The 71,500-nt window shown below is 44.9% G+C and overlaps 5 protein-coding genes, 1 long non-coding RNA gene and 1 pseudogene across 17 annotated transcripts in view; 3 read left to right on the top strand and 4 right to left on the bottom strand.

The window, feature by feature from the left end:
* Positions 1-11,285: 11,285 nt before the first annotated feature.
* On the top strand, positions 11,286-14,806 carry LOC124659779 (pre-mRNA cleavage factor Im 25 kDa subunit 2-like). The gene is made up of 7 exons (XM_047197593.1): positions 11,286-11,373; positions 12,584-12,629; positions 12,777-12,870; positions 12,955-13,028; positions 13,749-13,835; positions 13,923-14,033; positions 14,543-14,806. Exons 2-7 carry the CDS (start codon positions 12,588-12,590, stop codon positions 14,612-14,614), a joined length of 480 nt encoding a protein of 159 aa, XP_047053549.1. The 5' UTR covers positions 11,286-11,373; positions 12,584-12,587; the 3' UTR covers positions 14,615-14,806.
* Positions 14,807-16,706: 1,900 nt separating this feature from the next.
* LOC124659780 lies at positions 16,707-26,970 on the top strand. Of its 12 annotated transcripts, XR_006989697.1 has the most exons (10): positions 16,707-16,739; positions 16,811-17,010; positions 18,009-18,099; positions 18,196-18,326; positions 19,946-20,194; positions 20,619-20,723; positions 21,201-21,565; positions 21,734-21,915; positions 25,707-26,513; positions 26,625-26,970. It is a non-coding gene; the product is annotated as an uncharacterized LOC124659780 (long non-coding RNA). The 12 variants fall into 12 exon arrangements; XR_006989702.1 differs by lacking the exon at positions 16,707-16,739 and having other exon boundaries at positions 16,800-17,010; positions 18,035-18,099; XR_006989699.1 differs by lacking the exon at positions 16,707-16,739 and having other exon boundaries at positions 16,800-17,010; positions 18,027-18,099.
* A 2,307-nt stretch (positions 26,971-29,277) lies between these two features.
* Positions 29,278-55,461, bottom strand: LOC124663366 (annotated as a pseudogene).
* Positions 55,248-59,233, bottom strand: LOC124664509 (NAC domain-containing protein 73-like). The gene is made up of 3 exons (XM_047202015.1): positions 58,757-59,233; positions 58,458-58,659; positions 55,248-56,191 (listed from the first exon to the last, which is right to left on the bottom strand). The coding sequence occupies exons 1-3, from the start codon at positions 58,916-58,918 to the stop codon at positions 55,563-55,565; spliced, it is 993 nt and encodes a 330-aa protein (XP_047057971.1). The 5' UTR covers positions 58,919-59,233; the 3' UTR covers positions 55,248-55,562.
* Positions 59,234-66,565: 7,332 nt separating this feature from the next.
* On the top strand, positions 66,566-67,192 carry LOC124663365 (protein DMP6-like). The gene has a single exon (XM_047201077.1). The coding sequence runs from the start codon at positions 66,566-66,568 to the stop codon at positions 67,190-67,192; it is 627 nt and encodes a 208-aa protein (XP_047057033.1).
* LOC124663364 (pentatricopeptide repeat-containing protein At5g46100-like) lies at positions 66,789-69,553 on the bottom strand. Its single transcript, XM_047201076.1, has 3 exons — positions 69,535-69,553; positions 68,108-69,467; positions 66,789-67,226 (listed from the first exon to the last, which is right to left on the bottom strand). Exons 1-2 carry the CDS (start codon positions 69,551-69,553, stop codon positions 68,332-68,334), a joined length of 1,155 nt encoding a protein of 384 aa, XP_047057032.1. The 3' UTR covers positions 66,789-67,226; positions 68,108-68,331.
* Positions 69,554-69,563: 10 nt separating this feature from the next.
* Positions 69,564-71,500, bottom strand: part of LOC124668468 (pentatricopeptide repeat-containing protein At5g46100-like) — a 14,391-nt gene continuing 12,454 nt past the window's right edge. Inside the window, exon 5 of the mRNA XM_047205601.1 lies at positions 69,564-69,949. The gene's annotated coding sequence lies outside the window, so the exon portion shown is untranslated. The remainder of the gene's footprint in view (positions 69,950-71,500) is intronic.

Genomic DNA, 71,500 nt, shown 5'->3' with positions numbered 1-71,500 from the left:
ATGCTCATCCAAAGTCTTAACTTTTTAACATATTCAACATTCCTCACTTAGCCATTTTGGCCAATTTTTGAATTCTAATTTTTCCACTACCATCTCTACTCACCTCTGGTCAAATACAACTATTACCAACACTCACATTTCAAAAACTTTCACCTTTTGAATTAATTCAAATTTGGACTTTTTTCACAATTTCCAAATATGGCACTATTACACACTATTGCAAATAGTGATCTAACCTAACCCTAACTACCCTAAACTACCACATTGTGTTCCCCGGTCCCCTTAAACCCTATTTGCTGCCTAGTGAGGCCGAGGAGAGGAGAGGGCAGCTAGGGCATGGCCATGCCGGCCATGTCCCCGAGCCCGACCACCTCCACCTCTCTCCCTTCCTTCCCCAACCTCGGCCACCCCGCCATTGCTCGCCACCGCACCTCCCCTAGTGCCGCCTAGCACCGCCCCGGTCGAGGAGGAGCTCGACAACGCCCGGACGGCGCGCGCCCAAAATCGCCCGAGCATGCCGCTCGCGCCGCGACCATGCGCGCCATGGACGCGCACTGGCCACGCGCCGCGCAGCCCCCTCGCCCACGCCCTGGTCCCTCCTCGACAAGTTGAGCACCGCCGTGACACCTCAGCCACGCCAGCACACGCGGCCAGCACCAACCCGTGACCGCCGCCGCCGGAGACGACGACCCGCTCCCGTAAACGCCGCGGCCGTCGTGGAAGCAATGCGACCAAACCAGAAGCTCCCGACCAAGATGTCGCCACCATTCGCTTCGCCTTGACAAGGAGAACGCTGCCACGCCCTCGCCTAGCTCGACCGCTCGCCGAGACGCCGCGAGCATGTCGACCACCACCCCGCCCCGCAACCCTTGCTCAATCCTATAAATAGAGAGTTCCCCGGAAGCAACCGAGCACACCACCTCACTCCCCACCCTTCACCACCTCGCTCGCACCGTTAGCCACCTCGATCGTCGCCGGAGCAAGGCCAATTGCAAGATTGGAGCCGCGGAAGCCCTGGAGCAATCGCCATTGATCCAGGCCACCTCGAGCTCCGCCACTGCTACCAGCTGCTCCGCCGTCGTCCACATCTACCTCACGCACACTGCCATACCTTGCCTGGAGCCGCCGTAAGCTCTCCCACCCCCTATCGCCGCCGCCGCACCGCCGGTTCTCGTCGGAGACGATGATGAACCACGGCCGTAGATCCGCGATCTAATCCAACGCCCTCGGCCTTCGCCCATACCGTTTCGGTTTAAACGCCCGCCGACAGCGGACCCCACCCTATCGTGCAGCCCACGCGGGCACAGCATGCGTGGTGGGCTGGCTTGGGCCGTTTTAAACCATTTCGGCCCGGCTTAGTTTCCCGCCGGCCTTTTTAATTCAAACAGAGTTTAATTAATTCACATGAATTTCAATACCGCCTCAAACTTTGAAATTAAATAGTTTCAAATTGGCTAAACCAAATTTAGTGAACTTTACATGGTTAGAAAGCTACTGAAATTATCTAGCCAATGCCACTGGCCTCATGGCCAGATTCTGTGTAGAATTAATGTGGTAAAAATAACAAGACAGGGAATTTTCCCTATTCAAATAATTCTTAAAAATCAACCAAAATAGATATTAAGTTAATTCCAACTCTAATAGCTCACATTTGACTTACACTAATTGTTTATGCAATAAAATGGTGTGGTCACTTTGCATGATCATTCCATGGTTTAATGAATGGATATTTTGACTAGTTTAACTAGTTGATATTGTCCAAAACTATTAAAGTTAAATTGTGTGAAGTCTTACACTTCATTTAAACTTGTCTCACATGGATTCATGGGATGTTTGGACCCCTGGTCCCAAACTCTCTTATATGAATTACTTGAGATTTAAATCAAATGTAGTGTTATGTTAAATGGTATGAGGTGATCCACCGCATTTAAATCAGTTTCCCAAATGATGATGATGATGAACATTTGACTTAGGTCAATATGAGTTCATCCATGATTGTTGGAGAAATTAAATCTTAAGAAGATTTCAATGAGAGGAAATTATTTCTCAAGAACCCTATGGAAACTATCATTTACATGTGGAATACAAAAAAGTGAATTCTTTTTAAACTCCCACAACCCATGCACCCTAGTTTATTTATTTTGTGTGCATAGAGTAGTTTGTGTGTTTATATGTGATGTGTGGAATAGCCAATGAATTAGTGAGTAATTATACTCGTATTCAAATTTAGACGGTAGCACCTGAGAGTACGCCGAAGAAGAAGGTTGCTACCAAGAGGAGGAGGAGGAACAGTTTGAGAACTACCAAGGCAAGCTAAAATACTATGCAAGCTATTACCAATGCAAGCTAATATTCTTGCAAAGTGCAAAGCCCCTTGGGGCAAGGCACCATGTTTCTTATCTTTTCTTATGTGGACCCATCCCAAGTTTTTACTTTACAAGTTTTTACTTGTTTTCTAAATGAGTTACTTTTATAGTTAACTTTGGTAGAAATACAAGTTGGTTATTAGAGTAGTGAGTTAGTCTCTTCCAAGCAAAGCAAGATAGCACCCCTCATGAATTAGAGCTAATGCTAATGAACTAAACTTGACTACTCTAGATGGGAACAATGTGATTTTGAAATGAATTTGAAACCTTGGAATGATGATGCATTCCATTGAATGATTTTTGAAGGTGAATATGACCAAGAGAAGATAGTGATTTTTGGATAAAACATGATGTTGGTTTGAATGCGATACCTTTCCAATTATTAAGTACCCTCACAATACCTGATTATGGGTAGGGCTTAACCGGAAGTTTATGCGTCTTAGTATGGGTTCCCTCTAAACAAGCGTCATCGGGGTTATGCCGAAAGCTGCCTCTACCACAAAAGAAATGATATGATATGATGCGAAATGAGGTGAATGTCCGGCCCAAGCCCTCGTGCGCTCCCAGTGCCGACAAGCTGGTCTTCACCGGGAGGCCAAGCTCATGGGGAGAGGTGCTCATACTAGGATTTGTAAGTGAAAGGTTATGGTTGATGATCCGCGTACTGTGTTACGATGATTCGGGAAATCCCGACGGATGAAATCAAATGTTGTGGCACAAGAGTGTGCAACCTCTGCAGAGTGTAAACCTATTCGAATAGCCGCGTCCACTGCTACGTGACGGTTGGAAAGGCCATACAGCTTTCCGATGTCATATCTTTGAAAATGATGTTGAAAGATGATGGTGAAATGACTTGTGGTGGATTGAATTGAAATCACCACTTGAATGGTGGGAATGACACTAATGTTCCCACTCGGAGTTAGTTAGCACTTTGAACAAGCTTTTCTCAAACTTTGTGAACTAAAACTAGCTTTATGCAAATAAACTAGAGCTTAGCAAACCATACTAGAATGTCTAGCACTTACATTAGTATTAGTTTGCGAGTACTCAACGTACTCACGGCTTTGTCTCCGGCTATTCAAATGGCCGAGAGTATGAAGATGACCAAGGAGATGACCAAGCGAGGACGCCTACGACAACTAAGCGCCTTCCGACGTCAAGCGTTGGCCCGTGGATTAGAGAGTCCTTGTATCTTACGCTCCGCTATGTTGAACTATGAACTTGTGTTTGTTCGTTGATCAGCAGATCAACTATTCGTGTAATATGGATCATGTGATTCCGATTTGTAAGACTTATGGTTTGTAATGAATGATGACCGTGATACTTAACTATTATGCCTCGCAACAACAATATTCCCGGGATTGCGATGTATGACATAATAGGCATTCGGACTTAAAAATCCGGGTGTTGACATCGCGGTAGGAAATTTTTTGTTTTCTATGCAACGTTATCCTACACCAGGAGATGTGCCTGAGTCTGGTGATCAACCTGGTGGAAAGAATCGAGTTGGGGAGATCCCAGAAGCCTCCAATCATCCGTTCCCTTCGCCGGTATACCGCGGGGAAATGGAAATCGCCGTCGTCTTCGTCTCCGATTGACTTCACCGACCATCTCGTAAAGCCTCACGGTGAGCTAGCGCACCTCCCAAGCCCTTAATTGCCCCGATTCATAGCATGTAGCTCGCAAGTAGCTAGTTGGCCGGAGTTGCTCCGCCGCGGCTTTAGTTTCCGGCGATGTTCGCGCGAGCCATTCGAGCAACCAACCACACCATTCGACTCGGCCGTGTCGAGGGGGTTCGAGTAGTGGTAGTCGCGCATCCAGGGGCGCCATAAATCGGCGCGCGCGCGCATGCGGACTCGCCGCCGTTTAACCGTCTGTAGAGTCAAACACACCGGTCAAACTTGACCCGTCTCCGCCGCATGGCAGCCTGCGTGGCACCGGCCCCACCGGTCGGTGTCTCGGCTCTCAGTGTCTGCCACGGTACAAACCGTTTTGTTATTTAAATTTAATTCCGTAAAATTTCTACAACTTCAAATAAATCTAGAAAATTCATAATAGCTCAGAAAATAAATATAAGATATCAAAATTCTTATAAAGATAAACTCTATCCAATAAAAATATAAAAAGAAAATTTTATTTTTAATAAAAATTCAATTATTTAATACTTGTTATTTAAGCCTTTAATTTTAATTCTAAATTCAATTAAAATTCAATAATTAGTAAAAATTTCCAAACTTAAATAAAAACTAGTAAATAAATAAAGAAAACATTAAAACTAATTTTCTTTATTGGTTACATTGTTAAATCTTTATTAGAGAGATTTAAACCCTGATTAATAATTACCCTAATTATTAATTGTATAAAAATAATAAATGCCATATTCAATATTATTTTGAAGTTATTAATAACTTCAAATTTAAAATGAAGTTATTAATCATAGAACTATATGGTACATAGTAAACCCTAGTTCCATAAGGTAGAAAACTAGGAATTCATCATTTCATGTGTAATCCTAAACCCTAGATTCATTTAGAAACCTAACTCTATTATTACATGAGAACCTTAACTTGACTCTAACCTAAAACCTAGGTTAGAACTTATAATCATGATACTTTATTTAATTTATAGAACCATAATTAGCAAATTAAATACTTGTCATACCACATAAAATGTAGGAGCCCTATTATCAATAATTTAGTATTCCATTTATGCAAACCCATCAAATCTAGATAATCAAATAGGATCAATTAAATATAAACCCTAGATCCTATCATCCAAAATTATCAACCTTATTCATTCCTATTTAGCATCACACCAATGTGATGAGCCTTAGGAGCAACTATGCCAAATCTTGAGCATTACCTAACCATATTCCACTAAACCCTACTGGTGTTGGATACTTATCCACCATCCTATTTAGGAGTCAATTATTTCTTACTTAACAAAACCAACAGTAAAACCTAAACCACCTCAACCCTAATTGATATACTTCTTATTATTTAAGAAGTATGTTCTTCAAAAGTTATTCTTTTGAAAAAAATAAAGAATCATCATCAACCCTGCTTATAGGACATATAAACCCTAGCTAGCTATCACCAAGAAGATGAACCCACCATGATAGCAACTATGTATAATTAATTGCTTAAGTTGCTTATGCTTAAGTAAAACCAATGAAGCCTAGTTGCTGATGAATCCAACTATGTTGTGATCCATCTAACCCTTTACTCCAGAAACCAATTAGAATCATAGTAAACCATAGAACTCCACAAACTCTAATTATCATACTTGTTCTTTATTAAAGAACATGTTCTTCAAAAGTTATTCTTTTGAAGTATATGATAATTAATCATTAACCATGCCATATAATGCTAAAACCAACCACTATTCATTACATGTTAGAATTATACCAAATGTTATTGTTGTGTGCTATTAGTATTATTAGTATGATATAGTACAACACCTGTTTATGATACCAAACAACCAATCCTTAATAAGAACCTTGTTTGTGAATCACTCTAAAAGTGCAACACACCCTGAACCTATCATTACAACTCATTGATCCTAAATCATCGAGGTTAGGTCACACTTAGAGCGATCTGCATCTCATACTTATGAATTATTGCATCCTTGCCAATCTTTAAACATCGCTCCTTACGGACGATGATGCTATTTCAGAATTTGGAGTTATTACGTATCGAAGACCTTGCCCGCATAATCTTGCAGTCAAGAAAGGCAAGTTCATTGCTTTCTCATGTCATTTGAGTATTTTTACCAAATTACTTGCAAAGTACTATATTTATCACTATTGCATGAAAAACAAAACCACTATTTTCATAACTATGAATGTGACTATGTGGTGGGCAATGGAACCATGGATTGTGTTGATATGGTGGAGGTTCCATTGCAAGGGTTTATATCCATCTAGGATTAAACAACAAATGTCGTCCAGTGATTCTTGTGCCGTAATACCCGTGTTAACCATAAGATCTGGAGTGGGACAGAATAGTCAATCGTATTTCCACCTCTTGTGCATCAACGGATGCGCTTACCGTAGTGGTTGTATCTTGCGGAGCAATTGGTGGGTGGGGAGCCCCTTCTAATTCCCCACGGTATTGCAAATTGCTTACCGTAGCGGTTGCTGCTTGCGGAACAATTGGTGGGTGGGGATCCCCTTCTAATTCCCCACGGTAATGTGGTCTATGATGGGTTGTAGCTACCGGCGAAGGAGTTTGGTTAACGAGTCCCAGACTGTCGTCGTGGTCGGGGTCCATCCTTTATTGGTGTAAGAGGACCGGCGAGGACCCAGGGTCGGGGTATGCAACAAAGGGTGGGTGTGCGAGGTAGCGGAGGAATATGATTGGCTATGACCTTATACCGGGCCTCACACCAAAGGAAGTGTGGACGAGCTCGCGGCTCGGTTGGCACCAAGGTTAAGATCTCTTATGGGTAAAGCAACACACCTCTGCAGAGTGTAATGAATCGTGACATGTCACTCCATGTTCCGGGATTTGGAACTCGCGAACGCTACGGAAAGGAGCTCCATGAAGTTCTAGTAAATCGGTGAATGCCGACTGGACATAGTTCTTCTCGAATAAAAGCAACCTTTTGAAGAAATGGTTATGAAAACTTGCATTGGTATTAGACTTTCTGGTCTAATGCCGTAGCTAGTGCATTAAACACCTCTTTCCTATAATGAACTTGTTGAGTACGTTCGTACTCATCCCACTCTTAAATCCCCTGCTTAGATATGGAGGCATCGAAGGACGATCTACAGTGCAACTCAGAGATCGAGGAGTCAACAACTACTTCAAGGGACAGGAACCTGTCAGAAGAGACAAACACCACATCCAACAAGGATAAAACCTAGCTTAGCAATAGAAAGGAACTTGTTTCCTAAACCTAGCTCCTATTTAGCTAGAATCTATTCATAGCCTCTATAGCTAGTTAAATACTCTACAAATAGAGTTCGTGATAAGACTAGACTACGAGTCGTTCTTCTGGAGTTTATTTGCAGCTTTACATCATTGTAAAGTAGGAGGCTGTGATGATCTTATGTAACAGAGTCAATGTTGTAATTCTATAGACATGCCTTGGACCCGCATATGTTTCGTTGTACCACTCGAGCGATATAATACTAGTGGAACTCGTGTTTCATTGGTGTTATATCAAACTTGCATACTACACCATGCAAGTGGTATGCCGGGTCACAACACCTAATACACTTGTCGATGTATAGGTGCACTAGTTCGGCGAAGAGATAGTGAAATACAAGTAATATGGATGAATATGAGTGGTAATAGCAATCTTAATAAAATATGGCAGCGAGTAAACATGCAACAAAACAAGAAATAAACTGGAGATTCGATGTTTGGAAACAAGGCCTAGGGATCATACTTTCACTAGTGGACACTCTCAACATTGATCACATAATAAAACCACTCTACACTCTCTTGTTGGATGACAAACACCATTCATTGTGTAGGGCTACAAGAGCACCTCAATGCCGGAGTTAACAAGCTCCACAACATTCGATGTTCATATTTAAGTAACCTTAGAGTGCATGATAGACCAACGCAATTATACCGAGTACTAACATAGCATGCACACCATCACCGACGTACTATGAAAGGGGGAATAGATCACATCAATACCATCATAGTAATAGTTAACTTCATAATCTACAAGAGATCACAATCATAGCTTATACCAAGTACTACATGATGCACACACTCGTCAACATTACATCATGGAGGAGGAATAGACTACTTTAATAACATCACTAGAGTAGCACATAGATGATATTCAACTAGATCACAAAGAGAGAGAGTGAACCACATAGCTACGGTAGAGCCCTCACCTCGGGGAGAACTACTCCCTCCTCATCATAGGAGACAGCAGACAGGCGATGAAGATGGCGGTGGTGTCGATGGAGATGCCTTCCGGGGCACTTCCCTCGTCCTCATGCGCGTGCTCGGGAACGCAGACTCTCGTCCCCCGAATCTTGGCTTCGCGATGGCGGCGGCTCTGGAACTTTTCTCGTACCGTGGCTTATTCCCCTCGAAGATTTAGGTCAGGAAGACTTATATAGGCGAAGAGTCGGAGTCGGAGGGGCCACGGGGGCTCCACACACCAGGGGGGCGCCCCCCCTCTGGCCGCGCCGCCACCACGTGTGGGCCCCCCAGGGCTCCCCTCTGGTCCCTCTCTGGCTCTCTGGAAGCTTCCGGAAAAAATAAGGTTCTGGGCGTTGATTTCGTCAAATTCCGAGAATATTTCCTTACTAGGATTTCTGAAACAAAAAACAACAGAAAACAGGAACTGACACTTCGGCATCTTGTCAATAGGTTAGTTCCGGAAAATGCATAATAATGAATAAAGTGTGTATAAAACATGTGTGTATCATCATAAAAGTAGCATGGACCATAAGAAATTATAGATACGTTGGAGAGGTATCACCCCGCAGGGTGATACACGTGATCACACGCTATAGGGAAACCCTAAACTTTTAGACTAAACTTGTTCCGTCTCTAAACCCTAACCGTGCCATCTCCTTATATGAGAGGGAGAGCTGGCCGGCCGGCCCCCTTATTGGGCATAACCTAGGTCGACTTGGACATGCCCAAGTCAAACAAGTACTCTATTAAAACCCTAGATGGCCCACAAGATGACCTCGACTACATTATTATCTCCTAATAACAAGATTATAATAAACTACCGGTACAACCTTAGACCCAAATATCATATCAATGGCTGTCCTAGAGTATCAGGCCCTGATATCCATATCATGAGGCTCACCTCCGCCGCCGTCAAAAGCAACTCTTTGTTGACCCCTTCGCTATAGAGAGAGAGAGGGAGAGGGAGAGGGAGAGTGAGAGAGAGAGAGGGTTGACTCAATGAACGCTCATCGTGCACGGTTGCCTCCAAGTTGTTTAGCGATTTCCCCTAGAGAGTCAAATCACATGCAAATTAAATTTTGAGGTAATTTATGTAATAGTAATTGTTACAAACGGTGATATGTTAATATCAAGACATATTTTTCAAGCTATAGACGACATATATAACTTGAAGCTTTTTTTTAGAGAAAAAGGGGCATGCCCCCGGTTCCAATATATTGAAACCAGATCGACAACCTACAAGCATTCGTAGTTTATCATTACAAGCACCCAAACTCCAAAACAAAACACCCAACATTACTTGCAGCCAGCGTAACGACAACACACAAACAAGGCCTTACGAGAGACAAAGACACAACACCATACAGCTGACGAGAACGGCAAAGTTAGCCACAGATCACCCAGCCGCAACTCACCGACGATCCAAAACCTAGAAGCACGCTCCATCACCCACCAGACCAAGTCATTTGCCTCAAGGGTCCTTGCCGCATCTTCGCCGTCATTAGCATTGGGCCAAATCCTCTCGAGCTATTCATGTCACAAACCTCCAGTTGTTGTCCTTGCTTTTTCTCGTGGAATCACCCATGATCCGGCCACAATAGCGGAGGCATCCTGGCCACTCCCTCCAACTTGTTCAACATACACATCAGCCCTTCTCTTTCCTCTTCCTTCAGTAAAATCTTCCACTGAGCACAACTGCATACCAAGCGTTTCCACAAAACCTGCATACCCAGCCATTGAACCCGATTGAAAACATGATCATTTCTGGTAATCCAGATAGTTCTCAAAACAGCAGCAAAGATCATATTACATTTCTTATTTTTCTTTTTGTCATTCCACAAAGCAAAGAACATCATGTATGTTTGAAATTTGCAAATCAATACCCAAAACATCCTAGGCCCTTTTCCAAATGTTAGCAGCAACCACACAATCAAAAAACAAGTGTTGACAAGACTCTAACTCATTGCAAAACACACAAGTCGGATCATCAACACTTTGTCTTTTGACCAGGTTGTCTTTAGTGAGAAGCTTATTATGGAAGAGCAACTTGAAGCTTTTATTAATGTTGAAGCTTCACACTCTGATTTTTTTTTTTTGCCAAAACTCCGATTTCTAGTAGGGTTACCGTGTACATCATTGGTGTATCTAAAACTAATTATATTTTTATAAGAAAATGGAAAACAGAAAATACATTTTTGTTCGTTGCATGTCAGCTCCCTATATAAAATGCCCCTAACCTGTACGGTGACTCTCTGCACGCTTTAGTCAATTCACCCGATTCACCAGCCAACCGACAAAGAGAAAAAGAAGCATCGCCCTTAGGTTCGGTTCTCGAGGAACGATGGACGACAACAGTGTCCATCTTTGGGTTCGCGGGCGCAAGTTTCTCTGCGTTGCGTGTCTCCAGCAGGGGGTGACACCTCGTCCCGCGTACCGCAAGGACGCAATGGGTTCGCACTACGCGGAGGAGCACTTTGGCCTTTCCTTCCAGTGCCGCAATTGTTGCAACAAGTTCGGTACCTACGAAGAGCTGCAAGCCCACAGGGCCTCCAGGTGCTGCGACCGCTAGTGGACACTTTGTTTTCTGCTTTGATTCTTGTTTCGGTCCGGTTTTGCGTCGAAGAACTGTTCTGTGAACTTTGCGTTGGGCTGGATTCTGTACGTTTATTGTGGATGGACTGCGTTGTTGTATTCGGTTATTCTTTTGTGCGTTGAGACAATGAGACGGTGTGGGTCAATTGGATTTGGAGTCTTGGACCGTGTTGTGTTGTCAAAGCGGTTGTAACAAGAAACCAACGGCCCCGTCAAGAAAAACAAGAAACCAAGATCCGCGGCGGAGCAGCGGAAGGAGAAGGACTATGCGGCGGCCGGGCGCTACGCGGCGGCAGGGGCGACCGGGGCGCTAGACCGGAGAGCTACGCGGCGGCGGAAGGAACAGGGACGACCGGGCGCTACGCGGCGGCGGAAGGCCCGAGCGCTACGCGGCGGCGGCGAGAGGGAATCAAGGAAAGCGGCGCGGCGGCGACAGCGGAGGCCAGGAGACTGCGCCTCAGCAGATCGTCAGCAAGCCAAGGTTTCGCCACGGACGAAATCCTACCAGCCCTTGTTCTGGCCTGGTGAGCCTTTTCTTCCAACTCTTTAGTTTTGTGCATCTGGAACTTCTGAACATGATGGCCGAGTTCATGAGTTTCATGCCTTTGACGAAATCCTACCAGCCCTTGTCTGGCTGTGGCCTGGCGAGCCTTTGATGTCTTGTTTATAACTAGCGCCTGAATCTGATGTCCAATATTTTATCTTGTGTTACTGCTTTGGATAGTATAGTTGGTTCTGCCTATGCATGTGTTTGCTTGAAGCTTCAAGGACTAGGTGATCCTTGAACTGTTTTGCTAAATGACTAACTGGCTAGTTTGCTGCTAATGTGTGCAAATTTCATGTCAAAATGTCATGCACGTTCTCACCCCATCCTGTTATCTGCAAATTTGCGCGTGTGTTTTTTATTCTGTGAGATTGTTGTACTATTTGCTTTTATAATCATGGTCACCAATCCAATGTCATTTTACCCAGGCGACCTGGCGGTGAATTTTTTTACCATTACTTGGACAATCAATTCCCGGTGGCAATTAAACAGTGCAGTTTGATAACAAACTGTTTATGGAAAATGTGAGGAGTAACGGAAGCTGATGGGTACCAGCCTCACTCGATAGCTCCTTAGCAATGATATTAACGCCTCATAGAATCTTGTCCTGTTAGTATCAGAGGTCCAGCTAAGGCAGCTGTTGCCACGGTATGCTGACTCTCGATTAATCTGTTTTCTGTTGTCTTCAGTTTTGCACATTGCAGTAGCAATATTATCACTGAAACCCTTTCTTTTCATGCTGAAATAGACAGAACTTTCCATGTTATGTCAAATAGGTATGAAAGCTTCCGCACAACCCTATATCATTTGCATGTTATTGATTCGCCCAATGAAATGCCTTTTGTAGGCTAGTCTTTGTGTAGGATGAAAAGAAATGATCTACAAGTATTGTGCAGTACTCTACAAACATAAGGAATTTAGTGCCTTCAAGGTCCATTTCCCCATTTTGTAAGAACTAGTAGTTTTACATGATAATTTGTTGGTAGACTGGCCTGGAATGTGAAATCAATTTGTGTCTTAAAGGAAAGTAGATGTAAGCTTTCATGTTTCTTCTGTTGACTGAAATATAAATGTGCATTATGCTTTGCCTTTTAAGTGTCATGTGAACAGTTTGGCTCCTTTGCTAAGCATGTTTCTCAACCTTGTTCTGTCAAATTGATCAACTTACTAATTAATTTGGCAAATGGCAGCTACATGAAAGAAGGAATGAGGACAAGTGTTGAAGCAATCCTGTTGGTATGTTTCTATTCTTCTATCTCATAATCATGTTCGTATGCATTTTTATGCTTCGAAGCATCTAATTGCTGGCAACTTCATGCAATAGCAATTGGTCAGTGGGCTTGGCAAACAAACTGAAATATTTACTCATGTTATCCTATGCAGGTGCAAGAGCACAATCACCCCCACATTCTGCTGTTGCAAATTGGGAATACATTTTGCAAACTTCCTGGTGGACGGTTGAAGCCTGGAGAAAATGGTCGTTTTTGTTGCTCCACTTTTTTATCATGTTCCTTGTACATGAAACTATCATGTGTTTTCTTACGTATCTGGGATTCTACAGAAATCGAGGGCCTGAAAAGAAAGCTGTCCAGCAAACTTGCAGTGAATTCTCCTACTTTTCCACCTAACTGGCAGGTAAGGCATTCGAGAGAAGCTCAGTTTTTTTGTTGATGGTGTATGGTCAGAGTGTATTACCTAGTTTTGCTGGAACTGGTCACTTTGTACCTTGTTAAATCATAGTTAATACTTCTGTACAGGAGAGTATCTGCACCTGGAAGAAATAAACGACTAAACTGCTATTTCAGCTTTCATCAACCCACCTACTAACCATGGTTTTTTTTGTTTTTTTGTTTTCTGAAAGTGATCCACTAACCATGGCTATAATAGTTACATCTTATTTAAGGCATGTCATGAACATTATATATTGCTCCATATGTACTATATTGCAACTGTACATAAATGGAAAAGTGGCATTGGTGCTGACTGATAACTGCAGATATCATGTTCTCAGTTTTCAAGATTTAGAGCATGAACTGCCTACTGTCTCACTAATGCGCCAATATAATTTTCTGTGTCCACATGTTTATATACAACAATATTCACAATGGACATCTGTAGGTAGTTATGTCGCACTGCAGTGTACTCTTTCTGCACAGTCTTTGCTATGTACTTACCGAAGTATGAAATGCTTGGAATCAGTGTGAACTTGCCTATCTAGCTGCTGCTTACAGTAATCCTGGGTTCCGTTTCTGTTACCACATGCTTACAATGTTATGAGGTGTTTTTACTCTTAGATATTGCGTAACGATAACTGTACCCATTTGGATAAAGATCTAATATGTTTACCACTTCAAGGTTGGTGAGTGTGTTGCTGTCTGGTGGAGGCCAAACTTTGAGACTGTGATGTATCCTTACTGCCCTCCGCATATAGCCAAGCCCAAGGTACATTGTTGCTTTAAGGGGTTTCTGTTACCCCCTATTATTGGGAGTTGGGATTAGATAATGGAAATGACCAATGTGGTTGAACAGGAGTGCAAGAAGCTTTTCATTGTTCACCTGACTGAAAAGGAGTATTTCGCTGTTCCAAGGAACCTGAAGCTACTTGCTGTTCCACTGTTTGAGCTCTATGACAATGTTCAGGTAAGTGGCAGTGCCCCCCACTCTGAAAGTTAGCTTTGCATGATGTTTTGAAACATTGTACCCAAGTGTGTTGATGTATATGGCTAATAAAAAGCCCAGGGACTTAGATTTTTTTCTTAACAATATGTGTCCCGATAAATCAGTTTTGTTTTGCTGCACATAAAAGAATGGGAGTTGATATCTGTGAGAAAGTATTTGTCTCTTCTAGCTATGAAACTTTTTTTTGCGGGGTAGCTATGAAACTTCTTTGATCTGGGTTTCTTTGGTGCCATTGGATGTGGCTTGGTTTCCAGGCCATAGGTATATATGGCAGTTGGAACCTGCAGTTTTTTTTTTAACCAAATTCAAACGGAACCCTTTCAAGTAAAGCCTATAAACTCCGTACCGAGTTAGCTAATTCTCACATGGCTATATTTCCCTGTGCAGCTTTAATCTATCATGCTTTTATGTTGCTGTCTTAAATGTGTGAACGGAAACCTGAAATTTGCTTTCTATGTATGTGGATGCAGTGGTACGGGCCTGTCATTTCCACCATCCCGCAGCAGCTGTCCAAGTTCCAGTTCAACATGGTGAGCTCGTAAGGGTCATGGGACGGCAACACATCAAGATGGACATTTGACATCAAACCGGCTAATCAACTTAGCATGACTTGTTTATTCAGTGACCAAGTTTTCATGAATTATGCACAAGCTTAGTAGGCATGCACTCCGACTGTCTTTTATTTGGCGGTTTCTGTTATTGCTAGATAATTTCTGGTTGTTCTGCTGCGCTGATTTGTTTGTGTATTTACCAATGTGTGTTTCTACTATTTGCGTGGTCTGCTGTAGCAACTCTTTAGGCCCGTTTTTTTTTGTTAGAAAAATTCGCAGCCAACCGTCGGTGTAGAAGTTGGCATTCAGAACTTCATTGTCTTCATGTCTTGACAGAGCTGTGCAGTTCGGCTTTTGACTGTTTCGATGGTAATTACATCCAGTGGTGAATCTTGTTTTTAGAGAAGTTACATGTGATGTTTGACAGTTGTGGCATGGTCGATGCTTCTGGTTTTTGGTACTGATTTGTTTCACGTATGTGGTGGCATCATCGTGCTGGTGTTGTTCCCGTTTCTCCCTCTCATGGTAATGGCAGTTTGAACAGAACAAAGCAATGTTGCATGTCTACCTTGTCAGACCATTCCCCGGTTGTATCGGCTCAGTTGCAACAAACAATTGTGCGTTCTGCTTTGTATAGGACCAGGCCAGCTGTGGGTGATACCATTATTGTGTGTGTGGACGGACTCAGGAGCATTTGCTTGTTCAGATATAGTTATGGCAGCACCAAACTTCAATTGTCCATTCTTGCCCTTTCTGAGTAGATTTTTGTTTATTTCTGAAGGAAGCTTTACGAGTAGATGAGCTTCACATGATCGAGTGTATTATGTCGCAGCAGTCAATCTCTTACTTGGCACTCACGAGTTTATGTTCAGACCAGTGCAAGAGAAGAACTGAACAAAAAGGTGGCTGGGAGTCTGTGAGAATCATTTGTTGGTTTCTCGTATGATTTATTTTGTGTGAGCACCTCCGCATCATATTAAGAAGAATGGCGAGATAACCCAAAATTGTTAGTCCAAGGACTCAAACTTGGCTCGGATGGGTGGAAATGTGTCCCCATGTCGTTGCTGAACTCTGAAATTCTGAATTTTCTGAAGACTAGTAAAGTGCACGTGCGTTGTTACTGGTAACAAAACATGTAAAAATAAAAATGATTAAGATAGAAACATTAAACATCAACCATCACTAAACACCTCCAAACAGGTAAGTGAAATCACGTACACCCTTTGATCCGTTTTAATTGACGCGGTTTTAATCAACGCTGCACGTCATCTTCACAACTTTGGCGCAATTTAATGCGAACAAAGTAATAATAATTTCATACGGCTCAAGAACATACATTTTAAAGGTCCCACTCTCATAAGTCAATTAGTTTATTAAATCATACCAGTCAGTTGAATAATAAAAACCACTGATTTCATAGTATAAAACAAACGATATATTACAAATGATAAAATTAGCCATTGTACACTTGTAAAAGGGCAAACGATGTAGATTAAAAGTGCAACTGCATAAGCAACATAAAAACTGGATCGACTGATTTTAAATCTAGCATACATGTAGAATTGATAAATGAATATAATTGAACATTCATGAAACCTGCAAATACCAGTGGCGTTGAATATATGTTATGCATTTCCACTTGATTTCTTAGCTTTATAAAAAAAATACTATTGTAGAAGAACTACACTTTAAGAAGAGCTAGCATTTCTTCGAAAGTGTAGCTAGATTTTCTTAGGGCAACGTAGCTAATCATCGTGTATTTTTTTAGGACTCAGCCCTAGCTTCTTAATTTAGAAATAACAGCAGCGTAGCTTACCGTAAAAAAATACAGCAGCGTAAGCTAGCTAATCAGTCCTAGAAGTAATCAGTCTCTAGCTAGCTAATCAGTCCTAGCTAGCCAAAGGCCAAAGCAGAGAACAGTTGCTCAATGTCACCATCTCTGTTCTTATCCAGCTATCAGTCTCTCTCTGTTTAGACGAAGATACCAAATCCCCTCGCAAACGCTCCTCCGATGGCTTAGCCCAGCCCGAGCGCCAGCTCCTCTGCAAAGCTAGGCGCGGCGGCGGCGGCGGCGGCCGCGGTCAAGAGCGTCTGCACGCCCATCAGATTCCACCAGGTGCGGCGCCCCTCCTCTCCTCCTCTTCCTTGCCGTTCGGAGTTAAACGCGAAGCCTCTGCCGGCCTGCAGCACGTAGCGGCCACCCCTCCCTCGGTTCTCCCTGCGGCCAGCTCTTCACGCCAATGCGTCGCCGCCGCCCCTTTCCCCGCCACGACTTCTCCTTTCCGCTTCCTCTCCACACGACGGCTTCGTCCGACACCTCCTCTCCCTGCCCTAGGGTCAATGGCCTCTTCCCCTCCCTGCACTGCACAAGTGCTACAGCCGGCTCGGTATGATTTCCGCTCTCACAATCCGACTGTCCCTTATCAGAAGCTAATTAGATGGTAAGCATGAATGCTTCATCGAACTTACCCGAGACCAAATCGATATGTCGATGGGCTCCAACAATTTTCGCCATTGTAGCTGTTTGCTTAGATCGTCGTGTGCTCGCCTTGCTGATTGGCTAGGAGGCGTAGAGCGATATTTGGGAAAGGGAGGATGGTGCGGATGGATTGGTTGTCCGCTAAATCAATGGCGTAAATAAATCTCCATATGCTATTTGTTTGGAAAGAAATCGTGGGCGCGTGGTATTTACGATTTGTTATGGCAAAATCTGTTCTTAAGGTTACCTGGAAAATATTATGTCGGTTTTTAAGGAAGATGATCTCTCATCTTAATTATTACCAGGCAAATAGAGTGTTGTTCTCTGTTAAGTAGAGTATAGGGGCTGAAGAAACCAACCTTTTATGCATATACCTTCTTTAAATTTGCAAAGCAATATGCCTAACTGAGACCGATTATGTAATTTTCTGGTGTGTTCAGCAATGGAATGGTCTTATAATTAGGTTTCTTATAAATGAGTGATCTCGAAAAGTTCACATCACCTGGAACATTTTTTAATGCACTGAAGTGATATGCTACATTTTTAGTTGCAAGCGTGAAGCGTAGCTGGTGCCGGAACAGACTTTGCAACTGTTGTGGATTGACGCATAGATTTTAGTAGCTTCATGCAACTGTTGTGAACTGACGCATAAGTTTGATACATATCATCATGGTAAATCTCAATGAAGTTGCACCTGAGTTTTTTTTTTTATGTTGTACATTGCTGGCCAGTGGCTTTAGTTTCCTCTTTGTCCCCACAAGTTCATTACATGTTATGTTGCTACCTTCATGTATCATCTACTACATCTCATCCATGGTCTAGCCCTGGAAAACTTGCTGATTCATCTCTTTACGTGCATTTCAGAAGGTGTACATGAATTTCTTACCAAAAACTCATCTTTAACAGTACATATTTGTCTGCAAGGACTCTAGCTCGGTGCTTTTAATTCAATACCACTGTGACACAACTTCATATATTACCTCAAGAGCTTCATAGAGTAAGTTACGACACAATATAATACATGTTATAAGTGACTATGCAGGAAGTGAACAGATCCCAATACTATTGGTTTATTTTGTGCCCTTATTTACAGGGTGCAAGCCATAATGATGACAAGGTCCTTCTTCTTGCTGCTACAAATACTCTATATGCTCTCGATCAGATATAGAACATCTATCAATTATTCACCTGCATGATCTTAACGCCAGGCAACGCATGTTCAAGGTAATGAACTGGCAACATCTGGGCATTGCTACAAACTTCAGCTACCCTTGATATCTCTGCTAAGTTACATAACATGCTAAGAACATGCTAATAAGTTCTGTTTTCACAAAGAGTTGGAGCAAGCACTTGGGATGTTTTTAGTCCCTCTACATTTATTTGTTGTTGTTCTGATTTCACAAAGAGTTGATTAAGTTACATAACATGCTAATAAGTTTTATACCACATATATATTTATGTTGTCTCACCAGAATTTTGACAAGTTTTCATATATCATAACGTGCTAATAAGTTACATCAACATCGTTTGAACAATGCACTGTAGGCATGCACCAGGATTTCGATGAAATTACCTTGATGTTGTACAAAATTCATGATATACAGCAGGGTTTTACAGTGGCAGGTTATCCTTGAAACAATATAACCTTCAGTACACCCAAAGTTGTATGTAATCGAATTACATGACCTCTGTCATAAAAGAAAGCACTCTATTTGCGAGTCTACATTTTTGGACCAAAAACAACAGTAGACAATTAGTCACTTATGTTAATATGTTATATTCAGTCTGTTTGGGAAGACGCTCATCTATAAGATTCTTACTATATGCTTGCTGCTGAAAACATAAAAGAAAGCATTCTATATTAATCACGTATGTTACTATTCAGTACTTTTGGGAAGCAATCTATTTAGGAAGACCCTCGTGTACAAGATTTTAATTATATGCTTGTTGCTGAAAACATAAAAGAAAGCATTCTATTTGCGAATCTGCATTTTCGGACCAAAAACCACAGTTTACAGTTAATCACTTATGTTCATATTCAGTTTGTCTGGGAATCAATCTATTTGGGAAGACCCTAATCGACAAGATCTTACTATATGCTTGCTGCTGAAAACATGAAAATTATATTACATACCTTAACGGTAGGGTTGCAGGGCGCCGTCCCGCTTAGTTCCACAAAAACGGAATTAAGCCAGCATCTAGCGTTCGTTTTGGCCGAGGAAATACACAGTGGCTGGGTACGGCAGAAGAAAATCCGTCCCGCATCGGATCCCGTGTTGCAACCCTACTTAACGGGGACAACTTGTTGGTGCCCCGCCTGTGAAGAATCTTGATCAAATGTTTGAGTGGGAGATTTGAGTTGGGAAGGTGTTCACTGAGGAATATGGTGTGGGAGAGGCCGTCCTGATATGAAACATAATTTACTCTTGGTGGGTTTAGGACGGGTAGGAAGGTATATATATAGTATTGAAAAAGGCTGGGCGTAAATCATGGTGTAACTAATGGTAGGCTGAAAAAAGGGGACATGAATTACTGTGATTGATCGTTATTTGACTGGTGCTAATACCAAATTAATGTTAGGGCGTAGTAGAAGGGGATTTCAATTGACTGGTGATTGAATTTGTAGGTTGACACTCTTTCAAATAAAAAAATTCGTAGTTCAACAGGTAGCTCAATTATCGGTTATCAGGAGGGCATTAGAAATGATGAAACATTGTTAACTGAAGTTATGTTGTATTTTTTTTTTTTTTTTTGCTTTACCCGAGTTTGATAGCTTATACAGTGTGTACCTGTCAATATCAAGGAAAGTTTATTTTTACATGCTGCTCTGTTTTATCTTCCAGGCACATGATCCCATGATTGAGCGCATCATCGCTCAAGGTCTCAGGGGAAGGTTGTTCTGACTGCTGACAACAACAGAACTTATGGAGCTCAACTCGATATTTCTATGGGGAAGGCCGGGACGCACAAAAATTGGGAGGATATGTTGTTAGGATGGTGTATTATATGCTGGTGAAATTAATTATCGCTGGAAGTAATGGTCATCGATTGATGGCGAAAGAAACTGTCCTCAATGGTGGCGATAACTGAAGGTTAACTTTTTTTTAGCGGACCTGAGCCTTTAATGAGGGTTTTTTTGAGCATTTTTAATGAGGGTTTTTTTTGAGCATTTTTAATGAGGGTTTCTTGATCGTGGTTGGGTGAGCGGAAAGTGACTGGATTAGTTGGGCTTGGCCCACTTAGGCCGGGTCGGGGCGATCAGGAAGAGCGGACGAAGTTTGACGAAGCAAACGTCGGACCGTCTGATGACGGAACACTCTCCTCCTTTTTAAGTAGTAGAGATAGAGATGAAACCTGTGAATGTAACTGAAATAAAAAGTGCATGCGTAACTGAATTCTTCATAACCATGCTTGATGCATCAGCTTTTTTCTTAGTATGCAACACAGAGAAATTGATGATTTTATTGTGGCTGTTGTTTGAATACTTGTACACTGATCAAATGAACCCTTTTTTAGGTAAGGACGATGTCGGGAAAAACAAGACTGCCAGATGTTCTGGTTCGTTCAGACAGACACCCAAATATCTGAAGGGTACCTGTTTAGCAGCTAATGAACCTCCGGGTACTTTCTCTTAGCTAATGCTTCTTTGTTAATGCATTGTTGCTTGTATGCCATCCATTCACATATCTAGGATGCTGCATTCTGTTGTGCATATGTTGCCAATTGTAACTATTTCCAACTGGTTCTCTCTGTAGTCCAATATATCAGCTTCCTTAGTAATCAATACCTAATTGTCTCTTATTTGGGTTCGACTCTGTGTTTTCGTGGAACTAATAATTCTGTTTGGGACTCAAAACCAGTTACATTCCACAGTTTCATAACTTATCATGCTGTCGTGTTGATGAGACACTCTGTTGCAAGCAACTTGCCCTACTGCTGAAATTACCAGTTTGTATATTTTAGCATGGATCTTCCATCCAGGTGTATTACTACTTTCTGCTAGCAGGCTTGATTAAGTAGGAAACAACAGATTTTTCAAGTGTATCTGAAATGCTTGTGTAGCTGTAGCTAAGATCTGATTCAATTGTTACTTCGTAGGAAGCTGGCTGGGTGCCTTGGCCATGGTCGCAGAGAAAGGTGGGAGAAAGCGGAGCTCACCGCGGTTGATTGATCCCTCCGTGTTGATGAGAAACTGTCTTGCAAGCCGGAGCTGCGGAGGTCACCGGGGCTGCGGACGCGCACCGCCGAACGGTTCTGCAGCGCCACCCCTCAACAGAGGTGCAGGCGGGAAGGCAACTGGAGGCACCGTCTGATGTTGCCTAGGCCTGGTGTTGCCCAGTAGAGCTACAGGCGAGGCTTAGGTCGTCGGAATACCAGCCTCATAGCAGGAGTGGTGCATGTCGGGTAGAGCTGCAGGCCGAGGTAGAGGCGGAGACGGCGTCACAAGCACAAACAACAGCGGGGTAAGAATCTTGTTGAAACTCTCTCCAATCAACCTGGAAGAAAGCTGAAAGTTATTCTCATGTAATGTCCATTCCCTTATTTCTTTCATCATGTCCTTTCACACTTGCAATTTGTTGCATTGATTATTTTGTGATTCATGTGTATGTTTATGTGTTTTTTAACTGCAGGTCTGCAACTGTTGATTGAAGCCTGTTTGCACAATACTTTGGAGATTGCCCTGTGATTACTGTTGAAGGCAGAACACACCATTTGAACTCACTTCCTTGAAGATGTTTATGAGAAAATGGAGTACTTTCTTCCTTTGGATTCTCCTGCATCAGGAGCATAATTCGCACAGCATGGAGAAAAGGTTTTCATTTTTCCAGTTCTCATTCTCAGTGGCGTATCAACCATTGGAGCCCTTTGACTATTGCTGCTCTGTGTCAATTACTATATCTTCTAAATATGCCCTTTTCCCGTTATATACTATATTCTGCAAGTATCCTCATTATTTCATTATATGATGATTATTAGCTCAGAACATGTCTAAGTTTTTTTTTCTGTGTTGGGTATGTGTGGCGACCCCAGGAGGTCGTTGGCTAGACAAACCCAGATCCTCATCTGGCATAAGCCTAACCTAGATCTCTAGGGCCTACAGGGTGAGAATCGGTAACACAACAGTGACTCTACAACTCAAAGAGTAATACAAGCTCATAACTGAGCAAAGAACCAAAGTATTACAAGCAGAGGTCACTGACCTGACATTTCATCAATCAACGGAAGCGAAGTTATGCTATTCTAAATAGCAAGATAGCAAAAGGCCTAAGAGGCCAGGAGCATAACGGCGACGTACCGGCCCATAGATTCCAGTGCCGCCACCGGGAATCCCAAGCTACTCGTCGATGTCGACCTAGAAACCTTCATCTCGTTGGAGAGTCTTCGTCCGAAACAAAGCATGCAAAGCCGAGTACGGGGACTCGGCAAGACTTAGTACAACCTCGTTAGCAAAGCCGGTATACGAGGCTTTATGTGGAGCTTATTTTGCAGAAAGCCAGTTTTCCTTTGTAAAACAAGAGGGAGCAGAAGCTCGCCTACTCAGATCATTTTAAAAGGGGATAAGAGAGCGGTATCACTAGCTCTACTGATCATCATATTGAATCCACCGAATCTTCATCATTTGTGAACCTATCAACTAGGAGCACCCCCTCGATACCCTGAGTAGGGATCCTTATCACACATTGATTCCAAGTTTTACGATTAGGTTCATGTTGTCTATGATCACAGAATCCATCACCAAGTCGTCCGTAACCGTGGACACGGCTTTTCGAAAAGATTTACCTTGCGGGGGTGTACAACTTTACCCACACGTGCCGACCGACTCTTAGCGCCGTCATGTACACGCTTCCTCGGCGTGCCGGCAGAGGGTGGTCGACCAAAACATTTCCCTTACTTCGCCTATTCCATGAGTCAATCTAACCGGGAACTCCGTCATCGTAGGTAGCCATTCTCCGAGGCGGTCCCGGTCATTGTGTGCAGGGGATCCAGTTCAATGCCTCCAACATCCTTCACCCTAGCCACATCCCTGTATGATGCACCTTTGAAAACCTTTTCCACGCCTTCGCCATGTAGAATGCCAAATGGAACTCGCAAACTAATTGACTCATGGGTAAGCTAGACAAGTTCGGGCCAAGGGGTTCCCATGGACCCCGTGTGGTTGTACGCTCAGTCTTGGTTCCGAAGGCGAGAACCTCAGGTCCTAGTATCGGCGAGAACGAGTCAAAACACCACATCCCATGTGGCGGCCCATCCAAGCCTTTAAGCATGTTTAATTATCATCACTAATCTTACCACGTCATCCTGCCATACTAGGTTCAATCGCAGCTCTGATTCATCAACCGGATGGATCAGAATTCGTCAACTAAGCATGGCTAAGCATATTCGATACAACGGCTCTAGCGATGCACACAAGCTCAAACCTAGTCTTGCTCGGGAGCGATGGATCGGAGTATTTAGGCTACAAGGATGGTAAATGCAACCCACATAGGATAACTATAACTGCCGATAAAACATATTGGAATCGAATGCAATATGTAGGAACCAGAAGTAAAAGCATTTCGAAACCATAATATGAACCAGGGTAGGGCTTGCCTTTGTCCCTGACAAACCAATATGGATCTTCGAAGATCCCATGCTTTACTTGTTCGTCGGTGGACAGACATTGACCTTCGTTGTTGTCGATCTTCATCATCTCGGGCACTTGCTCTATCGATCGCGAAGAAGCAAACACCGGAAAGGTAAAGGAACAATCAACACATGGCATTGATGCAATGCGCATACAAGAATAATGATATGACATGTTAATTAGGTATTGAAATAACCCTAAGACATCATCAAATTAATTGAGGTTCGACGGGACTAGGGGTACTAGTTCCGGAACCTCAGAGGGGTTGATCATGTTCTTCTAAAACAACTAGGGTTCAAAGTTGTTTAACAATGCATGATTTTGCTACCAAAATGTAGATCTCTTTTTTCTGAAAATTTTGATATATTATACATATTTTTCTGATTTAAAATGAATAAGTTATGAATTTTACAAGTTTTATTCATTTTAAATCATTTCTGGAAAATCCTGGAAATTATTAAAAGTCTGACAGACTGGACCCACTGTCAGGGTTTTATTCTTTTATTAAACATTTACGAAATGAATAAATATCTGACAAGGGGCCCCACATGTCATATAATTTCCAATTTACAGAAAATAGAAAATAAAAAGGAAAAAGGGGCGGGTCCCACCGGAGTCAACCGCCGGTGGTTGACCACGGCGGACCGGCGCCAGGGACGAGCAGCGCGGCCGTTCCAGGCCATGCCTGGACGCGCGGGCTGGCGCGTTAGACGCGCGGCGACGCGGGGAGCAGGACGGTGGCGGCGCCGCGACCTATTGGTCGCCGGAGCATGGCCGGCGACGAGGCCGAGCGGCGGCCGGGACAGGTACATGGCGCGGCGGTGCTACAGAGAGTAATCGAGCAGGGCGAGGGCACTGCGAGTACGAGAAGCTCACCCTGAGCGCGATAGAAGGGTTGGCGAGGCGAGGGGATGGCCGGAGCGACGACGAGCGGTGGTTGCCGGGGTCGGAGACGACGGTCGATTCCGGCGGTTGGAGGCAAACGGCTTCAATTCCGTTGGCCAGGAGGGCCACGGTGGCGAGGCGGAGCTCCCTGGACCCTCGCCGGAGCTCGGGGAGGTCGCAGACGACGGGGGCGAGGCGGTTGCTGCCGCTAGGGTTTCGGCCAAGTGAGCAAGAGAGAGTAGGAGAGGGGAAACTTGGGGTTGCTAGGGTTCTTAGGGGCGGCGCAGGGGTATTTGTAGAGGTTCGGGGGCGGCGGCGAGCATCTTGGCGCCGGCGTCGATCGGGCGCTCGTGGCTCTGCCACCGAGCTGCATCGGGGGGAGGAAGACGATGGCATTTTTTCCAATACCCCCCTGGGAGTTTCCTGGGCTGGGTTGGTTGCTGCTGTTGGGCCACTTTGGGCCACGCCAGGGAGAAGGGAGAGTGGGCTGCGCCCAGAATGAGAGAGGGAAATAGGGTTTCTCTTTTTTTTTTCCAAAACTGTTTTTCTTTATTTTGTTTCAAACTTCTTTTGCTATTTGAAATCTGTTTGAAATATTGAAACATTTGAAAAGAGAGAGAGATTCAAACAACACTTAGGGTTTTCAAACATTTTTCTTCAATGCATTTTGCTTAGGAAAATATCATGATGCAAATGATGCACAATCAAACCCTAATCTAGGTTTTATTAAAACAGGGATGTTACAGTATGCTCTTCTGGATCTTCTGTGTTTGATTACTGTTGTTTTAAAGACTCATGGATGCCATGCAACTTATTTTCCATGCATTACAATTTACAAGACCAAAATCGATGGATATGATGAGGCTCCCACCTGTGCTAGCATTCCCTGTTTGAAACTTGAAAATTTGAATTGTTTTGTATATATATGCTTAATTCTTATGGAATGCAATTAGAGTTAGTCATATGCCACTATCCGCACCTTAAAATCCTCACAGCCAGCCGGTGCACAAGTTTATATGCCTGATACTTGTGTTTCATTGTCTGTTATGAACGTGTGCTAAACTAATGCCTGATTCCTTTTCATTTTGCTCCAGCGGAAGCATGCAGTAGCTCAGTGAATAATCGGAGAGGAATGAAGAACCTTGTCTTATCCTCATGGGGGGATGAGTCCATGCTTTCTGAAAACTATGTTAATCCTCATTACACCTTCGACTGCTATTAGTCATATAGTGAAAGGACCAAGCAAAATCTAGTGAGTTTGTGCTCTGGACAATTGCATTGCACCTTTTTGTAAATATTGTTCAGTTCTAACTGAAAATATTCTATTGCAAACTCAGGAATGCTTAAACGAAGATGTCATTGATTTTGATGTGCTGGAAGATTTGATATGCTATATTATGAGTACTGCCCCACAGGCGCTGTTCTACTTTCTCTTCCTGTAAGTGTAAGCCATAGTGTCAGTTTAATGCTTTGCTTTCAAATACTAGGTACATTTCTTATTTCCTACCATATGGGACACCCGTTTTTCATTGATGGTGTCGTTAACGTTGATAACTGGTTCCGTTTTCCTTGTATGGGATTGGGAGCAAACATGCTCCTCTGGGCTCGTGTTTCTGCGCCGGTTAAATTTGTGACGTTTTGTTGAGCTTTGCGGGCAGGAAAACTGTGCCACTGCCGAATGTGATGCCAACGAGTTACCACAGCATCGATCCAACTATTTTCGTAGACGTGGCGTTGCATGCGCATGTAGAGGATATGCTTCCGGCCTTTAGCTGCGCAGCTCGCTTCTCACTTGTATTTCTCGCGGTCAGACACTCATGCGAGCATACCACCATGGCGTTAACGTGCAGCACCGCCGAACGCGGTGTGTGCCTATTGCATACCCCCTCTTTCTGGGAAGTGTAAGTTAATTTTTTTTGCTAAGTTAAACTATTTTAACACCGAGCAATCTTATAGTAGAAAAGGTAGCAAAATTCGTGACATGATTTTTTTTCCTGAATGGGTTGTGTCAGGCTCGACTCATGCAGCTCCGGCGTACGCCCTTGTCGTCGTCGCCTCACCTCTCGTCTCGACGTCCCTACCTCACGCATTACGAAGATGGGGCAATGGCGGTCATCGGCCGATGGCCTGGTTGAGGCCGTCAAAGGCGCGTCCGGCAGCCAGAGGAGGCAATGCGAGGGAGTTAGGGAGAAAAGAGGGAAGACAGAAAAGATTAATCGAATGTTGAGTTTTAGGATTCCTACACAGGTGTGAGATCACCCCATAGCCTCAAAAACCAACGAGGGAATTTCACTTTTTACCCTCTAGTTATGCATATGTGACATTAATTATCGCACCGAGTAAAAAATCGTGTAGATTGTCCATTTTAAAAGCCTTGGATCCCGGTTTTCGGATGTGTGTTCATTGAGCAAGGTGTTAGGTGATGACCAGGGTCTAAAAATAGCAAGACGATAGTTAGGAATGGTACATATGGATTAAAGAAGTTTGGACATAATCGTCCACGAGGCCCTCCTATATTTACATATTTTATCACTCCACATCGACATATCATGCCTATCCTAACAAACAATGACAAGCATAATGCTAAATTAGGGCTAAACCATCGTTAAAGCTTCTAAATGGGATATTTAGGAATGGTACATATGGATTAAAGAAGTTTGGACATAATCGTCCACGAGGCCCTCCTATATTTACATATTTTATCACTCCACATCGACATATCATGCCTATCCTAACAAACAATGACAAGCATAATGCTAAATTAGGGCTAAACCATCGTTAAAGCTTCTAAACCATCGTACGCCCTTGTCGTCGTCGCCTCACCTCTCGTCTCGACGTCCCTACCTCGCGCATTACGAAGATGGGGCAATGGCGGTCATCGGCCGATGGCCTGGTTGAGGCCGTCAAAGGCGCGTCCGGCAGCCAGAGGAGGCAATGCGAGGGAGTTAGGGAGAAAAGAGAGAAGACAGAAAAGATTAATCGAATGTTGAGTTTTAGGATTCCTACACAGGTGTGAGATCACCCCATAGCCTCAAAAACCAACGAGGGAATTTCACTTTTTACCCTCTAGTTATGCATATGTGACATTAATTATCGCACCGAGTAAAAAATCGTGTAGATTGTCCATTTTAAAAGCCTTGGATCCCGGTTTTCGGATGTGTGTTCATTGAGTAAGGTGTTAGGTGATGACCAGGGTCTAAAAATAGCAAGACGATAGTTAGGAATGGTACATATGGATTAAAGAAGTTTGGACATAATCGTCCACGAGGCCCTCCTATATTTACATATTTTATCACTCCACATCGACATATCATGCCTATCCTAACAAACAATGACAAGCATAATGCTAAATTAGGGCTAAACCATCGTTAAAGCTTCTAAATGGGATATTTTGGTACAGGTTGTTTCACTAAATAGGGTAATATGTATCATAAATGCGCAATTATAGGGTAAAAAGTGGAATTCACTCAAAACCAATTGACTTCTAAAACTATTTAGAAGTTTGACTTTTAAGGGATCCGCCAGAGTTGCTCTTAGATCTTTGAAAACCCTCTCTATGTTGTCTCCTCTTATCTTTTTCGCGAGACACAATAAAAATGAAGATCACTCATAAATACGTATATAAACTCACAACTATAAACGCGCACACACATATCCTACCTATATGAGTACCTCCGAGAGACAGAGTCCAAAAACTCATCCGATGGGACATCGTGTACCACTAAAAGAATATTCCGCCTTTATTAGATATCAAAGTGTCAAACTGAGGTTTCATCCCTGTTGGAATGGGGTACCACTACCCCCTCCTAACCATTCAACCACAAGTTTGGTTCTTTTGACTCCTCGTACCTACAAATACGTTGATTACATGTGTACCTCAATGCATGCCGAAACATACACATGTATTTCTATCCATTTATTCATGTACTCCCTCCATCCTATGAAATTTATCTTAGAGTTATCTATGTTTAAATGTATATAGACACTAAATAATATCTAGATATATCTAAATTTAGACCAATCTAACACATGTTTCATGGGGCAGAGGGAGTATGTTCCCTTTTTCCGAGAAAACAATTACTCTAGGATATTTTAATATTTACATAGCAAAAACAAAATTGTGAACATGAATCAATTCATGACTGAAAACTTGAATACATCTTTGTTCTGGCTCGTTGGATATCCGTAGCCAGCTCGTCTTTGAGTTTCGTTTTGCATCTAAAATGGTTTGCTCCGATCTCCTTAAAGATATGGTCATTTCTGGTTATCCACATGACCCAAAGCCACAAGAAACAATAGTATTAAAATTCACGATTCTTATTAAGCGAACATTACATCATTAAACAAAAAACTGAGAGTAGGTCAAGACGTCAAGTTAAGTCCGTGTATAGGTATGTGTATATAATGAACAATGTAACAAATGTTGATCCCTAAACTGTGCGGCCATTCAACACCCTTATTATCCAGTAGTACCGTTTCACTCGCACTCCCCAGTGCCATTATCTGCCTGCCACCTTCTCATTACGTGTATCCGGGCGACCGGGCCTCTAACCTAGTAATAAAGTATATAGTTTATCAGTCAACGAATAGAATTGCTTTGCCTTAGTTGGCTTCGCAATCCTTGGTCAGGGACCAAAGCCTGTGCCTCCCGTGTGCACTTCGAAGTTAAGCATCAGATGTGCAGAAGCAGCCGCATCCGCCCGGTTGGTAGGAGGCCGTCTGTCTGCTGTACCCGATCAGTTCTGCAGAGACGTCCGGGCTGTAGAAATCCACCATGCCGGCAGCGTCCTTTAGCATGCTGCTGTTGTTGCCACCCTCGTGATGATGACGGTGGTGATCAGTAGCTGCACCGCCGCCGTCCATTATGATGTTGCCTGCGGCGAGGGCAGCAGCGGCGGCGACTGCTGCCGAACCGCCGCACTGCCGGGGCTGCGTCTGGTAGAACACCTTGGAGACGACGAGCTCGCCGTCCTTCTCCTCCTCGTCGGAGCCCAGGTGGAACTGGTGGTCTTCTCCGGCTTGCGCTGCTTGCCATAGTTGGTGTAGAGGACCAGGATCTTCTTGTAGCCCTTGAGCTTGCCGTCGGTGAACACGGGGCGGGTCTTGCCCGTCTTGTGCCACCGCGTCTCGCCGCCCTGCTCGTCGGTGTGCACATTATGCCGCTTCCTCGTCCCGGTGGTGTACGCCTTGGACGGCCGGTTTAGTTTTTAGAATGGGTTTGCACATTATCTACGTAACTATACAGTATAAAGGAATGAAGCCCGGTGAACAGGGGGATACGTGAGGACCCCCTGGCTACTCGACACGTGTCTAACGGCATCCAATAATCCGTTAACCCTCTCCAAAGCAGGGTGTTGACTAGTCGTGGGTTTTTATGCTGATTAATCTCTCCCATGTGCCTTATCCCATCGCTCTGAAACGCTCTTTTTTTTTCTACCCGAACCAATCGCTCATTCTCTTCCAAAGCCACCACGGAAAGCACCGCGTCGGAAGGTTCGAGGCCGCCGCCGCCGGGCACGCGTCGGGGAGGAGGCTAGCGCCGTCGGGGGAGGAGGCGGCCGCCCTCGGGAACTCGTCGGGGGAGGAGGCGGCCACCCTCGTGAACTCGTCGGAGGTGGATGCCACCAACGGCAGCGGCAGGTCTGCAGGAGCGCAGGGGGCAGTGGAGGTTGGAAAGCCCGAACGGCGCTGCGCTGGTTCCTCGATGAGTGGATGGTTCCTCCACGTACGGACGGCGCTGCGTCGGTCGCCTGCTGATTCCGCCGCCGTAGAGCGCGCGCTGTCTTATGCGGGACCGACGGCCTGGAGCCCCACACCACCAATCCGCCATCCCGTCCGGCGCCGCAGCGCCAAGCTGTGAGACGGAGGTCCTGGACGCAGTCCCAGCCGACCACGCCGGCGGCAGAAATTTGTGCCCTCGTGGTCAACGGTCGTCCAAGCGATGCGGGTGCGGCTGACAAGATCCCGTGAAGCCAATCCATCGGATGGAGCGCTCCAATCGTTGAGCTGATGCAGACTGATTCAATTTCAGATCTCGAGCGGGAGAGGCGGCTTCCATGTAGTAAATCAATAGTTCATCAAAAATCAAAGTCGCACATGTCTACAACACGCCGCGGCGGCGCCGCGCGGGGCCGTTTCCGACGCAGACGAGCAATCAGTGGGGGGATTCCACCACGGAGATTGCATACGGGACACTGCCGCCTAAGCAGCGTGTGCTCCTGCTGAACTCCCTGCGCGCCCCGGCTTCTCTTCGCGCCACAGCCGCCGCTTGCCCCTGCAGCGCGGACGCGCATCTCCAAATACAGTCAACGGGAGCTGGAGGAGCAGCCATGGCGGGCCCAAATCGAGTGAACGGGGCTCAAGGGATGGCGGAGCAGGGGCAGCGCGCGGCCTCCCGTCTGGGCAGGAGGAGCAGGGGCGGCGCGTGGGCCTCTCGTCGGTGAGGGAGGAGCAGGGTGGGCGCGGCGGCCTCGCGCTGGTGGAGGGCGGTGAGCATGGGACGTGCGGTGCAGAGCACGAAAAGGAAAATGAGGGTGCGCTCGCAACAGCTGAAAAAGGCATTAACGCCGTATGGTGGCCGTGAGTCAGAGAATCAATCTCAACATTGATCTAACGGTGGCTAGGGGTGCTCACGTACCTCCTGTTCACCAAATCCACTCTCCAGTATAAAAACTAAACGGGTTTGGATACGAAATTGCTTCACAGATGACAATTCAAACCTGGCCTTTGTACGATGCTTTCTCCACGGCTTCACCTCATAATAGTTACGGTTCTATGCTAATTTATCCTCTCACCCGTGATCAAATCAAGCCCAAACCTATCGTCTACCGACTCCACCTTGATTTTGGTCTTATGGCTGGCATCGCTTGGGAGAACACGGGACTAGAGGAAGATCGCATGCCCTCCATGGCTCCATCGTTCTTCCAGTGACCGGCTGTAGCTTTGCCTGCTGGTGCCCATTGTAGCCCGAGGCTAACCAGCTCACTTCCTTCAGTGGACTCCCCAGCCCAGCTCACTGTCCCATCATGTCGCCTCCATGGACGCCGCCGCCCGGCTTATCATATCCATCTTTTCTGCAGGTGGCCACAAGGACAACGCCGTGGAGCTGCAAAATTGAAGGATGGGATAGGCCGAAGTTCTCTACGCGCTACCGAACAGGCGAGTACGTGATGGTTTACTCGACGGTGTTGCCCCGCTGCGGCCGTCCTCGCTGTCTCGGCCAGCAGCTTGGTTCGGCTGCAGGTAGGCCTGGAATTCGATCCAAGCCGATCCAGCTCGGCTCGACTCGCTAAAGCTCAGTTAACTAAAGAGTTAGTTTGACTCGAGTCATTTAACAATTGAGTTTAGATTTAAAACTCGGCTCGACTCGCAAAACTCGCGAGTAGCTCACGAGTAGCTCGTTTAAAACAGACAAAAGGAACATGTATAATATACTATGCATTTTCTTAATTATTTGGACATAAGTGATACACAACAATCATTAGAAATATGGCACCAAAAAATACAGCCGATAAACCACAACAATCAATAATTATATCACAAGAATAATATTAGTAGGCTAGTAGATAAGGCATAAACCATATTTACAAAAAACATTGCAAGAAAAGTCAACAAACCACAAGTGTACTTGAATTACGTAGTATCAAATAGCAAAGAGGACTTGGGTCGGCGGGACTTAGGCACTTAGCCATTTGGGTTGGATTAACTTCTTTGACTAGATTGTACAACCTAATGTTATTTTTTACCGAGCTAAACGGGCTACTCATGAGTAGGTGAACTCGGCTCGTTTAGCTTGAACTCTTTTAATAGAAAAAATTAAAACTCGGCTCGACTCATTATATGTCGAGTTTGAGTCGAGTCGCGAGTTACTCATTTAACTCACGAGTTTTGAGTTTTAATTCTAGGTCTAGCTGCAGGTGCGCATTAGCTAGTTGGTAGATGAACGACATCGTAGAATTGTACAAGAGTCGGATACAAATTATTATATGTATATCAGCTCCAGTTTAGAAATGGGCTTAATTAATTAACTAATTACCCGAAAGCCCAAACTAAATTTAGGGGGAGGGGTTAGCCTCTAGATACAATTAAGAACCATGAAACGGATGTAAAGAGCAAAAACGAACATGGACAGCTGATCTCCTTGACAAAAACAAAAGATTCTAAACATGCGGAGTAAAGCACGAAATGACTTCATAGTTTTGTGCCCACGCACGATAACAATGTATTTGCACGTGAAACATGAAGTCAGCCTAAGAACGTGCTGTGTTATCTGCATTGTTTTGCAACATGCATGCCTCGATCGAGTGATCCAGACGAGCGATCGAGATGCCAGTATGCAACGTTCTTTTGGTCCAAATTAAAGTGTCCAGACGTTTGCATGTCGCGAGCCTGGATAGCTCTGGCGCTACATATGTGAATAAAAGAGGGAAATGAAACCTGGGCCAGATGTAAGAAGAAATCTTGAACCTGCCTAGGGCGCCTGTCTTGAAAAGCAGTGAATTTGAGCGATTCTGTCAAGCCCTTGCTAGCTGGAGGCTGGAGCTACTTTAAGTTTCACATTGGTCTGACCAAAGAGTATGTGCCCGGCAACCAAACACACGGCAACAAAAGAAATGTCCCACCAGGAGGCCTGGCCGAGCTCATCGAGGCTAGCAAACATGCCCTTAAAATATGGGTCCAATTTGTGGTGCTTCTAGCTCTTGTGTTTAATATAAATATACTATCTAGTCTCTTTCATCAGTTCAAGCTTTTGATTAAATTGGCTAGCGCAGTAATTTTTTGGCTAGTGCAACAATCTTTCATCTTGCTCACTCTAGCAATATTTCTAGTTCTAGCAACTACTCCCCCCATGTTGGTTTATAGGGCTTATGTGTGTACCTAGATCGCTAATTTGGGAGTGGTGTTTTGGAACATGGGAGCATATGCTCTATTTTGAAATGCATCTTACACATATTTTGAATTTTAAAAAAAAATAAAACCAAAAATTCGCATGTAAATCTTCCCGTGCTACACGCTTACAAAGTTGTTTCATAAAAAATCGACTTATCATGTGACGTGTGTAAAAAAGACAAAACTCAGTGCTAAAAATAATGCTTTTCACAAGATAAGTTTTCTCTTTTTTATATAGACCACAAAAAATATTGATTTTTCGTGAAACTTGACGAACGAACATATATTATGAAGATGTACATGTAAAATTTTTTGTTAAAATTTTTCGACATTTCGAAATATGATATTTTAGTAGAGGGTCCATACGCACCCGGGAGCCGAATTGAATTTCCGCGCTAATTTTGACATATATATATACTATTACTATTACAAGTTTTAGGGTGGTTGGTATTTTTAATAACCGTTTATCCGCTCCGATCTGATGGTGGTAAATAGGATCTGATGGTGGTAAATAGACGGAACCAAACTGATGGAACCAAAATTATGGGACCGGAACCAAAATTGGTAGGATCGGAACCTCAAATATATTCTACGAAGATTATAAAAGACAAATGTCTTTTTAAGTGGCCGAATCATCTGATGAAACTACACAAATCTTAAAGCAGCGATTGAAATTGATCGTATATGCACACATCGTAGAGCTGACATCCTATTATTCTCACCAAATTTTCTGTGAACCTCACGGATCCTCTCTCGCACTCTCTCAACCTCTGTCTCATCTCGCTCACTCTCAGGCCTTGTTTACTCCTAGGGTTTTTCCATCCCCTAGGGGTTTGGGGATGAGAGGGGATTTGGTGAAAACCCCCCTTTCACCCAATCCCCATTTCCCCCCTAATTTCCCCTCATTTCCCCACACCCTCTAGTTACTTTGTTTCTAGGGATGAGAGGGGATATGACAGGATTGAGACCAGATGATAAAAACTCAACCTTTGTATCCTAGGACGTGATAATGGACAATCAGTAAATTAAAAATTCCGTCTTTAACATAAACTCAGTGTCATGCAATTTTGCCATACAATTTTCTCAAACCAGAACATTGCTCGACCCAACAGATGAGCAACCGCCGCCATAAACTCAGTGTCATGTAGTTTGAAGATCATTAGAAGTCATGGCGCGCTCGCCGCCAAACGCCGGAAACCATGCTGCCGCCAGAGGACCTCCAGCTAGAAATACACGTAGAGGTAAAATTTAGTACTGATACATAATAGCTTACAGATAGTTCAAATGTATAGTAAGTGCAACTAGGGAGCATCCTTATACACTTGTTAATATCAACCAGCAAATGAACTCAACAACACGGTCAGCCCTTTTTGTTTTGAAAGACAACATTGTGTTACCAACAAATACCATTCGACCACCACCAGGAAAGAAGCAACCGATCTAGATCCTGATGCACTTGAGATCAGACAATCCATGTACCACAAGGAAAAATAAAAGGAACAAAGTTTCCAATCCAACCTGATAGTAAAAACTGAAAAACCATGCACTCAAGCATGACAACAAAGAAAAGAACGGTCACCAGCTGCACCGCACCCTGTGCACATGGCATACATGTACATTTCCTATTGCGGTGCAGCATTTAGAGCTGAAACACTCGCTTATGTACAGTACTAACCAAGACCCAGCTTATTAGGTGAAAACCTTCCACAATAGAAATGAGAACACAATCACCAAATGGAGATGCTTGATGGAAGAAAGAATAGGCAGAAAAGAGTCCATTTCTGCACAAAACTCGTGAGAAATCCCTGCACGTTTTAACTGATAACAGATTGCTTATCATCATCATCATCTAAACTTGAACCCAACTCATTTCACTTCCACTAAATTCCAACTATATTTCAAGGAGCAGACAATAGCTAATGTATTAGATAAATGATACACTGTGTTGAGACAATATGGCTATGGATAGAGTACTGGATACATACAGTACAGAAGAACAAGGAAAATTTTCAGTTACAGCAGCATACATCACCTAAGACTTGTAAATGGTACATTATCTAGAGACACCGAGACCCTTTTCTGGAATCATGACAGCGCCAAAGCAACGTCAGACTCAGGAATCACTAGATTATTTGCAAAGCCAGACTCCAAGGAGAAGTAAAACCATCCAGCAATCCGGAATGTTCTTTATTTTTGGAGCAGAGAATTGCTTTAGTGGACTAATGTAAAAAAATCTGTTTGCTTGTTGGTATTTATTCATGTAGGTAGATGAAAATCATCTGAAGTAAGCAACGTATTCACTTCCATTTTAGTCTTGCTTCTAGTTATATGATGTCCGCAATGCTGCACATCGCTCCAGTAACAGCAAGTGTCTGTTTGTGACATTTTGTCAGAGAAGACTAAGGTACCGTGCTAGCATATCAATCTAGTAAATACTAAACAGCATATGGATAATTTTGTTAAATAGGAACATATGCAGACACCAGCAAGTTCACGCAAGCAGCAATCTGGTCAGGGAAGATCATGAATGAAACTCGAAAGCAACAGGCCACACACACATCAACAGACGCAGTAATCCAGTGCCGGGCAGCAGACGCATCGACAAGCCACGAGCCGACGGCCGTCCTCGTACCGCTGCTGATGCCGGCCCGTGCGGGCTAGCCACCAGGTCGCACATGTTGCCCTGCCCTGCTGCTCAAACGCCGCCCGCCCGCTAGTCCTGCGTGCCGTATCCCACAGCTCCATCGAGGACGGCAGCGACACCGACGGCGAGCTCCCAGAGCTCCGTCGCGGACGGCGCCGACACCAAGAAACCCTAGCTAGGGAGGAGGGAAAAAGGGGAGAAGGCGCGAGGACTCACCGGGGACCAGTCGCCGGAGGAGGATCTCGTCGGCGCCGTCTTGATCTGCTAGTTTTTTCCCCGTCGCCGTCGCCTTTCCCCGCGACCGGTCGCCGCCGTTGCGTAGACTCCGTCGCTCGTCTCCCTTTCCACGATAGAATACACGGGGTCGACCTCGTGGTTCAGAAAACCGGAGGGTGTAGGTCACCAGGTCGGGAAGATCTGGGATGGGCCGGGATGTTACCCAAAAAAACCAGAGAAGTAAACAGGCCGTCCGGTAACTTTCGGGATTCGGTTGTGGGTCGGTATTTTACCCTCCCAAACCTAAAAATACCAGACAAGTAAACAAGGCCTCAAGCAGTCTGTCCCAGCGATCCCTGTGGCGGAGTGGAGGGGACGGAGGGTCTCTCCCGGCGATCCCCGCGACGGAGGGGATGGGACGGCGATGGAATGAAGCGGCGGAGGCGGCGTCCACGGAGGGTCTCTCCGGGCGATCTCCGTGACGGAGGGAAGCGTGGGGTGAAGGGGACGGCGACGGAGCGAAGCGGCCAAGGCGCCCAGCGCAGGGAGGAGCGGCGGCATTGGACGAGGCCGGCGAGGGGAGGCGCGGGTGGCTGCGTTGCAGGCAGAGCGGGCGAAGTCTGCACGGCCACCGTGGAGGTTTATTGGCACCGTATGTTGGACACTGGTCCGAAGAAGAAGAAGCAGAAGTGTGCACTCTATCTGAAGAACAAGCACCGGAGATTTGGAAATCTCTTTTAGTAGTTGTCGTTTCTGCAGTAGTGCATGATGTAGCAGCAGGCAGCATTGTCAACAAGGGGATTTGTACCTGGCAATTTCATAGAAATCTCTCTATGTGTGTTCTGTGAAATAAAACTATCTGTGTGAGCGTGTGTGCTATCTGTCAATTTATCTCTGTACGTGTGTGTGCAGCTGTTGTGAAATAAAACAAGGGGATTGGTATGATTTTAACATGAACAAATGAATTAAAACTTGACAGGAGAAAATGTCTGTGTGTGTGCAGCTGATATGTGTGCAAATGGATTGACAGGAACAATATAGATGTTGGCAGGAAAAATATAAACAACAAATGGACATGTAACAAACCAGATGTTGCGAGGAAATTGTAATATTCATAGATAACAACATCTTGATAATATGTACAATAACACCCAGTACATATTGAAGAAATTCTGATAACAAATTGTGCAGTACATACTGAGGAAATTGTACAGGAAATTCACTGGAAAAACAGGGGACATTGTACAGGAAATTCAGGTTTTTCTTTCGCTGCCTTAGAACAAACTTAGCATACATTTGCATTTCATGTGAACATACACCTCAATTGCAAAGTGCCGAAGACTATTCTGGACCATCTAAGTCGATTCAACCTATTGTTCCACATTCCAGCTCCATCAAATTGCATCTCGGTAGAACTTGACACTCCAACAGAGCTTTGCTGAACTTCAAACAGCAAGCTTGTATATTATCCAAGAATTGGTGGCATAACCATTGTAAGATACTTTAGTTCTCCATCATCATCACTAATGTCTTGGCCTTCTCAAATTCTTTCAGCCATGTCCGAAGATCCTTCAATGGGAACTCAGCTTCGAGTTTGTGGTCCTCGACACACTTTATAACAGCCCGAAGCACAGTTTGCTCTTCTTATATGCGTTGATCTGCAAGAGGAGCTATATTAGACCCATTAATTGGTATTACAAATAGAACTGGCAGAAAACCCCCGCCAAAAGCCGCTAAAGAGAATGACAAAATTTTAAGACAATGCTAGCAAGCACATGCTGGAAACTGATGTGTACAAAGCATCTATATCTTTCAGAATGCCTTGCCCACAGACTACTTGTAGACTTTAAGGCATGTGACACTGACTTCAAATTTTTCGATATTACTACTAGTCTTACCCCAGATTGGCCACTGCTAGTGCTCAGGTTATCTGAAGTATATATTTAGAATCCTCCAGGCAGGATTTCATAAGAGGGACTGAGGATATATTTGCAGAAGTCCAGCCCCAAATGCAAAGTTCACAACATCGAGTTGTTGACCCTTGGTCCAAGTTCTTTGATGATATATCTACAACCATGATTCAGGTCAGATGGGGAAGCTCAATTTTCAATAGATTCACTTGAAAAGGATGACCGACAAACTGAATCTTAAGGTACAAAGAAAATGAACCATACATACACGGTCAGGCCAACCAAAACTATATCAGTCTCATACAGTAAAAGAAAATACTAGATGACTGAGATTATAGTCGGTTTCTTGCAGAAAAGGGGCTGAACTAATTAACAAAAAGGATGCTGAAGCATAAGATAAGTGTAATGTTTCCCAGAACTTATCTGCGACGGTAACAATTCATCTAGCTAGAGGACAGACACACATATCACACCTCTCACTTTAAAATATTTTTGCGAACAGGAATATCTCGGCATGAAGTTTAGTGAACCGTACTAGTTTAGTGAACCTGATAGCTAGCAGCCTAGCAGAGCAAAAGGCATAGACCTAGATAGCCATGGGATCAGGCCCAACAACAGCTTAATTTGACTACAACCACCCAATTGTCAATCATAATCTCCTGTTACTTTCAGTCTCTAAGTTAAACAGACAATAACTATACAAGGAAACCATACTTACTTAAATCATTATTCCAGTTTCATATGGAATCAAGTAAGCAACATTGATCAAATGGTGCATTCAGAACTATGTGGACTATCTGAGCTTGAATTTAACAGACGCACAGAAAAATCCAGTGGAGCACCAAGTCGGCTGAGTTACAAAGCAAATGAACCATGTTGTGCCAATATTGTACTCGAGCGACATGTCTACCAATCTAGACATTTGAATAAATTTATAGACAAATGTGCCCAATTATGCTTTAGTAGCCCCTTCTCAGGCGGCGCGCGCTCGTCAAGTAGGGCGCTGGATGCTCGCGGCGATCCCGACGGTCCCAGCGGCACTAAGGCCGATCCCCGCGACGGAGGGGACGGGTCTGTGACTCTCTTGGCGATCCCCACGATAGACGAGAGGGGGCTGCGACGTGGAGTACGGGGCCGTGAATCTCCTCCTGGCTATCCTCGCGGCAAATGGGAGGACGGCGGCTGCGACGGAGGAGACGCCAGGGGGGGGGGGGGGGGGGGGGCGACGGAGGGGACCGTGACCATGACTCTCCAGTGATCGCCGGCGACGGAGGGGAGGGGGACGAGACGGAGGGAGGGGTGGCGGTGGGCGCTCTGGAAAGAAGGCCACCATGAGTACCGAGGATACAACGAATTTTACCAGCGCATCTATTCTACTCTAATTTGATGAGCCTACGAAACGTTTTGTCCCTGCTCCTCTCTCCCAGGCGGCGGCGGCCAGATCCCATCTCCACCGGCGTGAGCTCTGGGCCCCTCTCCCTCCGCTTGCCGCTCCGGCGGCAGGAGGGGGAGGGGACCTCGTTCCTCCTCCGTTTTGTAGTTTGGGCTTGTCTGCCGTGGTGCGTCGTTGGGGTGGTGGGAGCGGCGCCCGGCAAATAAATCTGCCTCAACTCCACTCCCACACCGGCGGCGACCTTTACGGCGGCGTCTCGGAGTTGTTGGCAACGTGTGCTTATCGATCTTTCAGGTCGGCAGCTTGGTCTTCTCGCCGTTCTTCAGATCTGGCGAGATCTGTTTCTCGACGTGTCACTGGCGTTTGTCGTTGTCCACGACGGCGCCGGGGGCCGGGCGAGGTGGTTCTTCTCGGAGCGAATATGTTGGTCCGGAGGTGGTGGATATGCCGTTCTTCTCCGACTTCGTCGATGGGAGGCAGCGTATCTTGGTCCAAGACAAGCACGGGGCGTCCCCGGCCGACGTGCCACGGCGACATGTGCCTCGCCGCTTACGACGGAGCTCCGTTCATCGACTCACAAAGCCTCGTTGGCGATGGTGCTCTTTTGGATCTTGCAATGGTGGAGGCTCGGCGTCTCTTCTTGCGTTCGTCTCGGCGGCGTTGGAATTGGACGGCGGCCGCCGGCTTACGGTGGTTGCAGGGAAACCCTAGGGATCGTTTTGTATTTCTCGATCTTTTAGGATTTTATCTGCAAATTCAGGATAATCATTTTATCCCGGTTTGTCTTTTAGTTTCCACATGTGTTGCTTCATGTAACTTGATTTTCGATTAATGAAATATATGGTTGCTCTCAAAAAATTTGATGAGCCTTTGTTTTATTTTATCCGATTCTGATTTGATGAGTTGACTTGTAAAATCGTCCGTTTAGAATTGTTATAGCATCATAGAAGTTACATAGAACTTATCACCGATTTAATCAACGGTCACGAAAAATTAGATTAGACGGAACCAAGATTAGATTAGACGGAACCTAAGTTCCGTGCCAATCACCGTAAAAGAGCTCATATACTATAAAGTATATAGGTAAAAATTATACCATTAAAAAATATAACATCTAAAGTTTTTACTAATATATTTTTTATAATAGATACATCATGTTAAGTTAGTCAAATTGACAATCTAGAGCTACACGTGAGACCAATAAACTGATATATATGGAGGAAGTATAACTATCAAACGAGTAGGCATTTCCATCTAGTGCTAAAAACTTGTTGCACCCCCTTCGGCAAAAATGTGCAATTTTAGTTAGTCTACAAATATGTAACTTAGATTTGTGGAGCTGCATTAAAAAAATTTGCTATACAACTATCACATTGCTAATAAACGGACGTTCAAGATTGTTACCTACTGCCAAATAGATATGGAATTCTCGGTCTAATGTGACAAATGGTCACTAGTTTTTCCAGGTAAGTGCCTCTTGATGGATGATAGATTATCTCCCATCCCTACTGCATTTTAAAATGCTCATCTGATTGACTCTCCCGTGTTGCCTCCGCATGGCGGCCGGGAAAAACCCTACCGCGCCGCCGCCCCCTCTCCCATCCCCTCCCTCACCGCCGCCAGGTGGTGCGGCCAGGCAAGGTCTGCCCGGCAGCGGCGGGGACTCCTCGTCCTCTCGTGCGGGGGGGGGGGGGGGGTGCGGACGGACATGGGACTTCCTCCTCGGGCCAGGGCGCAGCCTGTTAGAGTACATATACGTGTACGAGTGAGGGGACGCCGATGATGATAAGGAGGAGAAGAGGACGAGAGCGCGGGACTTCAAATCCAGTCGCAATCGTCCGCTTCACTCCCGCTACAACTCAGGGGGAATGTTAGAGTACATATACGTGTACGAGTTAGAGATAGACTAGGACTCTAAAGATAACATCTTGTACTCCAAGTCTCCTCCCTCATGTACTTCTATATATACCCCACGAGGGTCACCAAAATAAATAAAACAGAAGTGAAATATTAGGGTTCTACAACTTTCTACACAGCCCTCTCGTCTGGGGCCTCGGGGGCGGCGCGTGGGCTCGAATCGGCGGCGGCACGACGGACGACGAGGTGGTGGTGAGCCATGCTGGTGGTGGAGGAATGGCGGGGGTGGGTTGCAGGGGAAAACCCTAGGCCCTCTTCTCCTCGCCTCTCGGCGGTCGGCGGTGGAGGGCTGGCGTTTCGGTTGTGGTGGTGCCTAGGCGTGTGCGGTGTCTCCGGACTACGCGATCCGAGCTTGATGTCTCCGGCGGCAACCTTGGCCAACCTGGGATGGTCACCGGCAGGTCCTCCTACCACTTCCGCATCGCGCCGCCCCCGGGGAGAGTTCTCTCCTCGGGGGCGCGGCACCTGGTTATGATCAAAGATCTGATCGGTTCATAGTTTAGTTTAGATCTAAATTTCGAATACCCAAATTTTATAGATTAGATCTGATAGCCAAATAAAATCCCTAAATTCATGATTCGTCTCCCTCGTCCGGTGCAAAGCAGTGCACAAATTCGCCTCAAATCAATCTACTCAAGGGTTGTGGTGGAGCACGGCAGGCCGGCCGCCCGCTAATCTGTGTCCGCTCTAGCTGCGTGCAGGACTGCAGGCCACTTCGCGCGCCAGGCAAAACCAGGGCCTCTCCACGAGAAGGGCTGGCCACTCGGGTGTCTGCTGGCTGGACCAAGAGCAGGTTTTCAACGACTAGGCAGCCGCCGCAGCACGAAGATTGTTTTCTTTTCGCTGATCTGCATCAGGTACATGGCTACGAGGTCGGTGCCTCGGCGGCCCTGATGAGCCACGCGCCCGCACGCTCAGATGTGGTGCCGGCTGGGACTCCCGAAGAACACGCTACGAGCCGCACTACTCCAAGCTGCGAGCAACGACGACACATCCCACAGCTTCTGTGACTTCGCCGTGTCGCTCCAGCACGTCTGCGCCAAGCCTAGCTGCACCGTCGCCAACATCTGCACAGCACCGAACCGGACTACATTGGGCTAAACAATATCTACGAGCTGTACGACTACGAGTCAAGATCTTCATCGAGCATATCCACGAGAAGCGACATCGACATGCACCATCCACACGCCAGGCCGATGTAAAAAGAGATGCAAGTTCGCAATCGACAACACTATAATCGCCGCGAGGGACGCCTTCAAACGACACACATTGTCGACACGAGACATGCTGCTCCAACATCGCCGACATATCATCGCCAAGGTCTACATCACCGTGGTCCTCATCAACATCATCGTCCACACCACGCCGCCGCCACACAACATCGTCCACATTGTGGACATACAAGTTACAACTACGACGCCCTATGACAGTACAACTGCAAGGCACGACGCCGGCACTGATCGCGTCCCACGACACGACACTGACGCCGGCATTGACCGCGTCCGACAGATAAGACTGCATCGACAACCCGGTATCACTATTGTGATAGCCCCTACAACCACGTGCACGATTTTGGCAAAACCGTTGTGTGCTTGGTGGGCTTCCTCTAGCAAAACTGGTGGTCTCACCTACGACCGTGTCCTCTGACATCTGCAACACGCCCGCGACTGTACCCCTCAGGGTGCAAAACGTCACCCCGACGGTACCTTTGAAGGTGCAAAACGTCGACCCCGACTGCAGCTCTGTCCAAACAGAAAAAAGGAAAAAAAAACGCGCATTTTTTTGCGCCTCCGGTGAAAGCGGCTACACCACATACCGCGACTACATCATCGACCACGGCTACATCATAATCAGCTACCTCGACATCGACATCAAGGCTACGTCTACAGTGACACATTGGCAACAACTCCAGTCGACAGCGTAGGCATCGTCACTTGTGTCCACGATACTCCCGCTGTGACTGCGGGAGGGAAGAGAAGGAACCATAAGGGGACGCTGATGATGACAAGGAGGAGAAGAGGACGAGAGCGCGGGACTTCAAATCCAGTCGCAATCGTCCGCTTCACTCCCGCTACGACTCAGGGGGAATGTTAGAGTACATATACGTGTACGAGTTAGAGATAGACTAGGACTCTAAAGATAACATCTTGTACTCCAAGTCTCCTCCCTCATGTACTTCTATATATACCCCATGAGGGTCACCAAAATAAATAAAATAGAAATAAAATATTAGGGTTCTACATCTTTCTACACAACCCTCTCGTCGGGGGCCTCGGGGGCGGCGCGTGGGCTCGAATCGGCGGCGGTACGGCGAACGACGAGGTGGTGGTGAGCCATGCTGGTGGTGGAGGAATGGGAGGGGGTGGGCTGCAGGGGGAAACCCTAGGCCCTCTTGATGAGGACATCCCATCTATTGATACAACCGCTGTACCTACAGCCACACAAATACAAGGACCAATCACTCGAGCTCGTGCCAAACAACTTACCTATCAGGTACTTTCGTTTCTTGGAACTATTCCTCATATACATGAGAATATGATGCTGCCTAAATCAGATATGTTTGTTACTCTTAGGAATGATGGACCTAGCATGGATGAGGAGGACAAGCATTGGAGCATGATCACACATGGAGGAGATGGCAGCAAGCCTTTGAGGATTGAAGATGACGCCACAAGTGGAGATTTCAGGACTTTGAAGCCACCATAAGAAGAGATGAAGACATGGACGAAATATAGAGTTCTCCACTTCATAATTTCGTCCATAGCATAATATGGTGCTGCGTCACCTTTAGTTTTGGGCCAGGCCCATGTCATTTTCGCATGAATTAAGTCAACCACTTTTTAGAGTCCGTATTGAAGGGGGAAAGGCCTTCTAGGGTTTGGTTCGGCCACCATATGCATGGCTGGTCGAAACCCCACCTTTTCCTCCTTTAAATACCCCCATAGCCGTCATGTTTAGACTCGGATTTTGATTAGATTAAAAGTTAGCCATTGCTGCAACTCTCGTGTACTTCTTTTGAGGCCAACGCCCGAACAAGACCGACTATTCGGAATCCCACCTTTTCAATAAAGCTTTCATCTATATTCACAATATTCTGATTTCATCTTTAGTTCTTACTTGTTCTCGATTTCAGGTAGGAATTAAGACCCTCGCTGGTCGGAGCTGATCGTGCATCCGCAAAATCAGTAACTCCCGGAGATTGTCCTAGCGATTGCATTGGCGCACGAGCTTTGCACGTGTAGTCGGATCGTCAAGCACGAACTCCACCAACAAATCGATCTATCCACGTCTCATCGAAAGATCGGCCACCTTTGCCCTATCAAGTGGTATCATATTTCAGGTTGCTCGGTGAGATTTTGCTGTTTTCCTAGTATAGATTGCATCTGCCATCATACCCATAACCCGCGAAAAAGCCAAAAAAATACAGTTAGGGTTTAGATCATATCGTCCCATAAACCCCCTGCCACGCCTTGCATTGTCTTTTCAGTTTTGCATAGTTGAATTTGTGTCTGCATCTTCGTGTCGACTTGCTGGTCTTAGCGTCTAGTTCCTTTAGAGTTTCGAGTTCTGGTCATATTAGTCACGCCGCCGCCGCCACTCGCACCATACGCAGATCACCGCCACCACCACCACCATATACTTCCGCCACTGCCATATACACCCTGCCATATACTTCCGCTACGGCCATATACACCCTGTCATATACTTCCGCCACTGCCATATACACCCTGCCACATACATCTGTATCCACCATATACCCCGTTTCCTACCGCGACACAGATTCGTGTTGTTTCTCTGCCGCGACAGAGCCCGTGTAGAATTAGGTTTTCTTGTTTTTCCTACTTAGCTGTTACCTTCTAATACCATCCTGCGCTGCAGAAAAATTTCCGTGAGATAAGTTTCGGCCGCCAGTAAAGAATTGGAAGGAGAGCCAAAAAAAAAGTCTGAAAACGCTTCCGAAAAAAATTTCTGGCTACATTGGTTTTTCAGTTTGGCGATCACTTTTCGCCACTGGCCGTTATAGCGATATTTTTTTGACGCCTGCGCGCTTTCCGGAGCACCTCCGAAATTTCGTCAAAAAAATTTCTGAGGCTATACTGTTTTTAGACCTTGGGGATCAGTTTGAGACACTTGCCATCATAGTGATTTTTCGCATCTCGCGTCGCCACCTCATCGCTGCTAGTTGCTCGTGTGCCACGCCGTGACCTCGCTCGTGTTCTAGGCTCGCGTCTCTAGTACGGTCTAGCCTAGGACCAGCACAGTACCGTTGTTGAGCATACTTTCAATATTGCATTGCTGTTTTGACAATTGCTGTTTTGCTACCATATTAGCCTTCCTACAGCTCTACATATTATCTCCACGTGCACTGTGTCGACACCTGGTAATCGCTTTGGCAATCTTTGGAGACGCTGATCCTTGCTGGTTGTTACATCACCTTCCTCCTGTTTGGTAAGAACTTGTAAGAGCTTTGTATTTTGCTTGACGAATTGCGCGTGAACCACCATATTCCGTAGTTTGTAGGCATATACATTTGTGCTTTTTGTGTACTAACCATGTCAGGACCAGTTGATCCGACCGCTGTTGACCCGGCCAAGATGACGCCTGAGCAGTTGCATGCTCACTTCACCCATCTTTTGGACGGGCATGCACGCGACACCGATGCGCTGGACAAGCTGGATGGCCTCGAGGCAGCTTTCAACTCCAAGCTCGACGCCAAGTTCCAGGAGCTTTTGACTCGGTTACCGCCGCCTCGCGCCAACGTGCAACGCCGCGCACGCCGTGTTCCTCGTGCGGATGTTCCTGTGGGTACCGCTCCTGCTGCAGCAGCCGCACATGACGCGCCTTCTGATGAAGGCTACGGAGATTATGAAGGGGACGCGGACGAGCAGGTAGATGAGAACGTACTGGACGGCGAGGAAGTCCAACAACCTGCATCTGGTCGTCCACGGCAGCTGAACCGCAACGCTCGACCACCCCCACGCCCGGTACGTAATGATGATGATCATGTTGCTAAACTGAAACTGAATATTCCGCCATTTGAGGGTAGATACAATCCTGATGCATATCTTACATGGGAATTGGAAGTAGAACAACGTTTTGCATGTTTAAAATACCCTGATCACTTGCGTGTTAGTGCTGCTACTTGTGAGTTCACAGATTTTGCATCTATTTGGTGGTCTGAATATTGTAGAACACATGCAGCAAATATTCCTGCTACATGGGTTGGGTTAAAACTTGCTATGCGTACTCGTTTTGTTCCTCCACATTATCAACGTGATTTGCTGAAAAAATAGTCTCGCTTAGAACAAGGAAAAAATTCTGTAGAAGACTATTATCAAGAATTGCAAACTGGCATGATTCGCTGTGGTATTGTAGAGGATAATAAGGCTATGCTTGCTCGTTTCTTTGGTGGTTTGAATAAAGAGATTCAGCATATTTTAGATTATAAGGAGTACAACACTATTACTCGCTTGTTTCATCTTGCTTGCAAAGCTGAACGTGAAGTGCAGGATCGTCAACCACCATGGAGAAGAGCTAATATTTCTGCAGGTCGTACATCGTCGTGGTCGCCGCGACAATCAGCGCCACCATCTCGTGGTACTGCACCAGCACCTACTACCTCCAAGTACACCGCGCCTGCATCACGAGCACCTCCTTCTGCTACTCCACCACCATCGGCTGGTCCTCCTCGGAGTTCATCTTCCATGGCCTCCACGGGGAAGACGCGCGACATTCAATGTCGCAAATGCTTGGGATTTGGTCACATAGAGCGAGAATGCAGAACCAAGCGTGTGATGTTGGTGCGTGAAGATGGAGAATATGATTCTGCAAGTGACTTTGATGAAGATACATTGGCCCTTATTGCTGCTCGCGATGGCGCCAATACTGATTCTGAGAGAGAGATGGAGGTAATGGAAGCTGACACTGCTGATCAGTACAGGAGCTTAGTTGCACAGCGTGTGTTGAGCGTGCAATTGAGCAAAGCTGAGCATGATCAACGCCACAATCTGTTCCAAACACGAGGCGTTGTAAAAGAGCGAGCTATACGGATCATCATTGATGGAGGGAGCTGCAATAATCTGGCCAGCGTTGATATGGTGGAGAAGCTTTCTCTTCCTACAAGACAGCGCACACATCCATACTACATACAATGGTTTGAGAGCTCTCGGAAGCTCAAGGTAACAAGAACTACACGTGTGCATTTTACTATTGGTACATATTCTGATTTTGTTGATTGTGATGTTGTACCTATGCAAGCTTGTTCTTTGTTACTTGGTAGACCTTGGCAATTTGATAGAGAATCTGTTCATAATGGTAAAAATAATCAGTATTCTCTTATGCATGATGGAAAGAAAATTGGTCTCAAACCTATGACTCCTGAACAAATACTAAAAGATGATCTTGCTAGAGCTAGTAGAGTAAAAAACGAGGAGAAACTTAAGAGTGAGAATCAGATTGTTGCTGCAGATTTTGTTCCACATAAGAATAATACTAAATCTGATTCGAACCATGCTACTGAAATTCGTTTGAAAAATCCTTGTTTGCTTGCTAGCAAATCTGATATTGCTGAACTTGATGTGAACACTACTCAATGCTATGGTATCATTTGCAAAGAAGTTCTGTTTTCATTTGAGGATATGCCTCCTTCTTTGCCACCTGCGGTTGCTAACCTTTTGCAGGAATTCATTGATGTGTTTCCACAAGATGTTCCCCCTGGATTACCACCTATCCGTGGCATAGAACACCAGATTGACTTGATTTCAGGAGCGTCGCTGCCCAACCGTGCACCATACCGTACTAATCCTGAAGAGACGAAAGAGATTCAGCGACAAATTCAGGTTCTCCAAGATAAAGGTTACATTCGTGAGTCTCTTAGCCCATGTGCTGTTCCTATTATCTTGGTACCTAAGAAGGATGGTTCTTCACGCATGTGTACTGATTGTAGAGCTATTAATAATATTACCATTCGATACCGTCATCCAATACCTCGTTTAGATGATATGCTTGATGAATTGAGTGGTTCTATTATGTTCTCTAAAGTTGATTTGCGTAGTGGTTACCACCAGATTCGTATGCAATTAGGAGATGAATGGAAAACAGCGTTTAAAACTAAGTTCGGTTTATATGAGTGGTTAGTGATGCCTTTTGGTTTAACTAATGCACCTAGTACTTTCATGAGACTGATGAACGAAGTTTTACGTGCTTTTATTGGACGTTTTGTGGTGGTATACTTTGATGATATTCTGATTTATAGCAAATCTTTGGAGGATCATTTAGATCATTTACGTGCTATTTTCAATGCTTTACGTGATGCACGTTTGTATGGTAATCTTGAGAAGTGCACCTTTTGCACCAATCGAGTTGCGTTTCTTGGCTATGTTGTTACTGCGCAGGGAATTGAAGTTGATCCAGCCAAGATTGAGGCAATTGAGAGTTGGCCGCAGCCAAAGACGGTCACACAAGTGAGGAGTTTTCTTGGCCTCGCTGGTTTCTATAGGCGCTTTGTGAAAGATTTTGGATTCATTGCTGCGCCGCTGAATGAGCTTACAAAGAAGGATGTGCCCTTTGTGTGGGGCGATGCACAACAAGACGCCTTCATGATTCTGAAAGATAAGTTAACACATGCTCCATTACTCCAACTTCCTGATTTCAATAAGACTTTTGAGCTTGAATGTGATGCTAGTGGAATTGGTTTGGGAGGTGTGTTATTACAAGAGGGCAAACCTGTTGCATATTTTAGTGAAAAATTGTGTGGGCCTAGTCTGAACTATTCTACTTATGATAAAGAATTATATGCGCTGGTTCGGACATTAGAAACTTGGCAACATTATTTATGGCCTAAAGAATTTGTTATACATTCTGATCATGAGTCTTTGAAGCATATTCGTAGTCAAACTAAGTTGAATCGTCGCCATGCAAAGTGGGTTGAGTTTATTGAGTCTTTTCCTTATGTTATCAAACACAAAAAGGGTAAAGATAACGTTATTGCTGATGCTTTGTCGCGCCGATATACTATGCTATCTCAACTTGACTTCAAGATTTTTGGATTAGAAACTATAAAGGAACAATACTTGCATGATGCTGATTTTAAAGATGTGTTGCTGAATTGTAAAGATGGTAGAACATGGAACAAATTCATCTTCAATGATGGATTTGTGTTCCGTGCTAACAAGCTATGCATCTCAGATGGTTCCGTTCGTCTTTTGTTGTTGCAGGAGGCGCATGGAGGAGGATTGATGGGACACTTTGGTGTGAAGAAGACGGAGGATGTACTTGCTGCACACTTCTTTTGGCCACGTATGCGTCGAGATGTTGAGAGATTTGTGGCACGCTGCACTACATGTCAAAAAGCTAAGTCTCGACTTAATCCACATGGTTTATATATGCCTCTTCCTGTTCCTAGTGTATCTTGGGAGGATATTTCTATGGATTTCGTTTTGGGATTGCCTCGTATACGTAAGGGGAGGGATAGTATTTTTGTTGTTGTGGATCGGTTTTCTAAAATGGCACACTTTATTCCATGTCACAAAACTGATGATGCTACACATGTTGCTGATTTGTTCTTTCGCGAAATTGTGCGTTTACATGGTGTGCCAAATACTATTGTTTCTGATCGTGATACTAAGTTTCTTAGCCACTTTTGGAGATGTTTATGGGCTAAGTTGGGGACTAAATTGCTGTTTAGTACTACATGCCATCCCCAAACTGATGGACAAACTGAAGTAGTAAATAGAACATTGTCTACTATGTTGCGGGCTGTTTTGAAGAAGAACTTAAAATTGTGGGAAGAATGTTTACCTCATATTGAATTTGCTTACAATCGTTCGCTGCATTCTACCACTAAGATGTGCCCTTTTGAGATTGTGTATGGTTTTGTTCCACGTGCACATATTGATTTATTGCCTTTACCATCTTCGGTGCAAAATGATTTGGATGCTACACAACGTGCTGAATTGATATTAAAATTGCATGAGACTACTAAAGACAACATCGAACGCATGAATGCTAAGTATAAAATTGCTGGGGATAGAGGAAGAAAGCATGTTGTGTTTGATGTTGGTGATCTTGTTTGGTTGCATTTGCGCAAAGACCGTTTTCCTGCATTGCGCAAGTCTAAGTTAATGCCCCGTGCCGCTGGTCCTTTTAAGGTGTTAGAGAAAATAAATGATAATGCATATAAACTTGAGCTTCCTGCAGAATTGGGTCCGGTAAGTTCTACATTTAACATTGCAGATTTGAAGCCTTACTTTGGTGAATAAGATGAGCTTGCGTCGAGGACGACTTCAATTCAAGAAGGGGGGCATGATGAGGACATCCCATCTATTGATACAACCGCTGTACCTACAGCCACACAAATACAAGGACCAATCACTCGAGCTCGTGCCAAACAACTTAACTATCAGGTACTTTCGTTTCTTGGAACTATTCCTCATATACATGAGAATATGATGCTGCCTAAATCAGATATGTTTGTTACTCTTAGGAATGATGGACCTAGCATGGATGAGGAGGACAAGCATTGGAGCATGATCACACATGGAGGAGAGCAAGCCTTTGAGGATTGAAGATGACACCACAAGTGGATATTTCAGGACTTTGAAGCCACCATAAGAAGAGATGAAGATATGGACGAAATATAGAGTTCTCCACTTCATAATTTCGTCCATAGCATAATATGGTGCTGCGTCACCTTTAGTTTTGGGCCTGGCCCATGTCATTTTCGCAGGAATTAAGTCAGCCACTTTTTAGAGTCCGTATTGAAGGGGGAAAGGCCTTCTAGGGTTTGGTTCGGCCACCATATGCATGGCTGGTCGAAACCCCACCTTTTCCTCCTTTAAATACCCCCATAGCCGTCACGTTTAGACTTGGATTTTGATTAGATTAAAAGTTAGCCATTGCTGCAACTCTCGTGTACTTCTTTTGAGGCCAACGCCCAGAACAAGACCGACTATTCGGAATCCCACCTTTTCAATAAAGCTTTCATCTATATTCGCAATATTCTGATTGCATCTTTAGTTCTTACTTGTTCTCGATTTCAGGTAGGAATTAAGACCCTCGCTGGTCAGGCTGATCGTGCATCCGCAAAATCAGTAACTCCCGGAGATTGTCCTAGCGATTGCATTGGCGCACGAGCTTTGCACGTGTAGTCGGATCGTCAAGCACGAACTCCACCAACAAATCGATCTATCCACGTCTCATCGAAAGATCGGCCACCTTTGCCCTATCACCTCTTCTCCTCGCCTCTCGGCGGTCGGCGGTGGAGGGCTGGCGTTTCGGCTGTGGTGGTGCCTAGGCGTGTGCGGTGTCTCCGGACTACGCGATCCGAGCTTGATGTCTCCGGCGGCAACCTTGGCCAGCCTGGGATGGTCGCCGGCAGGGGGTGACCTGAATAAAGGCGCCGGTCCTAGGGTCTCTCTTGGGCGAAGATGAAGACCTACTTGAGGCCTGACCTTCTCGATCTGGCCGGAATGTTGATTTCCGGATGGTGCCGCTGGCGAATGTAACAATGTTTATATTTCCTGGAGTTTGCTAGATTGGTGTTATTCGGTCGTGCACACCCATGCTTTTATTCTGACCTAGCCGCGGCTGCCCGTCGCCGGCCTAGGGGGATGATGACTGGAGGGAGGGAATCGAGGAAGGAGGTGAGGAACTGGCCAAGAAGGGGGGCCTGGATGTGGTAAAGGAGTAGGAGAGGGAGAGGCCCCCGGAGCCGGAGGAGGAATGGCAGCCATGGCGGCGCTCCAGTGGCGGAGACGAAGGAGGAATAGCTGTGGTCGCTCGAGCGCAAGGGTAATCCCTAGTCGCTGGCTCGCTGGGATATGCGGCACCTGCGGGCCGGCACGCATACGCCTTTTTTTTTTTAACAAAAACCAATAATTGCTGCATATGCATTTATCTCGGCCTAATCTGCAGCGCCGCAGATGGCCCGGTGCCGCTTGCAGCGTGAGATGCCGTTCTCCCCCTCGATGCATGGCATGGATGAACTCGTAGGTGAGCGGATGGAGCTTGCACGTGTACGGCCTAGACTTACCCTCCAGATGTTCCAACAACTCCTGATCTGTCGGGTCGAACTTCACGGCGGCCATGTCACCGTCCTCCATGGTTGTTTGCCTAGGGACGCCGGGCGTGAATATCCATTTTCCATTGACCTTTTGCGACCTCCACTCAAATTGGGACCTTGGGTACGTCGACCTCGGCACCACCCTTGTTGCGATTGCAAGGTGTCAATGTGGGGATTATTAAGACAGTTGTGTTTGAAGATCGGATACGCTCTGGAGGTACCTCTCGCATGCTCATATCGAGTCGAGAATCGGCTCTTCTTCAAGAGAGTACTCGTGGATGGAGAGAAAATGACACTTCACTGCTTGTTGTGTGCATGTGGTTAGTTGTGTGGCGGTGTCCATATCAAAACCGTGCATGTTACGTTGGTTAGTCGGACATCACCAGCGGGGTTCTTTTCTTTTCTTTTCTTTTTAGTTGCCTGCATTGTTGATGGCTAGACTTGTCTTGACATCATGTTGTTGGAGAGGCTGGATTTATTTGATATCAACTTGGTATTAATAGATTCCTTTTATAAAAAGGACGACATGTAAGGATTAGCTATCAGTACTTTTATTAATGTTGAAGCTTCAAACTCCAGATTTCTACTCTCTGTGTGTGTGGGGGGGGGGGGGTCCGGGGTACCATGTACATTATATTTGGTGTTTTTTAAATGTTTTCTTAAATAAAAGTACAAAAGTTTTTGTTACATGTTGGCTCCCTGTGAAAGGGCATTTTCATGTACCGTGGCTCCCCATGCGATTACACGATTCACCACCTTTCTTCAACTAGCGAAGAGAAGACAATCATCCTTTCATAGTTGCCTGCTCAGAGAACAATGGACAAGCAAGCGACGAATCTTTGGGTGCGTGGGCGCAGGTTTGTCTATGTCCTCTGTCTCTCCAGGGGGGTGTAACCCCTCGGTCTGTTTGCTCTAGGGAGCGTATGGGCTTGCACTATGTCCAATCGCACCCGGGTCTACGCTTTGAATGCCGCAACTACAGTAATATGTTTCGTACTTACGAGGATCTGCAGGTCACATGGCTTCCAGGTCTTGTGAGTGTTACTGGACTCGGATGTGTTCCTATGTGGACTATAGTTCTTGTTTTTCATTCATTTTTGGGGTTTGATTCTTGCGTTAAGACTGGTTTGTTGTGATATTTTGTGTGTTTGTGTCAAAAGACTTCTCTTGTACTGATACTGTTTGTGTAATACTTTGTTAGGGCCGTATTAGAAGTACCGATTGTCTTCTCAACTGGTTGGACCTAATCGGCCCAAAAAAGCAAGATCGACGTGGCGGCGCAGCACCGGAAGCAACCGAAGCGCTGCGAAGCGGCGGAAGGAGCTGGACCGATTGGAGCGCTACACGGCGGTGGAAGAACCGTCCTTATTATTTACAAGCCACAATCTCGCTTTTGCAATGATGTTTTTTGTCTGACTATGTCATGAGAGTGGCATTGTTTCAGATGTGGTTCAGACATGAGGGTGTTGGTATTGAATAGTCTTGTTTCGAGTAGGTGTTCAACATTGCCGTTGAGTACTAGGAGTGTGCACTGTGGCCAAGAACGGTCAAGCATGATTTGGACCTGTGACAAGATTTAGTTATATCTAATACTAAACATTTGTACTTTAAACTTATTTGTAGCATTCTATGATTTTAGCGAATATAGTTTATGTTAGTTATTCGACATAGTTTACCACACAACAAGTTGCTATATATAAGCTAAGTTGTTGTTTTTTATACATGTGTAATGTATATCAAAAATACACTTGCATTGCAATATATTTAAAACCTGATTTTGTAACATTATTTTCTTTCATATTTTTTTAGAGTTACACAAACTATCTATTAGTATACATATTCTGTAAACATCTCTAAATCATTTGGTCTTGGAATACCTTATAGATGTTTAAGTATGTGAGTAGGGAAGCATACTTACAGAAACTTCTGAGTGCATAAATAGAATTGTTGGCAAGATTCTTATTGGTTTTTCATTGTCAAATGTATCTTGTATGGTATAGTGAATTCATAAGAAATTGTCAACGTGTGTATGCTCTCTACTTAGTATTGAAATATAATAGATTCTATTACTTTTGAGTAAATACGATTTGGTCATTTGATTTTTCTTGAGCGCGAGGTTCTTGGATCATCTACCTTATGTGCTTGTTGCAGGATCTGAAATAAAAAGAACCATGCACATAATTAACCATTAAAATAAGTTATTTTTTTAGTAAAACTTGCATACGATTTATATAAACCTAACTAAACTCGTCAACGCCAATTAGATTGTTCTGTTCCTTCATATGTGGTAGACACTATTAATCCACATTGACTAGCTTCTACAAATTGAAAACTATATTTATTTAGATATTTAATAGTATGTTTAACGTAATTGAAAAAAACACGGTGATTACCTATAGACTTTACTACCCCCGTTTTAATGAGTATGTCTTATATTTTTTGAAAAGTCAAGCTAAGTAAACGTACTGTGACCAAACTGTATTTTTCAAAAACTAAATGGAACTTGTTGAAAGAACATCACACAAATCTAAAAGCACTAGATCGACGGCTCTCACATGCACAGGAGGTCCGAGAATCACCGCTCTCCCTAGGCACAAGGAACAATAGTATTAAATTCACGATTCTTATTAAAGAACATTACATCAAGAAACAAAAATTTGAGAGTAGGTCAAGATGTCAAGTTACGTGCTTATAGGTATATGTATACAATGAACAATGTAAAATAATGGATCCCTAACCTGTACGGCCACGCAACACCCTTATTAGTACCCCTTCTCTCGCACTCCCCGGTGCCATTATCTGCCTGCCACCTTCTCATTACGTGTCTCCGGGCCTCTAACCTAGTAGAGTACAGTATATAGTTTCACTTATCAGTCAACGAATATAATTGCCTTGTCTTAGTTGCCTTCGCAATTCCGGTTAGGGACCAAAGCCCGCCCCTCCCGTGTGCACTTCGAAGTTAGGCATCAGATGAGCAGAAGCAGTCGCAGCCGCCCTATTATTAGGAGGGGCCGCCTGGCTGCTGTACCCGATTAGTGCTGCAGCGGCGGCTGGGCTATAGAAATCCACCATGCCGGCAGCTTCCTTCAGCATGATGTTGTTGTTGCCACCCTCGTGATGATGACGGTGATGATCAGTAGCAGCCGCACCACCGCCGCCCTTAATGATGTTGCCTGCAGCGAGGGCAGCAGCAGCAGCGGCCGCCGTCGATCCGCCACACTGTCGGGGCTGCGTCTGGTAGAACACCTTGGAGACGACAAGCTCGCCGTCCTTCTCCTCCTCGTCGGAGCCCAGGTGGTACTGGTGCATCACCCAGTTGGTCTTCTCCGGCTTCCGCTGCTTGCCGTAGTTAGTGTAGAGGACCAGGATCTTCTTGTAGCCCTTGAGCTTGCCGTCCGTGAACACGGGGCGGGTCTTGCCCGTCTTGTGCCACCGCGTCTCGCCGCCCTGCTCGTCGGTGTGAACCTTACGCCGCTTCCTCGTCCCCGTCGTGTACGCCTTCGATGGCCGGTGGAAGAAGTGGCGGATGAGGCCGTCCTTGCCGACTCCTAGAACCAATAAAATTAAGTGAATAACCATGACGCGAAGGGTTACAGGTACTTCGTCCAATAGATGCTTATATGGCATAAGTGCAAAGATAAAGTTCATGTTTTTCAATTCAGAATACTACCTTTCAATGATTAGATGTAAGAACCATGAAACGGATGGAAAGAGCAAAAACGAACATGCATGGACAGCTGATCTCCTTGACAAAAACAAAAGATTCTAAACATGGGAGTAAAGAACGAAATGATTTCATAGTTATGTGCCCACGCACGATAATAATGTATTTGCACGTGAAACATTAAGTGAGCCTAAGAACGTGCTTGGTTATCTGCATTGTTTTGCAACATGCATGCCTCGATCGAGTGATCCAGACCAGCGATCGAGATGCAAGCTTCTTTTGGTCCAAATTAAAGTGTCCACACGTTTGCATGCGGCGAGCCTGGATAGCTCTGGCGCTACACGTTTGAATCAAAGAGGGAGACGAAGCCTGGGCCACATCCCACATGCATGTATGAAGAAATCTTGAACCTGCCTAGGGTTGTCTTGAAAAACAGTGAATTTGAGCGATTCTATCAAGCCCTTGCTAGGTGGAGGCTGGAGCTACTTTAAGTTTCACATTGGTGTGACAAAGAGTGTGTCCCAGGCAACCAAACGCACAGCAACAACAAAAATGTTGCACTTGGAGGCATGGCCGAGCTCATCGAGGCTAGCAGGCATGTCCTTAAAATATGGGTCCAATTTTTTCTGAGGTAAGTACCTCTCAAGAAATGAAGCACTTAATTGCCTAAAATATTTTTACAACATGAAGAAAATCAAATGTGTCAGTCCTAACACCGCACTACATATGTTTATAGTACATAGAGACAAGTTTAATTATTTGAATAAAATGTAATTCTACTATATATCCTTTGAAAATATATGGTTATAGTACCCAGAGACAAGTGTAATTAGTTGAATAAAATGTAATTCTACTATAAGGCTGAAAGATTTTGACATCAAACTTGTGACTAAATAACTAAACAAATAACGTAAGTAATTCTATGTTATTCCTCACTCATGCCAACAAAACAAGTAGACCATAAATCGTTTATTGACCATGATCCTTTGACGTATGTCACCTGACATGGGTCGCTGACCTATGGGCCCACTATCTGTGGGGTATACATGTCAGGAACCCCATGTATGGGTGATATACATCAGAGGAGTTGCGTTCACTTATTGTCTAATGAATTAATAATATAGCAAACATAAGCCATTTATTCATCACTATTTCAATCAGAAAATTAAAAAAAGTGGGAGGATTGGCTACAGCCTAGTACAAAGTAATTTGCATGTGACCATACCTAGCATGATCAAAATTAGATATTTGCGGATGAAGTGCATTTCTTGTGCGCGAGAAGATACGACATAATATACATTTTGCAAATATAAAATGACTGTATAGCTTACAGACACGAATATAAGCATGGATTGTCGAAGCACGCAACTTTCAACATTAAAAAACATAGTACTTAATTTTTTTAATAATTAACAATTCGTGTGACAAGTCATTTCAAATTAAGTCCATACTTCCTTTGGTCTGATGTTGCGTGCACCCTACATGACGTAGACATCTGAATATCTGAGGGCACCGTGTGTTGTGTGGATCTCTCGTTTTCAATGTACAATAAACTTATGCCAACAAGTAGGAGAAGCAATTACTTGAAAGGCAAACCTTTACCAATATTTATACTGTATATATCGTGCACAAACGCAAACGCATATAGACTACGCTCGTAATTTAGTACTATTAAACCAAGAAAGGACAAAACAAATACGCAACGTATGTGGGTATTCTATGCTTTTCGCCACACGACATACCGAAATCCTACCCCTGGTATGAAATTGAAATCTACACTTTAAGCAAGGTCACCAGACTGAAAAGGACTGGAACCCAATTTTAATCATCTCGCGGCAACAAGGAGTTTCAGACGCAGAATCAATCGATCTAGCCTATGTCTAAATAGACATGCGCTGTGGGCGCGTGGCGGGACGGATCAGCAATCCCTCTCTCCGGCGCGCCCTCTAGGTCGACTTGTCCTAATCCGAAATCTTTTCCTTTTGAAATTCTGACGCTTTCGCTACCCGTTTGATGTAATGCGGAGCTAGCAGCTAACACACTCGAACAGCAGGGTGTCCACGCACAGAAATATGGATATGCATGGCGGCTAGATGTTAAACGTGTCGATCGTATAGAGTACGTGTGGCTGTAGCCTGTAACTGTAGTACCTGGCAGCCTCTCTGGATGCGTGTAGCAGATCCCGTTCTCGCCCTCGATGGCCGGGATGAACTCGTCGATGAGCGGGTGGAGCTTGCGCGTGTCCGGCCTGGCCTTGCCCTCCAGGTGCTCCAGCAGCTCCTGGTCCGTCGGGTCGAACTTCACGCCGGCCGGCAGCCCCGGCAGGTCCTGTATCGTCGCCGCCGCCTGCAGCTGATCCATCCATCCATCAGATTCATGAGTGAGTGAGGTAGCTAGTCGATCATGTATGTCTAGCTCGATCTCACTCGCTGGTTGAGTAGGTAAGTACCTGTTCATACTGCGCGTGGTGGCCGCAGGAGGGGCACGTCCGGACGAGGCTGGGCTGCTCCTGCTGGTGCTGGTGCTGCTTCTTGGCCGCCGCGACGGCCGCCGCCGTGGCCAGGTTGTTCTCCACGGCGCGCACGTCGTTGAAGCTGTTGCACCATGTCATGGCCGGCCAGGCGCTTGTCGATCTGTCGTCTCGTGCCCCACCACAACCAGCACGTACGTAGGTGATGATATGAGAGAAGATCACGAGAGATCGATCGAAAGCCTCTTCGTGTCCTGCCTTCCGCTTTGCTAGCCCGCCCCCATATGCGGCAAGACTAATTAAGACTGGGGTAGCCCCTGCGAGTGTCGGGGGAATGAAAGGCCGGCGCGCAGGGTAAAAGAAGAGGCTGAGATCGGGCGGGCTGGTGCCTGGTGGCTAAAGAGGGCGAGGCGAGGGAACAAAGCGGGCTGAGAAGAGAACAAAGAGGAAAAGAGGTTAGAGACGAAGCTTGTCCCTGTTAAAAGCTAGCTACACCCCTGCCACTCTGCGCGATCGCGACGATCCTCCCTGCCCTGCGCCTCAAGGCTGCTAGCTGCTGGGTTTCTCTCTCTATCTGGTAGAGTACAGAAGAATAGAATTCTCACCAACTTTTGCAAGGGTTGTTGCTTCCCAGGAAGATCGCCGAGAGCGAGCCCGCTCTCTCTGATCTGTTTCTCTAGGCAACAACTACATAAATAAGATAAAGAAATTAATCATCACTAGCTAGTACGATGGAGGGGGGTCGATCAAGAAAGCACAATTGCACAAACAAGATATTGCTGCTGCTGCCTACCCCGGGCGAGAAAGCTCGAATTGGTAGCAGCAGCTAGAGCGCTTGTGGATGATGTGTGTACGTGTCAATGTGTGATGACAGAGGAGTAGCTCATAAGAGAAAGATTAGACGGCCGGGATCCGGGCGAATGATGGGGGGTTGCTTGACCCTCAAGTCTGGGCAAGCCATCCGTATACGTGAACCGGAAACCATGGCGGACCGGATTTTCTGCGCGCGACCGCCGCCGGACCCCACTCTGTAGCCATCGCGCGCGAGTTGCTGCGTGCACATCCGTCCATCCATCCGATGTGCGCTCTGTCAAGTCCATCCAGCAGTTGTTGACGTGTGGTTGGTATTTACACGTCCGAGACCAGTGCAGCACGCAGCAAGAATTAACTAGGCCAACATGATCACCGCCGATCGAGGCTTGTGTTCCAAGAAAACTTCGTCATCCATCGACCAGCTAGCCGGCGGCCGTACACCAAACGTATGGACGCTGCGCGTCGAAAACAGCACGTGAATATCTGAGAAATTCTGAATCGATCGGCTGCCCAGAGAGGGAGATCGAGAAGGCAGGCAGCTGGTAGCAAACATCCATCAGGCGTGTACTTCGGCCCCGCTTAAAGGCGGCGGGCACAACGCCGGACCCTGCTCTCTGCTAGTACATTCTACCGGCTGCCCAAGAAGACCACTGTTCATCGTCGTTCCCATCGGTTGGTAGAACTAACGAGGTACAGTATATGCATTTGCACGTGCATGTTTTTCGTTTCTTCTAGCACGTTATTGGGCGCTCGACAGCATGATCAGTTGCCAATGCCTTAAGCTACTACCAACAACAGAAATATATATACACACACATATATAGACCGGCTCGCGCGCGCTCGGGAAATTAAGAGTGACAGCGATCGACGGAGCTAACTGACTGAACCGAACCAAGCTCGTGTTCGGAATGACGGGATCGGGGTCGGGGGTGGGGAATGGAAAGAGGAAATAAAACTAGAGCTAGCGAAAAGGGCGACTCGCCGGGCGCGTGGGTGGAGTGGAGACGGGGCAACCGGCTGATTCCTGGCGACGTCGCACCACACACCACTCTATCTCTCCCTAGCTAGCTACTGCTAATGTGTGTGTGTGAGCCAGGGAGATTGTGTTAGGGGAGCTGAGCTGCGCTGAGCTTAGGGGAAATGTGTTGGAGAGGGACCTTTTTTAGATCCCAGGTCACCGTAGAGTGTCTTGGAAGAGAGGCGATACCCCAACGACACAAGACTTGAACTCTCCATCTACCCACCCCACCCGGCCAGGTTCGGTCGCGAGGCAAACTATCCATTCCCCGGCCGGTAGAAAGGTAACAGAGATCGATCGAGCCTCCAATCGACCTGCTACATGCACACTCTGCAGAATTTTTTTAACACGATACAATCGTTTCGTAAACACTCACACATATGTAGTACATACATTTATCTTTAGGAACACACGTACACACATCCTACCTTATGAGCACCTCCGAAAAACTAAGTTCAAAAACGATCTGGTGGATTTTGAGATTGATAAAGTCACTATAGACGTCTCGTTATCGATGAAACGTCGCCTTCTTCTAAAAGAATATTTCGTATTTATGAGACACCAAGGTGCCAAACCTAGGGTTTAAACTCTAGTGGGCTGGTTTTCTCACCCTGCAGATCTCGATCCGATTGGATGTATCTTCCATCGATGGACAAAACCATTCAACAAGTGTTGAATCTCGCTAAAAGAAAACGTTTTCAATTAGCTAGGTTGTGGCTCGCAACTCCATGCATGCATGTTTAGGCTCTGGAGCCCGCCCATAGTCATACTTTAATTTTGGAAAATTATATTAAGTGAACGTGAGAAATAATATAGTGGAGCGAAGGTATTGCCAGATTATGGATTTTCTAAGAAAAGGTGGATGGCAACTGTTAGGATATCGTGTTGCCACGTGGCAATTCCTAATTGAGTGGGTCCACTCTATCCCATCCAGCAATATTATCATCCTTATTTTTGGTATCATAGCCCAATTTGACGCAGTTGTTGTTTTTCTGCAATAGCTAGCTAGCTCGATCTTGATCATGACTTTGCCTAACATGCAAAAAAAACAGAGGACCTAGCTATCTACTTCCTTCGATCCAAATTAGTGAAGTAGTTGGTCGACGGGAGTACTTAAAAAAGTCGACGTACCTTAGCCAACTAGGAAATTGCTATATCTAAACTGACACTAAGAAACATTTGATCTTCACATGTAGAATCATCATACGGCTATCTAGGTGGAGTAAAAAGTAAACACACTAAGTTATTTATAATTATCTTATGTAATGAGAATGTTATGGAAAAGAACAAATGAAATTATTTCATAGTGAAAAAAAAGAAGAACAAACCAAGCACTCAAGACAAAATATAGTGTGGACACATCATGCGTGATTGTCAAGGCTGCGAGCTGGTGTGAATAGGAGATTAATATATAGCCGCCAAACCCGCTAGCATCTGGCATGTTTAGAGAACTGGTGGAGGTCTGAGGTTGTCACCTAGGAGACGATGCGGGGATAATCCACATTTTTGGGGACGTCCTAGCCAAGTTGGGGCAGTTGTACTCATTATGTTGGATGAAAAATTAGATTACATTTCGTCTGAATCTGTGTATTTCTTTCAATAATTTTTTTTAAAATGGATGAAAAGGTTTCTTTTCAACAAAATTTAAAACTATAATTTTGAAATAAATTCAGACATGATGATACACAATAAAACTCGATAAAAACTAGATACTCCCTCCGGCTCTTAATACTTGTCATGGGTTCAATGAACCTAGACAGATTTTAGTCTATATTTTTCCTAAATCTGCGGCGAGTATTTTTAGAGCCGGGGGGTATAAAATACTGTGTCTCCATATTGAACTATCAAAATTTTCTAACTCTGATGACCCAAGTTTGAAATAGAGTGAAACAGATTGTTTCAAAGAAAAATTTCACCATGTATTATAAACTTTTTAAATGTTTCACCATGTTTGAAAAGACAATTTCCAAAAAATGTCAAAATATATTCCATATTCGTCTTATTTTCGAGCTCTCTTCACTAGAAACTCAAATATTCAAACGGTTCACAAAAAAATGGTTCAAAACCTACGGAAGTTTCAGGTTTTAAGATAGATCTAGTAGTGTGGAAGGAGAGAGAGAGTGTAACTCACACAAATCTATAAAATAGGCAATGAGAGAGAATGTAGGGTATGCAGTTATGCACGGTATATGACGTGCATGCTAGAAGAGCATTTCTCTCTAGGTGATATATATGACCTACCTACTATGAACAACGGAGAGCTCAATTTTGTTGCCCTGAAAGCGAACATATAGAAGGAGATATGTATTTTATGCGAATTTTGGCCTATCCTTTCAGAAATTCGAAGTTATTTATGTTGAGGAAGTTCATTGCGCATCTGTTATATGTGAGAAACCTATTTTACTTACCTCCATATGGTTAGCCGAACCAAAGTTCCTTACATGCCATCATTATTCTGGTGCCATGCCATGATGCAACAAGGATGGAAAAGAAGGAATCACATGATTAAAAGCCAAATGCTGTCGTGTATGATATATCAGCAACTTTGCAATGTCGACTCCAAGACTCCAGGTGAGGTGAGTAGCACTACTACATGCTATCCTATGCTATGGCCTATGATATGCAAAGTGTGCAAGCTTGCTCGTGTCCTCGGCAAAGCAGCTCCAGCAGGGAGGTGCCGGTTTGTCCTGAGGAAAAAGCAAGTTCATTGCTTCTCGGAGCCTAAAGTGGATTGTTCCTATGTGATCTTTATGCATGGTTGCATGCATGAAACAATGGATCTTTGTCTGTTGTCCCACTGAAGATTGTCGAGGAGTTTTTTCAATAAGAAGAATGAAGATAATCAGTGAGGACGGTACGTTTAGTTTGGAAATTTTGTATGACAGTCTATATTATTTGGGGTGGGCTTTGACTTTCACATATGAGATGAAATCAGCCCATGCACAACACAACCCTCCTTGTTTTGGGCCGAGATGTACGCCAGAAAAGAAGAGCTCCTTTCTTTCGCCTGTGTCCGCTGATTCCGCTTGGTTTCGGCGGTGTGTCGTACACCGGGAGGCGAGTGGAACCATGGAATGGAATGCCATTGGAGAGCAGTTTTAGTTTAATGCAGTATTAACGAATTTCATAGTTCGACTTGTACAATTTATTTACCCGATTACCTGACTCATGGTGGAGTAGTTGAGATGGAAAAAGGTGACTCTAGAGAAGACAAATTGAGAATTCAAGGAGCTTTGGTGTAATTTTCAGTTTTATTGGATCGTTGTCCTTCGTTTCTGTTTCTGTTTTGGTTTGTTTGATCTAATGTATTTGCTCAATAAATAAATATAGTTTGATTATCTCCTGAAATTTTCGAGCCATCTAATTATAACAAGGCTGGGCATTTAATTCTTGTATTGCCAACCAAGAAAAGTATCAAGTTTCCCCAACCCCTCTCGCCCTAGCACGGCAGCGGCGCGCCGCGCTAGCCGTCGGTGGTCCTCGTCCCTCCCCTGGCGCTCTCCTCCCCCGCCACCCGAGGCGCTGCCGAGCCAAGCCCTGGCGGCGCGGTGGCGGTGGCCCTTCCTCGACTATTCGATCGGAGGGCACGACGTCCGCGACCGACCAGGCTTTCCTAGCTAGGATGGCGTTGCAGGGTGGCAGTAACCAGGCTGCACTGATTTGCTAGTGGCGGCGTGGAGGTTAGCCGAATCTAGGACCAATTGGGCCTAGGCGGGCTTCTTTTGCGTTTTTGCTTCGTTGGCTGCTCTGTCGGCGGTCGAGACTCTCCTGGGCTTCTCCCGCGTCACGAGGAACCCTAGAGCAGCTCCTCCGGCCATGGCGGTGGTGTCCAACTCCTTCGCCCGAGGTGGTCGGCCTGAGGTTGGGTTCGGATCGCGAGATCTGTCATCTAGTATCGGTTGCGAGTCAGGTGAAAGCTGAGCCGATAATGCAACAGAAGAGTTACACTCTTTTATACTTGACCTTGCTAATAATCTTTAGAAACAGTTTTTCTCCCCCCTCTTAGTTTAGATTTCGAGGGACCCTCCCTCAAAGATGTAACCTGTATGATGTAAACATTACCTTTTGCAGTAATATAGAAAACGGCAGGAGCCTTTCCTACAGTTCAAATTTCAAAAAAAACGGAGCCGATAGGCGGGTGACGACGGTGTTCTGCGTTGTTACATTGATGAAGGCATCGTTGAGCAACAACTATCGACTTGCTCATGCTGCTACGAGAAAACTCTAGGATCTGGTCTTCCGGACCAGACGATGGCGGCACTGTGATGTCGTTTTCTCTCTTAGAATCATCGTTTGTGGAGCAGCGCTTGTGAACAGAGGCTGGAGGAGGAGGAGATGTCAAGTCATGTCTAGCAAAGGCTAACAGGTGCTATGTTGAGCCATGCCTTCTCGGTAGGTGCTACGCACGACTGATCTTCCATGGTGGCATTGATAACATGACTAGCAAAGGCTATGCGAATCTCCGGCTTGAAGACAGACCAGTGGTTCGATGATGGTGACAGCTGAAAAAGGTTCTCACCAAGAGTACTAAACCAGTTATGAGCTCGTGTTTTCACCATCAGGTAACTCAGGGATGGCCCAAGTATTTAGTTGGTGGCGTGTTTGTTTCTGTTTTTAGGACGGAGGTCCTGATGACATGTTACTTCACCCACTGTCGAGTTTTTAGGTGTTGAGTGGTAGCTTTGGATATTGTGATGTGCTACCTCCATCCCAAAGCTTAACACGTTTTTTTTAAGTCAAACCAAGTAAAATTTGACTAAACTTTTAGAACAATCTATCAACAAATATAATATTTTTTAGATACCATACGAAAACATATTTCATTATCTATTTAATGATATTAGTTTTGTATTTTGGATGTTATGATTTTTGGTAAAAGTTTAGTCAAACTTGACATAGTTTGACTTCTTAAAAATAATATAAGCCTTAAGCTTTGGGATGAAGGTAGTATAATCTTGTTAGTTCCTGCTAAATAAAGTTGTAATAAAGGCCCGCTTTGATGCAGAGAGGCTGGGGTTCCCTATTTCAAAAAAAACTTAAAAGTTGACGGGTTCACATTACCTAAATTGTGAACCACAAAATGTGTGGCGAACAAAATGGCCACCAAAAGTGAGGCAAAATTTGGATAGAAATTTTACTGTATGACATGTGTACCATATAGCTAAGTAAGTGTAGCAAACAACAACTGTAGCAATGAACTAAACACATGCTTACATTTTTGTGGCACCGCTATGTTTAGGCGATGCAGCCCTTCAGTTAATGGAACTGATCACTGATGGAGGCCTTAATCTCAGTTATTAACAAAACAAAACTTACAGATTTCCATGGATGTAATTCTAACACACAAATGCATCGTAATGATAATAACATAGTACTAATGTCCATTTCCCAAGACACAAATACAAATCAGCTGGACTAGAGTGTTTGGTCTGACGGATCACGGTGGGTAGCGATTGCTGCAGTTGCATCACCACATATGGCACAACAGAGCATCAAGGCTAATTGGAGAGAAGATCTCCTGCCCTTCATGTCATGGTACTTGACAGTTGACTGTGTCCAATTCCAGGGTAGGGAAATGGAAGCCTCCGAGATAAATTAGCAATGACAGCAGGCACTTGCGTAACCACCACAAAACATAACTTAAAAAAGTAATACCCAGAATAACTACAGTTCCTTCTGTTACCCAAACGTGCGTTTATAATAGCTGCAATGCAAGAGAGAAACTGCAGCACCTCAAATCCTCCATGTTCTCTCGATCTATCGCCAGGAAAAGCAGCCAAGAACTCACAGCTACACCAAACCAAACAGGGCAGCAAAAGAAACCGGCCACCAGCTTCATTCCCTTCAAATCTCTTCCATTCATCCGTTGAAGGCTACAATCCCCATCTTCTCTTCCCTAGGTTCAAGATCCTCCAAGACCAGTTACAGCGGAACAAAGATAGAGGGAAACAACAACAATGGCTGCTCCACAGCCAGACATGGAATTGCAGCAAAATCAGAGGCATCCTCTGTTGTCAAACAGAACTGATGGCAACAACAACTTGAGCCCCATGCAGAAAGCAATAGGACAAACATACAAGAGCACCGGGCACCTCGCCAAACTCCTCCCATCAGGCACTGTCCTTGCCTTCCAGCTCCTCGCTCCAACCCTGGCAAAACAAGGCCAATGCGGTGACATGAATCGGATGATGGCAGGAGGGCTTGTGATACTATGTACACTGTCATGCTTTGTTCTTAGCTTCACAGATAGCTTCAGGGATGAGAAAGGAAAGGTAAGATACGGGTTTGCCACGTTCAAGGGGTTATGGGTCATTGATGGTGGCGCTACTCTTGATCCACATGCTGCAGTTGAATACAAGATAAAATTTCTAGACTTTGTCCATGCAACTGTCTCCGCGATGATTTTTGTTGCAATAGCTCTGTTTGATCAAAATGTGGTTTCTTGCTTCTATCCAATACCATCAGAGGATACAAAGCAAGTACTCACAACATTACCAGTTGCTATTGGAGTTATTGGAAGCATACTATTTGTCAGCTTCCCAACCACCCGCCATGGCATTGGCTTTCCGGTATCTACACAATAGTTTGGGTCTTCAAAGTATTAGTTCGCCCTAGTTCCTGCCGATAAAACAGACAGTTGAAGCCCCTTAAGCGGGATAGACAGAACAGAAGTATACAACACCTATTTTTGTGCGATGATGTAAGGTACTAATGATGATCTTAAACAAGCCCAAGCTTATTTTATGTATGCAGAATATGTCTCACACATATTATGTATGCCCCACGTTCTATTTAAGTGTCTACTCTACACAACAAAAGATGCCAGTCCACTTTTAAAAATTAACCATGAACTTATTTCATATACCGACGGAACCTGACAATCTTCACTTCGAAATATTAACAATGAACTAAACTCATCAAACAAGTTCCATATCATCTTTGCTACGGAACAATTTGAGTTCCAGCATCTCCCGAGCTCCACATACAAATCGTAAGTAGCCAATGCATGGTTGAAATTGTTGCAGGTTGCACTACATGCAAAAGGCTTGCACATGTAAATAATATAAGATGCACAGTTGCAGGTTCATGACATGTAGGACAATACATTGGATACATCTTTTGGCATATTAAAATCTTCGATTGGCTATTGAGGATCAACTGAACGTAAAACATGTTTAGGCAGATAAAGTGACTTGATAACTTGCTTTTGTCTTGAATCTTGACAAATATAGGTAGTCATACTTTGTTTTGCTCTTTTGCGTGAAGTTAAGATGCCCAGAAAGGACGATGATCTGGTTACCCTTTTGCAAACGCATATCATACAGTACATTCTTGAATTCATATCTTATATTAGTAGTAGCTTTTATGTCATCGTACAATAACTCCGAACATTTAGGCTAGTGATGGGAGATAATAAATTTCAACTTAGGTCGCAGTTGAAGGAGTGTAATCCTAGACATCAAAGATAAGAGACACAGACAACAATCATCGCATCATACCTGAACACTGCCAGCTTGCTTGTAGCTTCAAATGTGTACAAATAATGAACTTCAGTACATCACATAATCCCGGAAATGGAAACACCGATGTGACGATACTATCTCGCTTGTGTAAACACCATGATGGAAAGAGAAATATGTTACTACCTCAAGGGACAATTTAGATTGCTGAGAGCTCAGGCACATCATGTACTAGCACAGTGTAGCACCACATTTATTCCAAATCAGGTGACTGCTAACTGCTTCCACATTTTCTCAGCTTCTTGTCTCACCTTCTTCTTACTCCAATACCCACTGATAATAACATCCCATGTTTCTCTCTCAGGGATGCACCTCTCTGACAGCATGTCTAGCACAACATGAGCTGCTTTCTCCAAATTGTTCTTTTTGGAGAAGAACTCGACCAGGAGATGAAAAGTGCCTGGCTCAGTAGAAATGCCACGCGTCGTCATGCTCTGGTAAACCCGGAAAGCCCTCTCAGCTTCACCCTTAGCACATAATGCTGTCACCACTGCATCGTTTATCCTGACATGCAAGCTCCAGGTCACCCGGTTGGGTTGAACGCCAGCAAGAACCATCTCATCCAGGTAATTTGCAGCCTCCACGGGCCTTCCTCCATCACACAGCCCAACAATTAGCTTCCCAAACAAGCCAGCATCAGGCTTCCTCCCCTGGAGACGCATCCGGTCCAAAATCTCCATTGCGTCCCTTATCCGGCTTTCCTTACAGAGACCGTTAATCACAGAGCTATATGTGATTGTATTTGGCAGCTTCTTCTCCTTGACCATCCTATCCAGCAACTCCAGTGCCGATGCTGCGCGCCCACCCTTGCACAACCCGTCAATCAAAGAACTATATGTGACAACATTCGGTGCAATACCTCTCTTCGCCATTTGATCAAACATCTCCAGCGCATCGTCCAAGCAACCCTCCCGGGCGAGCCAATTGATAACAGTCGTGTAAGTAACCACCGTAGGCGCAATGCCGTTTGCTACCATCTCGGAGAACAGCTGGAGGGCCTCGGCACGGCGGCTGCAGCGGCAGAGCCCATCAATGAGGGTGTTGTAAGAGCAGGCGTCGGGTTTGGGGATGTTCCGGAAAAGGCGGACGGCGTCGTCGATGGGAGCGGCGGCATCGGAGCAGTGGGCCTTGAGGAGGACGTTGTAGGTGGCGGTGGTGGGGGCGAAACCGGCGGCGCGCATGTCGGCGAGGAGGGATTGGGCGAGGGGGAGCTGGGAGTGGGCGACGAGGGTGGCGAGGACGGCGGTGTAGGAGCGGGCGGAGTGGGGGAGGGAGAGGGCGGAGGGGGCGGAGCGGAAGAGCTGGAGGGCGGCGAGCGGGCGGAAGGGGGGCTCGAGCTCTGAACCACCACCATGGTGGCATCACAACATCGGACAAGGAAGAAGCCTGCCTCAAAGGCCCCGTACTGAGAATTGCAGTCCTCATCACCCACAATTATACCCACCATCATGTTGGGCAAGAAACATATACATAGCCGATACCGCATATTGTGAACCAGATAGAATGAATGGCACATTGCATTTTATGTTGAAGTGATGCAGCTGCCGACAATCCATTCAAAGCAGAAAAAACCAACTGACCTTAGCCAAACCTGAAGGAAGTATTTGCAGCCAATTGAAGAAGGAAAGGCAAGGAGCTATCCAGCTAGCACAATCAACTGCATCTTCTAAAGCAGCAGCAACCAATCACACCACGCATACCATTGTTAGGATGTGCTTTCATATGAGGATCAATCTGGTCATTATGACATTATCTATCTATAGATCCAACTCAAGGCACCAGATGACTAGCCAGCATAAATCCTCACAGAGAGCAATCGACCTAAACATCACAAGGAAAGTTGAACTTATGCTTTAGAGGTGATCATGGCAACATGATTGGAAAGGGATTTCAAAATATAAAATGGTAGTTTTCCATGAAATTGGTACGAGGGAAATCATGGGATAATATAGTTCCCACTTCACTTGTGGCTTAACTGAAAAATGTTTTTAATTAGGTCACATCTTTTTTTTCAAGTAGTTGATTGGAATCTAGATTCTGGGGGTAGTATATTATAGACCTCTATGGTGTTCTATAATTACCTCTTATACTTTTAGTTTCAAAAAAAATTTACCTCTTATACTTTGAAACTCGTAACCTTTTTGGAAAATTAATTTTCAAATCATATTTGAAAAAAAAGGTAGTAATATAGATGAAGACATGGTTCAAAATAATTTCTTGAAAATAGCTACTTTGTTTTCTTCTTGTAGTTTTCTGAATGATGTTTAAAACAAGAGTCTCTGACATTCTTGTAAGAAATATTTTGAAAATGGTGTGGCGATACTATCTTATACTCCCTCCGACCCAAGGCTTAGGGCGTAAAAAAAAGTCTGATTTTTCCTCATGGCTTAAAGCGCGGGGTGATATTTAGTCTCTTACTCCCGAAGTTACCCCTCAAATCGGTTTGTAGCGTCCTAAAAGAAAGCAAGTCCATTGGCTCAGCACTGCGTGCGATAGATATTAACTCCTTCTTTTATTCCGAATTATCTGACCTTCCTATTGAGCTCCTCTAAAACCGGTGTGTGATTGGCCGTGAAGACTACCGAGGAGACTCTTGCGGGTGCAGAGATAATGGAGAGAAATTAAAGAAGGCAATTACTAGCACTTTATGAGGGGCACACAAGGAAACAATTTGCATGCAACGCTCTCCTTAATAACCGCGCTCAGAAATTAACGCCTTAAGCCTTGGGTCCGAGGGAGTAGATCTTTTCCTGGAAAACAAGGGTTTTGGGCCATTCGCCAAATCAAAACCTTTAAATAAGAGTTTGGCCAAAATAGGTTTGATAGTTCATTGTCAAGGCATGATCACAAGAGAAATATGATTGTGTTGGCCCACAATCTGGTTTAACAAAGTCAAAAGAGAGTATAATTACCAGTAAAGCCAATAAGAGCAATGTCAAACAACCAATTTTTAGCTTACTAAGCTAGGTAATCAGAGTTCAAAAATTTCAGGATGTTACAGTTTGATTACAGCCTCGACAATCTGGGCTGGAATGCCTAGCTTTGGATAAATTGTCAATATATGGGCACCACCGTTTCACGAGACCATCGCCTCATCTCAATGTCACCGAACTGCCATGTCCCAAGACCCGTCATAGACGACAACTGTGAAACTGTGTTACTTTGATGGGTCCCTTTCCCTATTAATCTCAATCCTGCACGAATTAAGCAAAGTTTCTTGTCGCCTTCTCGATCAAAGATAATATAAAGTGACACTTCCCAAGTGTTCTCTAAATATATTTTCCCGGTTGCATCAAAATGGTGTAGTGTTAAATAAACTTTGGAACATATTGAATCGTCCTTGGGATTATCAGCCACTGAGCTGGTATGGAC

The sequence above is a fragment of the Lolium rigidum genome, chromosome 6 (assembly GCF_022539505.1).
Source record: "Lolium rigidum isolate FL_2022 chromosome 6, APGP_CSIRO_Lrig_0.1, whole genome shotgun sequence".
Lineage (NCBI taxonomy): Eukaryota > Viridiplantae > Streptophyta > Magnoliopsida > Poales > Poaceae > Lolium > Lolium rigidum.
Note: the sequence above shows the minus strand (reverse complement) of the source record. Positions and strands in the feature narration are given on the sequence as shown.

Bases quoted from the DNA above. Each gene is read 5' to 3' on its own strand.
- LOC124663365 (XM_047201077.1), top strand. From the start codon at position 66,566: ATGGCTGCTCCACAGCCAGACATGGAATTGCAGCAAAATCAGAGGCAT.
- LOC124664509 (XM_047202015.1), bottom strand. From the start codon at position 58,918: ATGACATGGTGCAACAGCTTCAACGACGTGCGCGCCGTGGAGAACAAC. The intron at 58,660-58,756 runs GTACTTACCTAC...TGGATGGATCAG, and splicing joins ACCACGCGCAGTATGAACAG to CTGCAGGCGGCGGCGACGAT. The intron at 56,192-58,457 runs GTACTACAGTTA...TATTGGTTCTAG, and splicing joins GCATCCAGAGAGGCTGCCAG to GAGTCGGCAAGGACGGCCTC.
- LOC124659779 (XM_047197593.1), top strand. From the start codon at position 12,588: ATGAAAGAAGGAATGAGGACAAGTGTTGAAGCAATCCTGTTG. The intron at 13,029-13,748 runs GTAAGGCATTCG...TACCACTTCAAG, and splicing joins CTTTTCCACCTAACTGGCAG to GTTGGTGAGTGTGTTGCTGT. The intron at 13,836-13,922 runs GTACATTGTTGC...GTGGTTGAACAG, and splicing joins CGCATATAGCCAAGCCCAAG to GAGTGCAAGAAGCTTTTCAT.